Source organism: Pholis gunnellus (genome assembly GCF_910591455.1).
Source record: "Pholis gunnellus genome assembly, chromosome: 12".
NCBI classification, from domain to species: domain Eukaryota; kingdom Metazoa; phylum Chordata; class Actinopteri; order Perciformes; family Pholidae; genus Pholis; species Pholis gunnellus.
In genome coordinates this window covers 19,899,100-19,971,188 of record NC_136539.1, presented here as the reverse complement: position 1 = coordinate 19,971,188, position 72,089 = coordinate 19,899,100, and the positions used below count along the sequence as shown (strand labels likewise).

The 72,089-nt window shown below is 42.2% G+C and overlaps 2 protein-coding genes across 3 annotated transcripts in view; both read left to right on the top strand.

Annotated features, from left to right (window-relative positions):
• pde1a (phosphodiesterase 1A, calmodulin-dependent) overlaps positions 1-11,208 on the top strand; it is a gene marked incomplete at both ends in the record, with an annotated part of 19,425 nt that extends 8,217 nt beyond the window's left edge. The window contains 14 exons of the mRNA XM_079170286.1: positions 1,780-1,893; positions 2,003-2,185; positions 3,403-3,469; positions 5,367-5,483; positions 5,838-5,978; positions 6,213-6,313; positions 6,705-6,830; positions 6,916-7,017; positions 8,178-8,298; positions 9,233-9,314; positions 9,635-9,755; positions 10,299-10,483; positions 10,888-11,067; positions 11,150-11,208. Of these exons, the coding sequence (XP_079026412.1) occupies positions 1,780-1,893; positions 2,003-2,185; positions 3,403-3,469; positions 5,367-5,483; positions 5,838-5,978; positions 6,213-6,313; positions 6,705-6,830; positions 6,916-7,017; positions 8,178-8,298; positions 9,233-9,314; positions 9,635-9,755; positions 10,299-10,483; positions 10,888-11,067; positions 11,150-11,208 (1,699 nt within the window). The remainder of the gene's footprint in view (positions 1-1,779; positions 1,894-2,002; positions 2,186-3,402; positions 3,470-5,366; positions 5,484-5,837; positions 5,979-6,212; positions 6,314-6,704; positions 6,831-6,915; positions 7,018-8,177; positions 8,299-9,232; positions 9,315-9,634; positions 9,756-10,298; positions 10,484-10,887; positions 11,068-11,149) is intronic.
• A 19,586-nt stretch (positions 11,209-30,794) lies between these two features.
• Positions 30,795-62,550, top strand: LOC306703617 (SH3 domain-binding protein 4). 2 transcript variants are annotated; one of them, XM_079169624.1, is made up of 6 exons: positions 30,830-30,912; positions 32,651-32,721; positions 46,346-46,569; positions 47,385-49,744; positions 60,021-60,209; positions 60,896-62,550. In XM_079169624.1, the coding sequence occupies exons 3-6, from the start codon at positions 46,449-46,451 to the stop codon at positions 61,118-61,120; spliced, it is 2,895 nt and encodes a 964-aa protein (XP_079025750.1). In that variant the 5' UTR covers positions 30,830-30,912; positions 32,651-32,721; positions 46,346-46,448; the 3' UTR covers positions 61,121-62,550. The 2 variants fall into 2 exon arrangements, with proteins under 2 accessions (XP_079025749.1, XP_079025750.1); XM_079169623.1 differs by lacking the exon at positions 32,651-32,721 and having other exon boundaries at positions 30,795-30,912.
• Positions 62,551-72,089: the final 9,539 nt, after the last annotated feature.

Here is a 72,089-nt window from a genome sequence, read left to right as displayed (position 1 = left end):
GCACAGTGCAGCAGCATCTTACAGATGTTGTAGCTTTCCACTGCACTTGAAGTTTACATGATTTGAACTCTTTGTTATTAACCTTTTAAAGTGTGTCCACTCAGATATCTGCTATAAAAGGTCAAACATGGAGTAAGCTTTTGAGTTTCCACAAATATGATATGAGTATAATTTCTTTCTTTTTTTAAGTTTTTACCAGTGTACCTGAGCTCTCCGCACTCTGAGCCCTAAACAGCAGCTCAGACAGTGTCTCCAAATCCGGCCAACTTTTTTATTGAAGTGGGCAGGTAATAATAGTTCTGTGTGGGCGAGTTCAGGGCTGTGATTTCCTGACTGAAATCTGGCAACAGTGAGCGCAGACAGCTCAGCATGACATGGCTAAGATGAGGTGAAGATAGCAGCTGGAACTCAATTATTTCCCGCTGGTCCCTTTTGGGGCACAGGTATTCTCCAGCTTGATGAGACTGACAAGCTCTCATTTAAATAATGACTGGCTGTGCTATTTTGCTACAGATAATACAGCCAAACTCATCCCTGTTTCTAAGGACATGGTCAAACAGCGAACGGTAAAATGAGAACTTGAGCTATTGACCAATAACAAGTCGTCTCGTCAGTGCTTTCCTTTCAGAGAATGGAGAGCCCCAGAACCTAAAATCCATCCACCCAAAAATATCTACATCATCATGAGCTGCTGGAGTGTAAACTGCTCCGCAAAAGAGGAATAGTCTGCAGTTAGGTGTGAGACACAGTCGATGGTACAATAAACAAATGTGTCTTAGGTTAGCAACCGAGCTAGCTAGATTTCTTTAAATGGCACACAGCAAGTCATCTAGTTGGCTTTTGTGGATGACGAGCACTTACAGGCTAGCCGGGGGATGTTCCCGGTGACATCGCCAGCTACAGTAGCTCTCCAACTAACCTTTCATGGCATAGAGGGACAAAAATCATGACGTCATATCTGGGCTAGCATCTGTTCCACTAGTTTCTGTAACGGACTGCAATCTCTCAGTCAGCATTTTACTTTCCATAGTCGAAGACAAATCGACATCCTGCTGAAAACAACTGAAACCTACGTGATTTAACAAAGTTAAACAACAAAGTAGCGTACTTTGTGAGCACAGAAAACAGCTACAGCTCCCATGAAAACAATTTGTACTGGGTTTTGTCCTTATCTATAAAACCCACCAACACTCTCTCCTGAAGTCATTTATTTCCCTATTTTCTAGATTACTGCTGTCTAAATATTTCGACAGTGTTCTCTCTGTCCCGCTGATATTACAGACATGGCCCCTGGTCTCGTCTTCATATGTCAAGCCGTGACGTTTAGCCCATGCTTGTCAAGGGATTATGGGGATCGGTCATTGCTAACGGCTGCTAAAACTTGGAAAAGACTTGTTTTTTTTCAAACTATCGTCCTTATAAACACATGAAACAAACATACTGATGAAAAAGTCTCTATTCCAAGGCTGTATTTAGTGTTGTCATTATTTGAAATGAGCTTCTCTTACCTCTGGAACAACCTGTCTACATGCCAAGTTTGAATGAAGCTTATTGGAAGGATGAGACACAAATTCATCTCCACCTGGACCAAATGACACAAACTACACATCTCCAGTAAATCAAATAACATCACTAATAATGGAGAAATGTGTTGTGCCTCTGTAACTGATGAGTGATTATACACTTTGGAAGATTTGTGTTGTTTACTTGTGTGTATATTTCAATAACTGAGCACATATGTGCACTGTGTGCGACCCGTGTGTGTGTTTGTGTCGTCAGGCTGAAGGGGGTCCTGGAGCAGATGGACCGGGGTGTCGTGGACCTGCAGGAACTCCGCAGGAACCTGGAGCTCGCTGCTGCCATGTTGGACACTGTGTACACCGATGAGACCAAGTAGGACCGATAGACTAAACACACAGATGAATGGACGTGTAGCAAAAATAAATACCCCGTCAGTGGTTGTCCCAGCTGTGACCGACGGGTGTGTCTTTCTGTCCTGCAGGCGTCTGTTGGACACAGAGGACGAGCTCAGCGACTTGCAGGCGGAGTCGGTGCCCAGCGAGGTACGTGACTGGCTGGCATGCACCTTCACCAGGAAGATGGGCGTGGCCAAGCGTCGCCCTGAGGAGAAGCCGAGATTCAGGAGCATCGTCCATGCAGTGCAAGCTGGGATATTTGTAGAAAGGTACAAAAAAAAAATTCAACATTCATATCTAAGTTATTGTGACTTTATGAGTCATGCAAACTTTGCATCCGTCATCTCCGTTGTAGAGATTTAGAGAAACAATGCAAACATGAAGCTCACATTTTCAACCTCCACACAACTTAACTAACATCTCTGCAAAAATGCACCCTACATACACTTTTAGTGAGGGTCTGTTTTTCCCAGTTTGGGGTCCCTTTGTTCCAGTGAAAGGAAACCTTAAAGCTGCAGCATAGAGTGACATTTTAGAAAATAGTGTGCTTCCAACTTTGAGTTTGTGTTTGTCCCTTTGCCTCCCCCCGTGCACAAAGCCGGCTCCATAAAGAAATAGGAGAAAACTGTGAGTTTTATGTGGAAGAACATGACTGGCCTGCACAGAGCCCTGACCTCACAACCTCATCCAACACCATTAGGCTGAAGTGGAACACTAACTGTGAGCCAGACCTCATCACCCAACATCAGTGTTGAACCTCACTCATGCTAATGCAAATCCCTGCAGCAGTTTTAACACCTTGTGGAAAGACTGAAACCAGAAGAAATGGAAGCTGTTAGAGCAGCAGATTAATGCCTGTGGTTTTAAAATCACATGTTCAACAATCACATAAGGCCGTGCACCGCATTGTATTAATACAACTGTGACTCCTCAAAGTCCAGTCAGATGATTGCCTCAAACAGAAGAGGAACACTTTGAAATGTTCCCCGAGTTATTTTTGTCTCGAGCAGGAATCTGGAGCACCTGAAGCACGAAACAGAAAAAAACAATCATCAACTTCCTCAAAATAAACATCAGAACGCATCCGGCCAGACTTCACCGCAGATGTGATTAGAAGGTTGAACATGAAGTGTAACGACGTTAGCGTGCCGGCGAGCTGGAGACGGAGATCTTAGAGGGGAACCGTGAGGTCCGATGTCATTAGAGTGTACATTATTCGCAGTGACATCGAACGTTATCAGTTCATCTGCGGCAGCTTAACGACGCATGAAATAAAAAAATATCTGCTGCAACCGAGGCAGCGCCTCACTGTGTGTGTGTGTGTGTTTAGAACGCGGTTACCATGACGACTGACAATCCATCCTGGTCACAAATTGTGGAGGAGGGCGACCGGAGGTCTGCGTGAGGGGTGTTTATGTGCATGCAACTGTCTGCATATAAAAGTGAGAGATTTTTTACCAGTGTGTGTGTGTGTGTGTGACATTAGGATGTACAGACGGACGTCCAACATGGCTGGTCTGACCTACCCTCCCACGGCTTTGACAGCTCTGAAGGTATAAACTGTTTCATTAATGCAAACCCATCTGCAGGAAGTGGCATCTTTTTGTTATTCATTTAAAAAAATATGCATCAGTCAGTTCTTACTCTGAAAGACAGTTTTGTTTTCTCCAGAAACTTGAAAGGAAAGGAGCGAGGCAGACAACAGAAATAGAACAAAGAATGGAAGAAGACCCTAAAAGTTGCAGGAAAGAGATGAGGAAGTAGGAAAGGAAAGTAGGAAGTAGGGAATGAACAGTGGGAATGGAAAGGAAGAGGTAAAGACAGAAAAGTAAAGAGGAGGTATAGGAAGTGGCAGTCAGGGATAAAGGATTAACGAAGCATGGAAGGAAGGTTAAGAGGTAGATAAAGAAATGTTGGAAGGAGAGAAGGAAGCAGGAGAGGAAAGAAAGAGCTGGAAAGGGAAGAAAAGAAAAGGAGAATGGAGATTAGAGAATGGAAGAAAGCTGTCAAGTTTTATTTGTCACCTACTCAACATATTTCTACATTGTGCAGTGAAATTATTCTCCAGTAAAATATATGCACCGCAAGACAATATGCACAATGAAACAATACAACAAAGATAAACTCTGCTGTGCAAATATGAAATATGGTGCAGATGAAGAGGGGTGCAGGCGAATGGTGAGGTAACATGAGAGGTGTAGTCCGTCAGGAGACTCGGCCGTGTCCTCGTTCAGGATTCAGATGTCCCGGGGGAAGTGGCTCCTCTTTAATCTCTCCGCTCCGGCTCTTTGACCGCGGAAACGCTTCCCTGACCACAAAGGGCCATTGTTTGGAAAGAGGTAGAGAGATGGTCGGGAAAGAAAGGTGGTGGAAGGGAAGGAAAGTAAGAGACCAAAAGAAGGAAGAAGGATAAAGAAAGTAGGAGGAAGGAATAAATTAGATGAAGGCGAGGTAGGAAAGGAACATAACAACAGAATAGTGGGAGTTTTGGAAGAATAAGAGAAGAAAGAGAAAGAAAGGGAAGAAGGATCTAAAGGAAAGGAAGAGGCGGAAAAGGTAAATTAAATGGATAAGCGAATAATGAGATATAAAATAAATGAGTGAGGACATGAGTAAGCAGAGAAGGAAAAGTAAGAGACCAAAATGTGGAGGTAGGAAAGAAAAGGTAGGGAAAGGTAGAGATGAAAAGGAGGGGATGGGAGAGGAAAGGAGGAGCTAGGGAAGTAAAGTAGAAAGTAGGGAAGAAGGAAAAAAAGCAGATTAAGATGTAAGAAGGTGGTGGGGAGAGAACGTAATAGGGAAGGAAGAGGAGGTAGAAAAGGTAAGTAGGAGGTCAAAGCAGGAGAAGAGGGGTTAAAGAAGGATAGGAAAATATTGAGACAAAAAGGAGGAGGTAGAAGAGGAAAGGAGAAGTAATTGAAGGAGAGGAGAAGGCAGAAAAGGAAAGGTTGGAGGAGCAGGAATGGAAGGAAAAGAGAGGGGTTGAGAGGAAAGAGAAGGAGAAGCAATTGAAAGAAGAGGTGGGGAAAGAAAAATGTGTTTTCACTGGTGTGTATGTAATGATATGTCTCCATCTCAGGGCTTCCTGTACAAACTCAGAAACTAATTAGATTAAACAATAAATACTCTGCAGCCAAATCTTATTTATGCTTCACATGATGTAAAACATAAACGGAAAGAATAGAAATAGAACACCACTGTAACAACACACTAAATCATCGACAACGTAAAATGTAATTATGACCTAATGAATAATAATAATCATTAATTTAATTGTATAATGCTGTTTCACCTCCTTCCAGTGTCAGCAAACATTATAATCACACTGCCCTCTAATGACAGAAATCCTACATTACATTGAATTACAGTGAACGATGCCCAGACAGCCTGCTGCATCTGCGTTGTCTCACATTACATGTAGTAATTGTCTGAAACTTGTTGTTTCTACAGGAAGTGGATCACTGGTCGTTTGATGTTTTTTCCTTCCACGAGGGCACCGGAGACCACGCCCTCAAGTTCCTGGTCTACGACCTGCTGAACCGCTATGACCTCATCAACAGGTTCAGGGTACACACAGCTTTATAAAGTTAACACCTGTGGGGTTGGACTCATGTCAGCCTGGCTGGAGCTGGGTGTGCTGGCTGTGCAGATCTCTTTATGAACAAAAAAACAGAACTAGCAATGAATTGATATATTTGTAGTAGTACTAGGTGGTCATGTGTTTCCAGGAAGTTACTTCACCCAGCTGAGATAGTCCAGCACATAGCCCCCCCTAGAACCCCCTAGAAAAATGATCCACCTGCCTCAAAGTCAGCCGAGCTACTAGATATCTGTGATCCAGAATGTTTGAGTATCCACATAGACGCGGTGTAGTACTCGTAGTACCTGTACTCGATGTACTACCTCCGGTACTGTGTTCAGATCCCGGTGCAGGCTCTGGTGCAGTTTGTTGAAGCTCTGGAGAACGGCTACAGCAAACACAGGAACCCCTACCACAACCTGATCCACGCCGCCGATGTCACTCAGACCGCCCACTTCCTGATGCTGCACACTGGACTGATGGTAACACACACACACACACACACACACACACACACACACACACACACACACACACACACACACACACACACACACACACACACACACACACACACACACACACACACTGTGACATCACTTCGTCACTCGGCAGTGTCTCACCATCTGTTTATTGTCTCTCTGCACAGTGAATTATCTCACTCAGCTAACAGAGTGTGTGTGTGTGTGTGTGTGTGTGTGTGTGTGTGTGTGCAGCACTGGCTCAGCGAGCTGGAGATTCTTGCGATGGTTTTTGCTGCAGCAATTCACGACTTCGAACACACAGGAACCACCAACAACTTCCACATCCACGCCAGGTAATATGGACAGTTATATTTATTTTTTCATAATAATAATTTTGAACTCTTTATTGAACATTGTTAACAGACATTCAGCAGTGCATGGGCATGGCGCTAGATCACCGAAGTCAGCAAGATTAATCCTCTGGGCATAATGGGTATCTGTACCAATTTCATGGCAATTTAATCAAATAGTTATTGTAATATTTGAACAAAAGGGGTCGACTAGTCAACACCGGAGAAAAATAAAATATTGGATTTTCAATAAGATTTGGCTGATAAATGTCTCCACACAAACAAAAGTGAGAGTGGATCTCTAAACCAGGAGAATAACAAAGAACATAAAGATGTAGTTGTTGGAGCCTCCGTATTTGAAAGCGTCCGATTGGACGTTGTGTCCGTCTGTCAGGTCGGAGGTGGCCATTCTGTACAACGACAGGTCGGTGCTGGAGAACCATCACGTCAGCGCCGCCTACCGGCTGATGGCGGAGGACGACATGAACATCCTGGTCAACCTGAACAAGGACGACTGGAGGTACGCACACAGGTCACACATCACTGAAGAGTTACTACTCGTCGTGGTGATTTGGTCTCTGATGATGTGTGTTGATGGTTGGCAGGGAGCTGAGGGCTCTGGTGATAGAGATGGTGATGTCCACAGACATGTCCTGTCACTTCCAGCAGATCAAGACCATGAGGAACACCCTGACACAGACAGACAGGTCAGTGCTGCAGCCATTACCTCTGACCTCTAACCTTCAGCCAACATACATGTGTGTGTTTGTTTTAGCTACGACATAATACTGCTAATTATAATCTACTGCTAATCAAGAGATTCACAAACAATTTTTTTATGATTAAATAATTAAATAGAGTCTATTAATAGGTACATTTCTCATTTTAATGATGTCTCTCATGTTATAACAATATATGTTTAATGTTAGATATGACATCATCCTTTATATATTCATCTTTTATATATTCTCGTATTCAATTTTCATCACACAAAAAAAGCAGCAAAACAAATGAAAAAAGACCAAAGAACCTTTTTCTTCTAATCATATTATCATATGACACATAAGGGAAAGGAAATTGTTTAATATCATGCATGTTTTGTATAACAATATATTAACAAAACAGTTAAAAATAGAATTAATTACAGAAAATAATAAGACAATAACAACAAATCATCCATCATTTCTGGAGTCAGTTGCACTTTTCTTTGATTAATTCAATAGTTCTAACATTCAAGATGAAATCATCATTTCTTCACACTAATATCTTTTAGGGAAGATAATTATATTTTATATAGAAAATGCAATATTATATGCTTTAGAAGACTTGAAAGAGTGCATTGTGGCAGACTGAGTGTGGCTGGTCCATCTGATGAAGATCATCAGTGGGAGTTTGTTGAAACGGCCAACATAAGGTCCTGCAGGCTGCTGAACCAGACTGGTCTGGTGCATCCCCGTAGGGCTTTCACAGGAAGACTACTGAGTCTCACCAGAGTCCCGCTTCCCTTCTTTGTTTGTCAGCCCTGCTGGAGTGGAGCTGTGGAGCTTCTCTGCTCACGCTTGGATGAGATTTTGGGGAAGACGCTGTCATCAGCTTGTCAGCTCACTGGTTCTGCTTGTGTTGATGCAGCAGCTGGGGAACTGTACCAGTTAAAAGAACTGCTCCGCTAACACACGGAGGTGTAGCGGAGCAGTTCTTTCTCCTTTTCCATGCAGCAGAAGATTCACTCAACCATTTATTGCTGAAGTTTTGCTAAAGTAATTAGAAGACGTCGACTTTCTCCTGTCAAACGCATGACAAGTGTTGCTTTTTACAGTTTATTATTGAATGACTGTTAAATTAAACTGTTTTTGTTCCGTCTCTCCAGTCTCGACAAAGTGAAGGTTTTGTCTCTGATGCTTCACGCTGCAGACATCAGTCATCCAGCCAAAGCCTGGCCGCTGCACTACCGCTGGACTCACAGTCTGATGGAGGAGTTCTTTAGACAGGTACACACACACACACACACACACACACACACACACACACACCAGTGATGAAATGTAATCAAGTGCATTTACTCAACCATTATTTTTGTCTACAAATTGTAAGTACTTGTACTTTACTGGGGTCTTTTTTTTTTCATGCTACTTTCTACTTCATGAAAGAGGCAAATATTTTGCTTTTTTACTCCACTACATTTATCTGAAAGCTTCAGTTATTATTATTATCTGGAGTATACCAAACATATGAAGAGGTTATAAAATATGCTGTTCCCAAAAGTGTTTACAAGTACAGCAGATTACAGTCCATTAACTGCTATTCATTGATTAGATGAAAATTATTTGGCAACTTTTTGGATGATTGTTTTAGTACTTTTTAGGGAAAAATTCAAAACATTGGTTACAGCTTTTAAAATGGGATAATTTGTGTCTTTTTCTTAGAATTAATTCAATTTATTTTTAATAATTTTGAGGTTTGGACTATGTAAAGCATTGTGAAGGTCTGTTAACTATTGTTGTCAAGTCTGGATTGTTAATGTTAAAGAATAATTCTGGTTTATTTAAATGATGTTGACCTGACAGTAGATCACATACCCATTATCGAAGTTGCAAGTGGCTTCTTTCTGTGTTTACAGAAGAAATGATTCATGTAAAAATCATGTTTATTTATATCTTGCCCTGATATACATTGTTTTGTGCGAGTGCTTGTGCCCCAGAATCTCTACACCAACATGTGACTATCATGACTATGTGTTAATGGTATCGTCACGTTTTCTATCCGTCAAACTAACCAATGCAGCACGTATACATCTCTTACAGGACTGCTTGAATTGACACTCTTTGCTTCACTGTATTTATCTTTCTAAAGGGGAGGTAAATACCACACAGTTGATTTGAGTTTGCGATGTTCACGTTGCCTTGGTGACTGTGTCTCTTCCAGGGAGACAAAGAAGTGGAACTCGGCCTTCCTTTCTCTCCTCTGTGTGACCGCAAAGCCACCATGATCGCCCAATCACAGATAGGTAAGATCAACCATCAACCAATAATACCTAAGGACCACAGCAGGTGAGGAGTACCATTAACTAGTAGCAGATACTAGGACTGTACCATTGACTCATGACAGGAGGTTCTTAGTGTATATTTACTTTAGATCAACAGTGACACCTGCTGGTGGTTTGAAGAACTGATATCATGATCTGCTCTCTGGAGGGGTTGGTTTGATTATCAAATTCTAGAAAGAAGAGGAACTAATGTTTATCATTTATACTGTATTTCTCCTCCTCCATCCTTTGACCTTTTCTCTTCCCTCTTCTCTCCATCATGTCTCTCTCTCTGGTTGCAGGTTTCATAGACTTCATCGTGGAGCCGACATTCAGCGTTCTGATCGACACGACAGAGAAAGTGATTGGTCCTCTGATAGAAGAGGACAGGAAGGCCAGAGAGACTGGAAACAGGAAGTCCAGGTACTTCTACTACTACTACTACTACTACTACTACTACTACTACTACTACTACTACTACTACTACACAACATAAAAATATTCAAAGTTCCACTTCAAGGCTAAAAACGTTCCCCACAAGTGTAATAGACGTAACGATGGGTTTTGAAAAACGGGACCGAGCACGACACTCTGCTCGTTGAATCATCAGTCCAAAATATTAGCAACTGTGTGAGAATAAAAGCGTTCTCCCCAGATTGTGATTCCCAAACTCAAAAAAAGATATTGTATCAATATGGCAGCAGTACTCTTTTATTCCCCAAAATGTAAAACCTTTAAATCTCTCTGTGTGGAACTGATTAAGATATGTGTCAGCTAACGTGAGGCTGCAACTACAGATCACTTATAATTGGGCCTAAACGGGTTCCCAAATCATTTTCACCAGTTTACATGAACTTCATAGTTGTTCAATTGTCTCATACGATTGGACAAAATATATAGAACATGGGGCTCCATTGGTTCTGACCCTCCATAAGCCCCGTAGTGCGTGACTCTGCTTCGTTCCAGTCTAACAGGAAGTGGTTCGGTCACCGTTGAGTCGGTGCAGAGACACAGTAGCGGCCGCTATGGGAACAGCGATGATGGACAGATGGACTTTTCCCTGACAGCCATCGACCTGCCGGCCCTGAAGACCCACCTCTCCGGCGTCATCGGCAGCAACAAGGACAGATGGAAAGAGTTGTCCGTGCACGGTACGCAAGCAGGCAAACACACACACACACACACAGCTCTGTATGTGAGTTATATACTGTCATGCAGTCCTTGAAAATGCCATAAAGCATATCTTTGTTTCTCACAACCACCTGCAATAAATACCTGCAAAACTTATGACATTAGCCTCGGCTGCACTTTGTGTTTATTGTCATTGTGAGCATTTTAGCATGCTGACGATAGCATTTAGCTCAGAGCACCACTGTAGCTATGTACAACCTTTTATAGCATACCTTCAGACACTTTCTCTTGTCAGTTATTTGATGTCATCTTAAACTTTCAAATGCTCTGCACAGTAGATCACATGTTCCCTCTTGTAGATATGGAAGCGATGTGACTCTTTCTCTTATTTCCTGTAACTTAAATGTGTCTGTGTTGTGAACAGAGCTGGCCAATAAGGAGCAAGAGGAACAAAAGGAAGTGGAGTCTAATGTCAACTCAGACATCCAATCAAATGCCTCGCCCAGTCACAGTGTCCCTGATGGACACACCTCCGACCAATCACAGAACTCCCCTCCTGATGAACCCCAAGACGACAAGTCCCCGGTCCACCTGTCCTGGAACGGTACGTACATGACATCATTCCCAAACATTTCCCAAACTGTAACTCTCAATGCACCGACTTGTTGCTTTGGTAACCGTTGCAGGGGCGGGGCCTGTGGAGGAAAAGGAGGAGGACCAAGATGAAGTGCCTGAAAACGCCTGATGGCGCTCCACGGCGAACTCACCACTGTATCTGACTGTGGCAGATCAACAGTGCAGTGACAACGAGGGTTCAGACTCTTCTGTTTAAACACAGCAGCTGGCTCAGTGGCCCCTCTGTGGTCCTCAAAAGGGCCACTTGACCTTATGTTTACAACTGACAATGAAAATACCACATTGAAAGTGACGACATTCATCAGATAACAGCTTCTTAGCAGCGTCGTGGTCCATTCACCGTGGTGAAAGTGTTTTATGATTTTATTAGAGGCTCAGAGGAGCACTGTCTGTGAGGAAAATATCTCAATTTCAATCAAGAATAAAGATTGACGAGTGAAAACTACAGTAGCTGTTCATGGCTAAATATCTATTATCTGGAGGAATGAGTGATGGAGCTGTTAAGAAGTGGATGTTTTGTGAATGAACAAGTGTGTTGTTATACGCCTCTCATAATTCGTTAGGAGTGCGAAGAGTGATTTCTGCTCAGTTTTCTGTTCTGGGTTCAAATGATCAAGCGTGTTGTGCTTCTGGCCACGCCCCATTATGTGATGTCAGAGCAGAGCGGTTGTTAGCCACGATAGCCGCATGGCTTTAGGTCCAGACTGAAATATATCTCAACAACTATCAGCTGGATTGCCATGAAATTGTGTTCAGACATTCATGGTTCCCGGAGGATGTATTGTAATGACTTTGTCGATCATCTTATTTTCCCTCTAGCGCCACCAAGAGGTTGTTTTTTTTGTGGTTTTCAGTAAAATGTCTCAACAACTATGACCTGTATTAACTTTTGTCTCGTGCCACATGGGACCAAACACCTAAAAAAAACTAATGACATTCCCATCAGCTTCAGCTACTTCATAGTTAGTTCTAGATTGCAAATGTTAGCATACTAACATGACTAACTAAAATGGTGAACATTGTAAACATTATACCTGGTAAACATTATAGATGTATAAAGAGAACTGGATACAGCGTTAGAAAAACAGTCTGACAATTAAGTCTAAAATTGAGGTAAAATTACGTGGATCTTCCCGCGATCTTTAGCATCCACGGGCCCATAGAGCAAACGCACAATCGTTTCCATTAACCCGTCTTCCAGCCCTCGTTCCCGCCTGGGTTCTCGGTTTAGGAAGGAAAATAACTCTGGATTCGGCTATTAGTCAATGTCACAACTTTTAGGACCTAATGAGTTAAATAAGGGATATTAAAGTGTTACTTAAAGCGTACTGGGAAGTTGATTTACCTTAAAAAAGAAAGAAAGATCTGCTGAGTTACAGTCGTTATTTTCCCAATGTAAGTCTATGTGAAAAACGTATTTTTGGCCCCATGGCATCACATGAAACTTCAAAGCCCTGTCCTGCTTCTGGGGGCTTGGCAAACATCAGCAAGTTAGCTTATTTGTTGTGAACATGTTAGCCTGCTGACGTTAGCACTTAGCTCAAAGCATTGCCGTGCCAAAGCAGCCTCACAGAGCCACTAGCGTGGCTGTAGGCTCTTAGTCTTGTTACTTGATTGGTTGGTGATAGTTTTGTATGGGATAGGGGTAAAACTGGCACTTTTTCGCTGAACAATCCTAAACGTGTGTTGTGAGAAAGCCAATAGATAAATTCACTGTAGTTGGTACAAAATGATGTCTCTGCAAGTCAAAAATGTTTAATTAAACATGGCAAAAAAACAACAACTCTTATTATATTTGCATGCATTTGACTACTGGAGTGTTTTTGCATTCCATGTGCAAATGGCCAACGTACTAGTGCTAGCGACTGCTGTTTGCTAGCTAGCAACGTGTACGAATCTGTGTGCGCGTGTACATGTGTGTTCAGGCCAAACTCCTCCAGAAAGCAGCTCAGCAAAGTTCATCATTATTAAAAAGGTGATACTAGAAGCTTGGTGAAATTATGATCCTAGAGTTGTAATCCTAGAGTATTTTACTTTGAAACAACTTTTTTCTCTTCCTGTAAAACACAATATTTCTGATGACTCGTCCTAAACTTGGGAACATTCATGATCATACAACCATTACTTGACAGTCAGCTTGTGGGTCATAGTAACTAGCAGAGCAACCACAGTTATCATAGTTGGAGGGGTGTGTTTGGAAATGTAAACAAAGCTTTTGCCAGCTGACATCAAAAGAATGTGATTGAGGTCTAATTTATTCATTACACCTGTAACCTCCTCTAACAACATGGGTGAAGGACGGACACTTTTGAGAGATTAAATGAAATCTGAAGGATTTATATTCCTCACCTAAACATTCACTGCCCACATATTTCATATTATTAGAAAATGTGTCACATCTCAGGAGCTAAAGTTGCTCTAACTGCCGTTTCAATGTGACTTTAAAAGATGTATTTGACTCCTGCCTCATACCGGTTAAACGGACCAAATGTTGGTTTTTTGATTGTAATGTCAAACTGACCTGACCTGTACCTGATATGACATCACTGTTTGGGGCGTGGCCAGAGGTTTGAACCCACAGACAGCAGAGCAGCGACAGTGAATCCGTGTGGATTTCTAACCGTTAAATGGGAAAGTCAGAGACACATCAGACAGATCACCTGTGACCAATTTAAAGTACATTTGTTTTTTGACAACATGGGTCGTCTTGTACTTTAGGTCAATGTACTCATAGGCTATCGTAACATTGTACTCTCCAACGTCTTTGTAGAAACTGCAGTGGACACAAGCACTTACATTTAAACAGATTTAAAAGGTGCGATCGTCACAAAATAACAGAATGTTCCTTTAAATGGTCAGAAGCTCAGCGATCAGACAGCTTCTGTTGCTTCTGTACTCCTTACTGTCACTTCTCCTGACTGTGAATAAAGAACCGTTCATAGTATCACCCACGGTGACAAGAAACCAACGGCCAATGAGATGAAGGGTGGAGCCAACATGGCCGACAGTGGAAACTCTGTAGATCCTCTGAGCACTGTGTTCGTTAATGCAATGTGTGCTATAGTCATCATGTGCTCTTTGGCTCTGTGTGCGTGTGTGTGTTTGAGAATTTGAGTGTGTGTGAGAGTGAATGTGTGCACTGTATACTGTACAGCTGTTTTCTGTATTATTGTATTAAACATTCAGAGCTCCAGTCTCCTCCTGTTCTCATTTTGTATGCCTTATGGAGGCGTTATGTCTTCAAGTTGTCCTTCCGTCCGTGTGGTCCGTTCTCATGAACACGATATCTCAGGAACACCTGGAGGAAATCTGGCACAAATGTCCACTTTCACTCAAGGATGAACCACAAAACACGTCTTTGGCCAATAATTTAGCATTCACATACTAACTATGACAATTTCACACAAACGTCTAAAAGGATAAAATTATGAAGTTATGACATTTTGGATAGACTTGGATGTAAACTGCAACATTGGCGGATTCAAACAACCGCAAGGCATTAGTTATTCAAGTCTTTTTTTGTTATCAGTCTTACAATCTTACATTCAAGTTTAAGTCTTACATCTTACATTTGATGTTGCAGATCATAGTCTGTTGACAGTCGCTTTGGTGGCATGTGTGTTTCCTGTGAGTTAAGACAGTGGGCCAAGGTTGCTCCATCGTTCCCTGCTCTCCGCTACTGGTCCCCGGTAACTTTTAAGCGAGCTTTTCAGGCCTGCAAGTGTTTATATATTTTTCTTACATTCATTAAAAATCACATTTCACAATCTAAGATCGATAAGGACTGTTAATGTAATTTCCGGCGGTAAAACGGTGAGATACGTATAGTTAAAACTCCTATTGCTGTTGTACTTTATGTCAGCATGCAGCTGATTGTCTAATCAAAATACTCATCCAGAACTAACTGTTGTATAAAGATAAATATAGAAGCATGTGAATTAAACGACAACTGTCTATCAAACACCCATGTTTAACTTTCCTGTCATTGCACACAGTAAGTGCCAGTTTAGCATCCAAACTGGTATCAAAACACACGGCAGTCGATTAATTGGGAGTTTTTTTCACCACAGTTGACAACTTTGCATTCAATATTTCAGGTCTGTTCTTGGACCTAGAGGCCATAAGCCTCCCAACCATCTCACTCAGACTGTCTGAAAAGATGTTACGAGTGTTGAACTGCAAATCAACCTTCCGATATGATGCAATGCACTTCAGATGACAGTAGAGGGCAGTGGCAATAAACCAGTGTTTCCGATGTGGTGGAATACTTTCATTCAGTGGCTGCACCACCAGAGGGCAACAGACATTTACATTCAAGTACAAACATACAGTTGATAAATTTTTTTTTCCTTTCTTTAATTTTAAAAGCAATTTTCAGTCCAACCATGAATATATATATATATATATAGACTTACAAATCCCATTAAAGAGTGTGAGATATGGGTGCAAAATAAGTCTTTGGTGTTTCTTAACTGATCAGTGCTGCAAATATGTACTCGTTGTCAAACATGAGCAATGCAAAGAAACCTTTAGAGATTTACATAAAAGTAATAACCTTGATTTATTTGCTGTCTGCTGTTAGTTAATGTATTAAATGACAAATTGAAAGCAGCTTCCAAGCTTTTGGATTACGGATTGTGATTTTAAATAACATTATGACCAACGCATGTGAGTGTCGATCATTTGTGAACTCATTGCACAGTGATTCTGTCCTCTCCAATTTAAACGATCCAAAGCACTTTGTCTCCTCAGTTGCAGCTGGTTATCCACTGATTAGTGAAATACTCAAGCTGTCTTCAATCGAAGTCAATCACTTTCTGATGAACAGCAGCAGAAACGCAAGAAAACTCTCAACACTGTCTCTTCTTTTCAGCCTAGCCCTGTGAAGCAGCTGTTACTAAAAAGATGTACAGCAAACATAATTGATGAGCAATATTAGTAATTCATCAACAATATCTAAAACTGTCTTTATTTGACTTATGACAAGTGAAGAATGACAGGAAAGAGAGAACATGCCACAAAGGTCTTTGGCCCAAATCGTTTTGCTTACAGGTCATTTTTAACGAGGTAATCCAATGATTTTACACACGAAGATCACTTTGCTGTTCATGCAAAGCATCATTGACATCATGAAAACAGTTGTAAAATGTCTTCTGTGGCTTTACGTAAGTTTATAAAGTCTGATAAAATGCTGCAAATCGGTATTCCTGACTTCAGATCTAAATGCGCCCCAATGCATCGTCACGGGAAAACATGGACGCTCGCAGCACACTGATGTTTGTATGTTTGTGAAGACATTGTTTGACCTTAAAAATGCAATATTTTGGATTCAGAGCATTAATATAGAAGCAAAAAACTTTTTGCTATTTCAAGATATCATTTCAAGATTAATGTCTACCTTAGCAGAGAGTGAAGTCACTCTCCCCTGAGGCTCAATAGAAATGCTCCTAATGTCGTATTTAGCCTTTACATTCTGATAATACAATTTAAGACGTTTTAAGGATCCGTGGTAACCCCGTTAAAAGAGACTTTTTAGTCGACCACATGCTCTCAAAATCGTCTCCCAAGCTTAAATCAATTGAATGGAAATGGCAACTACAATGTTCTTACAGCATGTTGCACTAAACAAAGTAAAAAAGGTATGAAAAGGTAATTCTGCCTACGGTGCACGGTGTTGTGAATTCAGGTTTGTTTATGTTGCCGACCTCAGGACAGATGGCTCTTGCTTTCAATTTCACTATTCCATGTTGTTTTGTTTTTTGTTGAGTAAAACAGATTACAGCAGAATACCCCTGATGATGTCATAGTGATGTTATTAGCTTGGACGTGGAGACTACAAATCCCAAACGGGAAGTTTAACACTACAATAGTGAAAGTGAGAATTATCACCTGACTCTGCACTTCCCCTCAGCTCACTGTTTAGTTTTATGGCCAGCAACTTTAATGTTTTGTTTCTAGCTCACTGCTCTCATTAGCAGCATTTTCAGACACAGCAAGCAGCTGTTTCTAATAAAAAAAAGCTGTTAAATCGACACTACCTGCCCAGCAGCAGACAGCAGACGGACACAGTTAGAGACTTGCGGGTTGAACATGGCGAAGCATTTTACTGCCAGAAATGTTGCCCTGGAGCTGAAAAGACGATGGGTGTTGGACACAAACTTTACTGCAAATGAAAGTTAAATTTGCTCTGCGCCGCCATATCAACATAAACGTGATCATCACAGATCATAGCATCTTTCAACTCATTGTAATCACAGAAGTCTTTGTTTGCAGAAAATTGAGACGGTCCCGGTGAAAGTTGCAGTCTGTGAGTTTGTTTATTTATTGAGAGTCCTTTTATGATGTGATATCTCTGTATATGATTATAAGAATCCTGATGTTCCCCTCACAGTGACTTAAAGGGATCATGGCTGTCACCTGAGTAGTCTGTTGAAAGCTTATAATTAGCCCATTTATAGGATTAAACACCATCTATTTCACATAAAAACGAGGGTGTCAGTTATTTGTCAGAGTAATAAGCGTCCACATGACTCAGCAGAAGGCATCTGTGACTAATTGAGTTTCGCTCTGTGAGTTCAAAGGGTCAAACGAACGTGTGACAGTATGAAGTCTTGCCAAACCCATAATTAAGACTATAACTGTGATTGACACCGTTTGCCAGCAGATACAGGCCTTTGTCAGCACCTTTGCCAACTTAATTAATTTAAAGTGACCTGGCCCTGATCGAAGGCTGAGCCTCTGATCACGTTTTGTTTAAAATCGTCTGACATGTTGATTCATTTTATTGATCTCTTTGAGGAAATTTGGATCAGCTGCAGCATAAAGGTATGAAACAGCTTGAAACACACAGCATGTATTCAGTTGCCACATTATAAGGTGCAGCTAGCTGAAGTGAATGCTGTCTAATACCAACACTCACAGAATAAATCCACCTTCATGGCGGTTATAATGTTATTTGTTATTTTTCCAAAACTATCTTAAGTGGTTTCGTTGTCTAAACCTAACTCCCTGTGAAGGAGGTTTATTTTGAAAAGACACTATGAATGTAATGAGTGGAAACTGACACGCCGCCAGTGCAACATCCAAAATTGACGCTAGAGGGGAACTTCGTAGCATGAAGAGCTCCATAGCATGAAGCTAAGAACCACTGACCGAGCGTTGATATTTGAAGATTTGGGAGTGTTTGAGGAGGCACAGCAGACATCTCATCGGGAGGACATTCCCTCTGAAAAGACAGACCAACAGGTCAACAGACCAGAAAGCTCTATTAGACTTGAAATGACTCTCTTTGCCACCAAGATGAGGAATAAAAAAAAAAAGGTCACGAAGGGTGTCAGATTCATAAGGTACGATCAAAGAGAAATGGCCCCGAAGCCACATTCAACCAGCCGGCGTTATATCGACTGAGGTAACGCCTGAACAGTCATTTTGAGAAATAAAGGAGGTTGTTGCTGCTCGTTCAGCTCCAGTGAGAAAACGTCTTTTCCCTCTCTATTCTGTGATTCAATAGTTGAGCAGAGGAGCAAGGTTAGAAAAATCCTTTTGTCAACCCGGGAATCTCTTTATTTATACGACGGCTGTGAAGCAGAAATCTTCAAAATCACAAGACGTTTGTGCAACAAAACATGAAGATGTACCTGCAGCACTGTTTGATATTCCCCTCATGAACGTCTGAGTGGTCACCTTCACACATGTTTAATTTTCTTGTTTGATGTCGGACATTTATACCTGCATTTGTCTGGTTAAAGAAACAGCGTCAGTAAAAATTAAGTTTCCAGCACACAGATGACATTTGGTCAAATTTTTCACACACAAAAAACAATAACCTGTAATCCAACAATGTTTACATTTGTATTTTACTGGTTTTGAAGCAGCACAAACTGACATTGCACCACTGATGTACAACCTTTGCTGACAAAAGTCATATTAAATGGAAATGAATTACTAAAATGTAGCTATAATATTAAATTATATACACAATATTTCAGGGATGTCAGATTGTCCACCACTTCTATATCTGAATATCTAAGCGACAAATCATGGCAAGCCCTCTAATAGTTATTTACAAGCGTTCATGGTCCCCAGAGGATGATTCCTTACATCTCTGATGATCTTTTCCTCTAGCGTTCTCAGTGAAACTATTGGATGGATTGTGTGAACTTTAACAATTCTCTGACTTTTCATCGAGCACCACCATCAGGTCGAACCGTAATGAGGCGTTGTTGTGTTGGACTGCATTGCTCTGAGGCGGTCGCTGCCCTCTCTCTGCCTCCAAACAACAACAATCAGATCCCTCACAATCATAAACCAACTGTTCCAGCCTGGAAATGAAGCCACTTCTCTGCTCCATTTGTTAACCTCCTTTATTACTGTGCTGCTGCAGGATGGTGATTCTGAAATGAGAGAGGGTAATCATTTTGTGCTGGAGGAAACTAAAAATACCTGCCAGCGTAGAAAACAACTGATGGCCAATATGTTAAGAACATATTTTTTTAATGAAAAAGACCACTGGCCTTCAAACAAATCATCAAAGGGGGCAGCCCATGTGTCCGTTCAGATGTGAATGAAGCGTCTGTCTCATTGTTGACACTCAGCGTGTCGGCTCTTTATGTTTGGTCGATGGCGTGGCAAATGCCATCAAACTGAGAGGGAGGAAGGGACCTCGCCACACTGGGGATCATAATAATTGGATTGTGAATACAGTCATTTAGTTTGGGAATGTCATTAAACTGTGCTTGTTTTCATCACCCAAACCTAAACCCTGTTGGTGATGAAGAAGAGGTGCAGCTGCATAAATTACACCCATCAGGGGTTTTGTCACCATTTGTTTGAAAGACAAACCAACCCTTCTTTATCTTGTCCTTTATTTAACTGGATAAAAGAATAAAATAAATTACTTTTTAGACCAGGGCAACACTACACAAAAGAGCATAGAGCATAGCAATTTGAACCTCAACCCAAACGGAGACTGGCTTTACTGTCATTGACTGATGGAAATGAACATGCTTCTCTGAGCACGTAAGCGAGCGTGCACGGGGGGTCACTCAGAGACATTTGTGCAGTTTGCTCTTTTCCGACTCGAACCCGACTTGACGAACACACCAGGAAGCATGAGCCGATGGTGAGAGTTGGAGAGTGTGCCTCTACATTAACCCACAACACCCTTCACTACGTAGCTCTGCAGAGAGGTTTACATTTGTCTTTGCAAAACTGGAATTCCAGCCTGACATTTGTGACAATGTGAAGCGATGTCTGAAGAAGTTAAACGCCAAATATTGGGAGAGAAAAATTGGCTTTTGTTCAACTTTCTGGGGGAATCGTTCCTCCATCTCTGCCAGAAATGATGTGTTTGGAGATGAACGTTATCCGGTGGTAAACACTTCCCGTTTCTTCACCGCTTTGCTGATTCACACTTGTTTATGGCACAAGTGGTGACCGAGAGAGCTCAACACCCAGAAGACAAAAGCAAAAGAAAGAGTCTTCACCACTCTGACAACACGAACAGAATACAGATATTCACTGCAAATACAGAAATGCTGCAAGTTGTGCACAACAGGAGGCTCTGACTACACGCCTGGATACACTGTTCCCTGAAGTAGAGTGTCATTTCAAAATTAAGTGACTTGCTGATATGCTAATTAGTAAACGCCTGTTTTTGAGCATGTTCACAGTTTTTAGTGTCACCTTGAAATGGTGTCTGCATATCTTATATTTGTCCATTAAGGACATGCAAATTTCCCCATCATTCAATCGAAAGGTTGGGAAGACATTACATTTTCATATCTTAAAGCTTCTGTGCGAGAATGGGGAATGCATACAATGATAGAATCTTAAAACTAAAAATCAAATCACATTCATTGGTGGCAGGTGTGAAAGCAGTGGACTGAGAGGCTGCATATCTCACCTTAGTATCAGAACGACGCGTCTGTTTCACGATCTCCTCCCCAGACGTATAAAGGAAACAACAGATCATCTTGGTGAAGGATGGAGTACACACTCTGGGGAGCCGAGCTCATTTACGCAGTCCAACTTACTGCACAGGCTTATCGAATCTACGCCAGATAGCAACTAAATTACAAATTCAATCAGCTTTGGTTATGACTCTACTTCTCTGCATATCATGTGGGACTTCAGCACATAACAGAAAGATAATACATTTTTGATGGAAGATTTGATGAGAACATCCAGTGTATTCTTGGGAGTGTCACAGTATAAAACAGATGAATTGGAGGCATTTCAACATCACAGAGACTGTCCTCTGTCATGAAGACGTGCTGCCATCGATCCCCCATCACAGATGCTTTTTCTCAATCTGCTTTGAAATGGAAGTGCTTCCACGTATTTCTGTGTCTATCACATCCTCACCGCAGTCCACTACTCCCCGAGCAGCTCTTCATTGTCTACTCATAAGCCAAGGTGAATGGTTGATATGACACACGTCTGGGAGCTCCGGCATTAGAATTCAGCTCACAGGTGAAGATGAAGAACTACAGAAAGTCTCAAAGGGAGCCGGAGCTCAGGTGTTCTCTCCGGTGAAAGAGATAACTTTTTCTCTTCACTCCTCCGAACAGAACAGACACACCCAGAGACATCATTGACACACACACACACACACACACACACACACACACACACACACACACACACACACACACACACACACACACACACACACACACACACACTCCTTAGCATGCATGCACATATGCATTTCTGCTCGCTTGCTGGGCACGTTGACTAATGCATGCTGGCATTAACACATTCAGTCTCTAAAAATCCTGCCATCATGTTCTCACAGGAATGTTTTTTTATGTAACAATACAATTCACAGTTTTTGTCAAATGGCCACTAAAGCTCTGCAGCGACGGTGGCCGAGGCAGCTTCTGTTAATACACATCAACCTAAAGTAATGGTCTGATCAGTTACATTAAATGAGAAGATTGGTATCACTCTGTCTTCCAGCACCTCTAGAGCTGAGTTATTAACACGTTATATTTTCTTTGTAAAAAACTAAAAAGTAAAAGCATCATTTTTTGGGTCAAGCTCAACGTGATGCTAACCATCTTCCAGCTCTAGAACATTTAAAGGCAGGGTTTATAATCTTGAGAAAGTAGAAAGAGTATACGCTAGATTTAAAAAAATCATCCAACAGAAAAACCCAGCTGACAGATGATGACTTGAACTGGATGACAAGCAGAAGAAATGCCTGCTCCTTTCTCAGGTGGGCGTTTGTTTGTAAGCAGCGGGTGTTTTCTGTCTGTCAGATGATGAGAAGAGAATATCAATCACTTGGTTGAGGAGCAAAGCAGCACCTTTGATAAGCCACAGCAGAGGTGAGTTCATGCTGTGTGGAAGACTTCAAAGAGGACAAGGTGAGAGAGAGAGAGAGAGGATTGTAAATAATTGTGCTGCAGCCTCAGAGGAGCAGCTTCTATTGTAACTGCTCAAGTGCCCTTGAACAAAGCACGCCTTTAAAAATCAAACAAATAAAGAACATGTCTATATTCTTTCTATTCCAGTGTTTCAAGTCAGATTAACCAAACTCATACACCAGGAGCGTAAAAAGAAGGATTTCCTGTCCTGCTGTCATACAACTGCACTCTTAATTAGATTTCTCCCAAAACAAAAAACTAAAACGCTACAAAACTGCTTGGTTGTGTTTAGGCAACAGTGCTTCACACACAAACAGCAGTCTCCTGGGTCCATCCACCACCCTGACCTCCTCTCTACGCAGATCTCCGGAGACTCATTGGAAACTTATTGGTGATACGTCAACGGCAAACATAATCCACGACAAAATACATTTACCTCGAAACATGCAGTTTAATTTTAGCTTAAATCACTCGTACTTGCCACTTGAGAACAAATTTGTTGGTGCAAGTGTTTTTTTGCCTGAGGCCCCAACATGTGTTATGCAAGGACACAGGTGTGTTGTGCTCAGTGTGCAAATCATAATGGATTTGTTTGCAGTATCAGCCCCCTAACAGGAAGAAATGAACTCGTTATGTGTGTTTCTATCCGTCCCTGACACAAACTGAAGGTTAAGACTGATTTGTCTTTGAGTCGGGATGATTTCACCATCTTTCAGAACCATTATCAGTGTTTTTAAAATATTACTCCCTCGCCCTTATCTCTGACTTTCACAACCACTTGGCAGCTGCATGTGCATTCATAATTAGTACGTCTCATATGTTACAGTAAAGCCACAGGAATCTTTAAAGCAACAGAACATTCAGCTAATGCCAAAATCACTTCAAAAGAGCTGGACCGAGACAAGGACACGGCCGGACCTTTAAAAACCGTGTAATCATAATTATCATAATAATGCGAGGTTGTAATTTTACGCCTGATGAACTCTTGACAACAGAGGCGACATCTCGTGCACGCTGACCTTTCAGAGACAATCCGACGTGGTGGAAACTCTCATCTCATCATTTTGTACAACATGGTTCACCAGAGCGCACAGAAACAGCAAATCTGGAGCGTGACTCGAGGTCTGTCATGACTGAAGGAAACCCTCCAGACTTTTTCAATTGCTGCCACTGAGACCTTTCTCACAGCAGACCTTTTTTGACTTGGTGTTAGTGATATCACTCATAATATCTACATTTCACTCAGGTGCAAGCGACATGTTTTGTACCTGTAGGCTCACAAGTTATTATTAATCTGCTAAATCAAAATGTCGTGCCAGGTGAGGGTTGGGAGAGAGTTCGATGATTGGCCGTGTTCAGCTCAACTTCTGTCGTTATTGTATTTTAACAACATCTAATTTATTAGTAAATGACAGTCAGGAAAAAGGAACAATCTGCAATCTGTGTGTAAGCAGCTCTCCCAAAATCAATCTTTTTGAGACAGAAAATAAATTTCCCTACAAAACTTAATAGAAAATGCAGTTTTGTTTAATGGGAACGATCATTTTTAGGACTCCAGTCTGGTTTGACAAGTCATTAAGTCGTCTGTGTTGAGCTTGTGATCGATCCTTTAATGAGCTTAATTCAAGATATTAGTGTTTTAGTTTGATTTGAAACCAAATCTCCACGATACATACTTGTTTGCCTGCTGTTTAGCAAGCTGTGACCGACCAGGATACTCAAAGTGTGTTTACATTTCCTCTTTCCAACAACAACGCGACTGATTGCTGAGGGATTGCTTGTTAAATATTTAAAGTTGTTTTCAGCAGATTTCCTTTCATGCAGACGCAGATGAGAAGTTCTCCAGCGGAGTCCTGCGTCAATTAAACTTCTTACACAGCGTCCCAACCGCAGGGTTACTGTCGAAGTTTTTTCCACAGCGCAATCCTGACTTTGATCCAGCAGAATATTTACTTGCACTCATGTCCTGCAGACGGAGTAAAAAGAGTCATTCCTATTCATCAGGACTTTCTCAGTTATCATCATCTGTTCAAAGACGTGGGATTATTTTCTGATTTGGTGCTTCGGCAGATTGATTCTTGAGTCGGCTGCCGGGGCGAATCACCGAATCTTTCAAGTTTTTTAAAATACCTTCAACTTTCCATCATTTCCCCCTCAGTCTGTCAGAGGGCCTGAACCGACACACAGTCTTTTGTTATTGTTGCAAGACAACCACGGAATTAACTAACACAAGCAATGAACTTTACCTGACAGTTATTAGTACAGTTTAGATTAATTAAAACAACTTACCCAAAAAGCTGTCTGATCAGGGCCTGACTGAGTCTCCTTCACCATGTTGAACTTCAAATTCACATTCTTTAATCCTGATAACTGTTCTGACAGCTGAGCCTAAAGCCAAATCATTGACTCTGACTGATATTGACAACGTTTGAAAGCCACAGAGCTCTACAGATTAAATGACAGTGCAAGGATAAAGTATTGACTCTTAACAGTATTTGATGTCCAATATGTGCTTTTGTTTTTCTGTATTTACCCGTTTGTATTGTTAACATTTGCGGAGATGATCCTTTTTATTCTGAAGGATTTGGGTTGGAAGTGTTGTTGCTGCAGGGGGAACTCAAGCGAAATGGATAATACAGAAATATTCCTGAGACAAAACAAAAGTTTTCACAGCGTGTTGAAGTAGGTCCTTTTCCTCCCTCATGTCCCTGCAGGGCTCTGCCCCAGAATACTTCCATGTATGTTTTTGTGATGGAATTTTTACAGTAACTGTATTTCACACTACTGTGTGACGGGGAAAATCATTGTGTCGCACCCAGATACCAGACATGTGCAAATCACAAATCTTCTGCAAATCATGTTCATATGACATCATATTTGATAGCAAAGCATTTTCTATCAGCCATTGGGTTTGTATTCAGTCCAGACTGAGCTATCTCAACTATTGGATGGATAGCCATGCCATTTTCATTCACGATCCCAGAGGATGAACCCTAATTACGTCGGTGATCCCCGGTGAGCGTTTCCTGAAGTGTCAACAGGTTGTCATTTGTGGTTTCTTGTGAAATATCTCAACAACTTTAAGATGAGCCGCCATCAAATGTGGTTCCTGCTCCCCTCGGGATTAATTAAAATAACTTTGGTGATCTTCTGACTTTTCATCGAGGTGAATATATTTTATTTGCCCAATCCTTTGGTTTACACCAAACTAAAATGATAAACACAGCAAACATTACAACTACTTTGCATCAGCATGTTAGCATTGTCATTGTGACCATGTTAGCATGCTGATGTTAGCATTTAGCTCGAAGCAGCCTCACAGAGCTGCTAGCGCGGCTGTGCACTCTCAATCTTGTTCCAATCAATCTGCACTTGACCTGCTCTGTGTTATTAATAACAACATCACCACAAATAATGCAGACTTGAAAATTTAATTAAACCAGTCAAGCACGTTTTTTTAAGTGTCTGCTAATACATTTTCATAAATGAGTGGAAACCAACAGCTGCCTGGAACTAAGGAAAGAGTTAAAGAGCTAAAACCAGCTGACACGCTGGTAATAATGTTTAGGGCAGCTGTGCACATTTGAGTAATTTCAGTGGAAGACTGTAGTCATGGTTACATTATAAACTGTCAACACGGGCTATTATAATGAGACAGGATGTGAATGTGGGATGTCAAGTTTATAGGCAAACACTTCCACACCCATCCATCATACACACACATTCATTCCTGATCACTGAGATACACAAACCTCACAGTGAATATGAATTAGAATAGTTTATGATATGAAGAAAACACATTTAACACTCTGTACTGGTGACACCTTTTGGAAAAGGTGAACATATTGTAAACTTCTCCTGAGAAAAAGTAGAATGATTTAATGAAACTATAGTGGGAAGTTGAGGAAAACAAAGTGTCAATAGCTGCTCAGAGGTTGGAGTTCCCTCCTTTGTTTGGCTACTTCCAGCATTTCTTTCAGAGGAACAGCTGGAACCGACATCTCCTGCAGACCGGGAGCTGAGTCACGCCTTACTAGGCTTAACCGGGTTAAACGCTGGTTCATTTGCTCGTGGTGCATAGTGTGTGTTTGTAACGTCTGAGACACACTGTGGATTACAGAATGTTCTCTCTGACTCTGCACATTTCCCATCCAGCTCATATTCTTTTTAAAGATACCACCGGGATCATCCCGTTAACAAGTGCAGCCACAGCCCAACACAGTTTAGGTGAGGAGATGGTGTTCCCGTAACACGTTACACACAATCATACAAATCCTCTTTCTGATTATTATTGTGGCATTTACGGTTCTGGAAAGATTGGGACTCAGTTCATTACAGAGCTATTTCATTGGTGTTGATTGGGCAAGCCAATCAGAGGCAGAGTAGGGCGGGTCTTTGTGTAAAGGGAGAAAAGAAATCCCTTAAAATAACAGGCAAACAACAAATTAATGTTTGGTTGAACTGGAGATAAGGCAGCAATTCTTTATTTTGTCTGTGAAGTCATTGTTCACACTGACACTCAATCCACCCAGAAGCCATTTGAGTTTCACAGGATCTATACGTGCTTGAATATTCTGCCATAACGGCTTCATTTGTTCGACGTGCAAACACGTATTTTGAAACCACATGAATTTGACGCATTTGCAATCGTTTTTTTCGATCTGCCTGCGAGCCTTAATACTACACCGCACATCTTTTATTTTTTATAGAAAAGCCAAAGCATTTTATCATGTCGATGGCTTCCACTGAATGTAAATGAAGAGATTTCCATTCAGGCTGCTCACCGTTGGTACACCTGTGGAGATGCAAGCTTTAAGGCTTTAGAACATAAAACCATTTGTTAGGTGTTCTGAGTGATTATACAGTGTAGATTATATTGGCTGTCTGCTCTGTGGTTTGAGTGTAATTTAATCTAGTTGCATGGATGTGATGTGCAGCCTGTTTGTGTGTCAGATATGAGCCCAGACTCAGATTTATTGTCGACAGGAGCCTCGGAGTCGATCAATTTCTACATCGCCACCGTGTCATTCATCACACCGACTGAAAGGCTTAATAATAACTATTCATAAGCAAATCAATCATTCAGATTCAAATATTTTTTCTTTTGTTTTTAGCCATGCTAGTGGTGTGGCTCGCAGGATGGCCATCACTTTGGTCCAGACTGAAGTATCCCAACCGCTTTTTGGATGGATATTTTGTTCCCAATCAGACAATCAATGGCAGCACAGAAATAGACGCAGGCCACCCATCCATCGTTTACTCACCCAACGCAACACAAAGCAGAGTCAAAGGTTGCTTATCCAACCACCATCAGCGGTGTCTCAGTGAGCTCAGTCACATTAGCATGCTGATGTTAGCATTAAGCTCAAAGCACCGCCGTACCTTAGTACTGTCTCATCAAGTCGCTAGCATGGATGTAAATTCGTACACATGCTCAATTTTTTGCGCCCTCAAATCCGCTGCTGTCGATGTAGATGCGCGGGAGGCGTGCAAGCTTCCCAGAGCACCGGTTTTTCAGGGTGCAAAGACTGCATCCCGACGTGAAAATAGTTTTGGAGCAGTGCAGACGGACTGCATTTCCTGTAACGAGGAACAACCAACCACAGCCAGCAGATATCTTGTCTTTCTTCCGTGAATATCAGCATACTGAAATATATGTAGAAGTTAATCTTTTTAGTTAGGACTACCTGGAGCTCTAATATCCATCCCAGAGACTTTTTTACTTGCTTCACCCTTTTTTCGGCCAAGGACGACACATCAGTTGAAAGGTCAAAGGCCAAATTGACGACAGACAAATCGAGTAGTAAAACTACTGTGAGGGATTTAAAGTGTTGGATACATATTTAGCTTTGTTTTGACTTTATTAGTTTTATGTTTCGCTTGCTAGCGGCAGGCGCGACAGGTACGCAACCTCCCATGCCCCTTGAAGGATGAAAACTGTCCGCTGTCCAGGAGCTTCCCCTCTTGTGCCACCCTTAGGACAAAATGTCAGAGATCATACAAGTTCTCTCGTAATCTAACAGGCCGGTGTGTCATTAAATCTATTGAGCATATTCTTGCTCTGGCATAGAGTGAACCCTTTTGATGTGGATGACCTCATGGTGCAGGGCACCGGTTTTTCGAGTTGCGAGAGGAGGTAGCGTCAGATAAAATCCCTTAATCCAAAGGAAAGACGTGTTCTGTCTGTTGTGCTGTAACATGCTTGTATTGTGGGATGTAATTAACGTTATAGCCTTGAGGAGCTGCTCATGGGGCTATTTGTTCAGCTCTTGTTTAAAATAATCACAACAGTAACTAAAGGGTACTCGGAGAGCGCACATCTCCGCCAAGGTTCTTTCCATTAGTGAAAATAATGCGTTTATCCACCCCGTGATTTGGAGTTGCTCCAAAATGTAATGGGTTTCCCTACACCCTTCAACCAAGTGTCATGAAGATCGGAGCCAGTAGTTTTTCCGTAATCCTGCGGAACCAACAAATCGTAAATATAACCTCCTTGGCGGAGCTAGCTCAAAGTAAATTGTGTCTGTACTTTGGACAAACAGCAGTTATTATTCTTTTATTTATCAATAGTGATTTGCTTGCAGGGACAAACAATGTAAGTTAAAGACATTCTACAACTCATTTATAGACAGTATAAAATAATTCAGCAAAAGAGACAGAAAGGTTTGATCTAGTCCAACAGATTGTAACAGACTATTGGAAATATTTCTGCCATTGGATGAAGTAACTTAACTGCGTCTCTGGAGTTTAAATCAAAATGTAATCCTCTGTCTCTGAACTTTTTACTGCAGATCATAAATTATTCTGTCAGACACTTTACTTAACCTCAGTCATTCACACGTCTCCACTCATATCAACTTCTTTTTAGTGCCAGACTTCCTTTAAATTCTGCTAAAATTAATTTCACAATATTTCCCATTCAGTGGTTAACATGAGAGGTCTGCTCATGCCCATTGTGTTCCTAATAACAATCATAGAAGGAGACATTTCCATGACCCCTCCCTCCTCTAGAAGAATGGGCTACACAGGTGGTTGTTCAAACATTGTAAAAATAGATTTAGCTTAAAACGTTAAAGAGCTGGTGTGTTTTAATCAAACAAATATATTCCCTAGTGAAGATGTGTTGTTTGCGATTCATAGCTGATGTCGTTCATATCAGCATGTCAGTTTTATTATATAGTGCGTAAAACAATAAACTGCAAAATGACGAGGAATTGTAATTTTGTTTGTTTGACATGTAAATATTCCCTCTAAATTTAAAGATATTAAATAGCTTGAAATGGAAGTACTGAAATAAAGTACCTCATAGTGGACTTGAGTACTATATTATTTTCTACCTCTGATATAATTGTTATAATCATATTAGTGGTTAAATATTGTTTTATATACAAACGGTGCAACTAATGATGGAAGAAGTTTTAGGATTCTTTACCTGAGTAAAAGTACATTCATATGAAAAATACTCCATTACAAGTAAAAGTCCTCAATTCAAATTATAAGTTTCAGTACAGAAGACGTTTCAGTACAGTAAACGTATACAAGTGAAAGTGTACTCTTCAGCAGCAGGCATTTTACTGTTGCAGCTGCTCAAGGTGGAGCCAGTTTTAACAAGCATACTTTAGTTAGTTTGGTCCAGTGGGTCCCAGCCGAGGGGTCGGGCCCCTCCAAAGGGTCACCAGATGAACCCGAGGGCTCGTGAGATAATCAATATGGAGAGAGAAGATGAAGCTAAGTTGTGATACACATCTGTATTCACTTTAAGATGTCAAATATTAGACAATATTACCCGTTAGCAGCTTGATCTAATGTTTAAATGAAACCACGAGAGACGTTTAGAGGAGGAATGTCTCTTTGGGGGAACTGATAACAACTCAAGAGACATCGGAGAAGTTTAATTCAAACGCTGTGTTTTTTTTGCAAGGGGCGAACAAATCATTGAACGTTTGGAACAATAGTTTAATAATATATTTATAAATATATCATATGGTTTTATATGTTAAATCTCAATATAAATTGTAACTAACTTGGCCTACAGGCCATCTGTCAAATGTGGGATAAAACAGTAGAAGCATGAAGTAGCCGAACATAATATGGTAATACTCAATGAAGTACATACTTTAAAACTGTAGTAAATCCTTTCACTTATAATTAAATAAATGTTATTGTCTATAAGCGTGGACTCAAGAGTCATTTGAACCAGTGAAGTGACATCATGTCCTTATGGAAATGTGGCCCCGGTGAGGCCCCTCCCTGTCCCGGTGACATCAGCCGGAGCTCTGCCGCTTCCCTCCAGGAGAACACGGTGGATCCGCACACACACACACACGCACACACACACGCACACACGTCCAGCAGCTCCGGGAGAGCTCGACGGAAACTGCGCCTGCTCGGTCCGTTATCGCCTTTTCCAATGGGGCAAAACGAGGCTTCCTCTCCGCCAGGTAAGCTGCAATTTGTCTTCGTCCTCATCTTCCTCTTTGTCTGTCCCCCCCCCCCTCTTGCACACACATGAAAAGTGCTCTCGGTGAGAGAGAAAATGTTTCTGCCGCTCCACCTGGGAGCGACTGTTTGTCATCCTAAAGCCGAAGAAGGAGCTGCAACTTTTCACTGCGTGAGCTCCAGCTAAAGTGGGACATATTTCTGTGCTATTTAGTTGCGAAAACGACGCTTAAGCGACAACAAACTGGTCTGGTTGTGATTTCCGACAGTCTTTTTCAATTCTGAATGTTTCCAGACTTCCCCGTGTCTTCTTTTTTTCCCCGTCTCTCCGTTTTTTTGGGACCGTTTTAAGTCCCAGAAAGCCTTTCTGTGGGTGTAACTGTACCGTGCGTGCTCTACGACAACAGTAACGACTGTTGCAGCGGCTCTTTTGCTACATTGTTTCAAGTTTAACAAACCAGCCCGAAAGAAAACCAAAGCCGCGTAAAAGCTGCGCCAAATGTCAGATATGCAGCTGAATAGCTTCGTTATAACGTGAAGATGAACACGGTGGTCTGCATGTCTGTCTGTCCGTCCGTCTGTGACTGTGGGGTGACACTGGTTGCCATGGCATTAAACGGCTAACACGACTGAAAGAGAGGATTTGACATCATCATCTTTATCGTGTTAAAAACAGTACTGGCTCGTGTTCGCGCGACACCCGGTTTTCAGACTGCGAGACCCGTTTTCAGTCTGAACCCGAGGGAGCCAGCGGCCAACAAATTAACACATAGAGGAAGGCGAGGGCGGCGTGATGGAAGTAAGAGACAGACGACATTATATTTTAATTAGTTAGTGGTTTAAACAGAAAGATGTGTTGGCAACATAATAGTTGTTGTTATGCAAAAACGACAATCTCAAATTCCAGCTTCCCCAATGTGAATATATGTTATTATTACTCTTCTATTAGATCAATATCTTTGGGTTAGGTGCGTTTAGAGACCTCTGTCTGACTCTGGGGAACTTTACTGGCCATTTTTCACAGTTTTAAAAAATATTTTTATTTTACATTTTCTGGACGAACTTAATCGGGAAAATAATCTGTAAATTATTGGATAACGACAACAATAATTTGCTGCAGCCCTGATAAAATGGTTGACTCATATTTTTGGTTTATATCGCCCAACCAATACAGGATCTTTAGTTTCTCATATCAACATGCATCTTCCAAACGGTTCCTTTAACTGGTACCATGAAGCGTCACCTTGAAATAACACGCCTTCTCAATCATAATTTGGATATATACCATGTCATGATTGTGAGATTAATGAGAATATGTATTCTTCATCTTTTCTTATCCTTCACCGTGTGTTTCCTGGCAGTAGTGGACAGAAAAACTGTTAACATGCTGAGGTCCAGTCTCCGGATTTCTTTCTTCTTCTTCTCTAAGCCGACCTGCTGCTCTCCACACACACCACATTAAGTGGTTTAGTCAATATCTCACAGCGACATGCTGGGCTTTCTCCTTTCTTTTAAGTTGCCACTTAAAAGCCCACTCTGACTCATATCATCGTTTTGACCATCGTTTCTTTTCATTATGACGATGTTTTGCTGACATCTGGGGATCCTTCAACACAAATTTGCAGACAATACGGTTGTAAACCGGATCCAATCCAGTCATTCAAACTAAATTATTTGTAAGAGAAAACAAAGACAAAAGTAAATACATATTCTTATCTGAACTGTCTTTTGTAAACACAGACTTCCTGCCTCATCTTCATTTTTGTGCACGCCGTTTCCTGTGCAGTGAGGGATTATTATGCGCATTTCAGGTGAGCACTGAGCACGGTTTTGGTTTCACCTCGAAACACAGCAGGTTTAGATAATATGGCTGAACTTGGAGTTTGTTAACATCCTGTTTGAGTTCCTGCTTTGTTGGGAGTCCTGCTGCCTTCTTTCTACCCAATACTCAAGTCATATTTGTAGCCACGCTAAGAGAGCTGTGATCTAAGGATGGTAATCTCGGTCAGTCCACCAGACTGAAATAACTATTTGATCGATTGCCATGACATTCAGACATGTCCTCCTAAGGAAGAACTTGTAACTTTGGTGATCCTCTGACTTTTCATTTAGCAACTTAACTTGTACTTTGGAATGATGGACAACACTACAAATGAAAGGCGGATTTGATATATTGTCTTCAGTGGCACAAAAAAACAAGCAAACAGGGCAATGATAAACAACAGTCGTCACTCGTGGGTCTGATTCAACTCATAACCACAGACTGTTATTGACTCTTGATATCATTTTCCTATTGAATGATACATGCAGTGTCTCACACTGCTCCACCAGCAGACAGTGAAATATGTGCACATTTCCAGAGGGCTGTGTGAACATGACTCACTCAGTCTACATGTTCACATGCAAGAAGCCAATTTTCCTCTCAACACAAACACTGGCTGTTGAGGAATGCAGAAATGGGGAACGGTGGATATAATAAGAAAACAGAGACAAACCTCAATGTAGGCGGTTTCTTTTTTGTTATATCTAATGATTCATTTATATTTTCATTAAAAAACAATTACATGAGCGGTGATTACATATGCAGGGCTCTCTTGTTTCATAAATAAAATAAATAATGTAGCTTGAAATAATGAATGGCACCAGAGACTACATAGGCTTTGTGATGGCCTAGATTGATTAAAAGCTGCTGTCTCCTGTTATGTTGCAGTCTTATGACCTGTGCTATACATTAGATGAGTGCTACAGCATCCACGGGCTTGCTCTTCTTATTTTCCTCCAGAGCTTTCAGCCACGTCTCATGGTCTTTGTGGGAGCTATTTATTCAACGTTAGTATTTAGTTATTTTATTCATGAAATGGTGTTGTGTAATTATTCTTTTATTTTGATGGATTAAGATAGCTTTTTCTTTTGTTCGGTATTTGTTTAGTGTCATTTTTGTTGTTGTTTAGCATACTTAGTTCTTTGGTTTGTTTATGAATTGGGAATTGGGCCACCTGTGGTTTTATATATATATATATATATATATATGAGTAGGCAGGAATAGGACCAGCATGCACTGGGGCGGGCCTATGTTTATTTCTTACCAGAGAAGAGGCAGCCATAGGCAGGATTTCTTTGTTCTTTCGTTTGCGTGCTTGTTTTTTTTTTTTTTGCTAAATAAATCATAAGAAACACAGAAGTTTGATTTAGATTTTTCGGACAAATGGCCACTACAGTCTGAGAAGAATTTGCTCAGTTGTCATGAAGACTGCGTAGAGTTTAAGCCCCTGGCTTTAAGCTTATGCCTCCTGGCTCCAGCTTCATATTTAAAGAGCAGACATGAGCGCGGTATTAATCTTCTCATCTAACTCTCAGCAAGAAAAGCAAATACGCATATTTGATACAATGCTGAACTATACCTTTGAGAAATAGGTTCAACTGAAAGGCTAAAGCTGCTGTTATTCTGTATTTTTCTTGCTATCAACAAATCCCACGAAAAGATGCAACACCCAACAAATGCGTTAATCCGTCTCTCGATACTGTCTGACTTCCTGTCTCTGGCCCATTGGTCCCTTGATCTTTAAAGTACACAAATGTATACTTTTGTTTTCAAAAAGGCTCAGTAATTTCCAAAATGTATTTTTATATACAGAAAAAAATGAAGGAAATACTACATTTGTTGGGGACTATTTTCAGCAGCGGATAAATACTCATTTGATATGTATTAATTATGTGAGTATCTGATGCAGCAGGACGGTGTATGAGAGATTGAGTAAAAGTAAACCGTGTGTGTGTGTGTGTGTGTGTGTGTGTGTGTGTGTGTGTTCATGGTTATGAAACAACATGTCCACCAGTGCGACAGTGTGGCTCAGTGATGTGATTTTAGTAGTTTTTGGACAACAATGGAGCTCCTAAGCACAGAGGAAGAAGATATATCAGGATTTTAGACACACAATACGTGTTAGTAGATGCATTCATTGTTGATTAACACACTCAAATACTAAAGACTGTGTCCTTAAAGTCTATTAAGGCTGTAAGTATTCCAATGCCCAAACATCATTAGCAACAAAAATATGAAAACAGCAACTTTCTTGATTAACAATGAGTTATTGTAAAGATCTTATCTTTTTCATAATTTCAACAATATTTGTGGCTTCACTGCATGATACTCTTGAGATCATATTTTAGTTTTCCCGCGGCACATTGTTCTCTTTCTCACTCCAGATTGCAGCATTTCCCAGACATTTCTAATAACCGCTCTCTAAATACACCCACAACAGCATCATGGTTGATTGCAATAATGACGACTTGATTATCTTGAGCGTGAATGGTGTTAATGTTGCAACTGTAACTGCAGGTCTGTGCGGAGTGACTCAGTGGGTGACTTCAGCTTATCAATCTGTTTGTGGAAAATGGTTCCTAGAGGTTTGTACCACTCTCTGAAACAAAACCTACTTCATCCCCGCATCGTCGAGGACCCGATGTGGGGTTACAGTTGGACTTGAATGAACTTCATTGTTTGAATGAATGCATGTGATTCCAGATAAGCGCCCTCCCCACCTCCTCCCCTCCAGGGACGAACGTGTTTCTTCTGGTGTCGCTGAAGCTCAGCTCCAGCTGATTACGACAGAGTTGTTATGACGGGGAGGGCACGGCTGTAGTTGGCATCATCCCGCCCCTTGTCAGCTTTACTCGTCAGGGACTGAAGCCAGCCATTATACCAAACATGAGTCATCCTGGAGTTCGGTCTTTCCTTGAAAACCCCCCACCGCCCCCTTCCCTCGTGCCCGGCATCAGCTGGAGCACAGAGTGAGTTCACTGCTGCCTCTGAGTCGTCTCCACCTGTTATCAGAGATGAAGCTCCCCTTTTATCAGTTTGTTGTGCGTCTGTTTTTGAACTGATTGCTCCATTATGTGAAGCAGTGATGACGATGTGAATGGGAAAAGGGAACTGGTCTTAACAGGTCAAAACAGCAGCGAGGAACTGAAACATCGCAAGAAGTATTTGAGGGATTGCCACTCCACTGCTGACTTTGGTGATCTCCAGACATTTCATTAAGCACCACCAGCAGGTCATCGTTTTCACTTTAGTTCAAACTTCAGTTCATGACAGGATCCCTCTAAAGCTGAACTCCTGTCAGCCTCAGCTGTACCTTATGTTTCGATGCTTTTAATGGTTTTATGTGAAGCACTTTGAATTACCTTGTTTTTTAAATGTTTTATACAAATAAACTTGCCTTGCCTTGCCTTACTGTGAGAATAATGCTAATTTAGTTTGCTAATATGAACTTCTAAGCGCTCTTTGGCAGGCAAACTATGTAATTGATACTCTTAATTATTCTTAATTACCTCAAACACTACTCCGACATTTCTCTACTCACTTACTTATTGGCTGACAATAAGGCAATACCCGCCGTGCTGAATAATTGATTTGGCTATAAAAAATGCAGCTAAATCCACTGTTGGCACTGTTGCATTACGGATGTCAACGGTTAAGAACATTTTCGGCCTGTCACACATGCCGGTCTATAGGTAAACATACGATCTCTATGTCAGTTTAACTAACAGAGCTCTTAAGACAGGACGCATGTGTGCATGTGTGTCCAGCTGTGTCGCAAATTAAAGAGCAGGCTAAGCAAAGCTCCACTCGTCCATCAGTACTGTTGTGTAACTGGTAGCATGACTGCTGACCAGTCTCGTTAAAGAAAGCAGAGAGAGTGAAGTGTGTGTGTGTGTGTGTGTGTGTGTGTCTGGGATGTGTGATGGAGTGGATAGGGGTGTGAGTGTAATGCCATTGTTCGTGACAAGACTGACAACAACGAAAGCAGCCCAATGAATTGTCTGATAAAAACCCAGAGCGACAGTTGAACATGATCTCTAACCTCCACCCTGCAGTCAAAAGAACGATACGTTTCCCTCGTTCGCTCCTCCCTCCCTTGAATAATGCACGATTTCATTTGGAGCTCGGCATTCCTCACATTCCTGCTCACTTCATCCCTGCAGCCATTCCACCTCGGTGTGTTTATATTATCAAGCAGTGGAATGAACGATGGCTGCAGCCACATGCCCGCACTGACAGAATCACACCAGGCATTTGTGGTCCAGGAAAAGAAAACAAAACTGCAGAATATCTGTCAATATGTATCGAAGCAAATGTTTCCTCTGACTGACAGAGCCAAAGGTGTTTGCAGCCCAAATGCAGTTTACTGCCCCCAGTCAGCAGCACAGTGCTCTGAGAGTTTGTAAGTCAACGAAACACAGCGCATCTTATTAATAATAGAAGAATACAGCATTTTTAAAACTCTGTGTCTGTGGGTTTAGCCTCAGATCAAACAGTCAGACCTCAGGCTGTGTAGACTTCAGGCCGTCAGGAGGTCTGGCTTCAGACTCCTGACGGCTCCGACTGTCAGAAAAGACTGAAATAATAATAATAAAAACGAGCTCAGCTGCGATGTGATGCATCCACTCACTGAAGCTGGCAGATCACACAGGGTTACCATTAAGAAGTTAGTTAGTATTTCATAGCCTATTCTGTACGGCAACCTCTGTGCACAGAAACTACAGCGCCGATAAGTCAACTAATCGATTGGTTGATTGAGTGAAACTTAATAAACTTAAGTCAAATACAAAAGACAAACATGAGCAGGTCCCAGCTTCTCATAACTGAATATAATTAGCTAATTTCTAACCAAAATGTCTGAGGAACCGGTGAGCTACAGAAACCACACTGAGGAAACTAAAGGTCTCATATCTCATGGCTGTTTCCATTTCCGTCTCATTTGAAGACCTGCAGGCAAGTTAGACAGATGATGGAATAAAAATGTTGGCGCCGTTTGAGACGCAGCTTTCACTGGCGAGGAAACAACAACGCACTCGTCCTGTTGTTCTTTGTTTTTGCATGTCTCTGATGTTTGAATGAATGTCATGTTGAAAAGCAGCCATATAGAAGGTGGCAAAGGAGACTGAAACCTCCAGAGCACCTGTCTCCACAGGTGATTTATTGACCCTCCAGAATGTAACTGCAGTGAAAAGAAACAGCACATTTTTCATCAGTCAATCACTCGCTTTGTTGTCTCGAATGCTGCTCTGGCTCTCATGGTTATGCTCCGTCCTTTAAGTTTGTTTTTAACGCCAAAAAACATAAAGAGAAATGTCCGTGTCTCGTTTAAACATTTGTTCTAGGAGCAGCCATCGCCGCTCACTGTGTGAATGACGCTGTATTGCACACGTTGTAGCAGGGACTTTTCTTTTCAAACGTTTCAATGCAGTGAGCCCCCGTGTGTGCTCTGCAGCGCTGCTCCGGCTGGCTCCAGGACAGGAGATACTGGAGCTTTGTTCCCGAACACTTAAGGCCTCAGCAGTGTTGACTCAGTATGAGACTCTCAGTGAGCGGCCGCCTGAGAACGCGGCGTCTGGGCTTCTCTCATTATCTGATGAATTCACAAGCTAATTCGAGGCCCGCGAGCGCGTTCAGCCGGCGCTCGTCAGCTGATAATTCCTCCCTCCCGCTGGAGAACCGTCGACTCTGCATGTTTCTGAATGTGAGGCGGTGAAGTTCTGTTCCTTATGTGGTTAGAAAACTGATTATCAGAGTTGTTTAAATGCTTTAACAGAAAAGTTATTAATCTCTGAATGTTGCAGCAGGTCAACTTAATTACATACCTTATGTTTTTATATATGCTCCTTTTTATTAGAAAATAAATATATAACATGCGTTTTAGAAAGTAACGCTTAGCATAGCTGTGGTTTACTAAACTAACTCGTGCCTCTCTCTCTCGCTCCCTCTGTTGTCATGATCTACAGTAGTATAATATTAGGTGTGTCTATAGACATATTGCTGCTGCAGTGGTTTATGTTGTCACAGCAGTATGAAAAGTGCTGTTTAAAGAAGCTTTCTTTGAAACAAACAGCTCTATTTATAGTGTTTCTCACCTGAATACTTAGAAGGTATCCATTCTTTGAAACCACTATTAGCTTAGGCCTATGGCATGTTACACTGCATACATTAGCTTGCATTTCCAACATTGTTGAAACAGAGCAGCTAATACTGGTAGTGAGAGCAACAAATGAGCAGATTGTCAAGTGTTTGGGCATCCTGAGTTGGATCAATGGTAGGCAGTGGTGAGGGAAACACTGCGTCGTACTGATGGTGTAGTACGTTTTGATTCACAGTTCATCGCCCGTCGATACTAAACTGGTGTATCACATGTGATCAGACTATATGATGGTCTAATTATAATCCAAACAGCTTAACAGACTTGTATTCACCTTGTGATTACGAGCGACTGTGGGCAGGTCTGCCTTTCATTGCTGAGTTTGAGACTTCAGTGCAGGCGGCTTTGTTTACGTTCTTCTATTCACTGTGATGGAAGTCAGAGAACTTCTGCACCATCAGCCACCGGTCATACCAGACCAAGACAAGCGGCAGCAGCAAAACAAACAATTGTATTGCATGAACTGAGCAAGCGTTGGTTTGGTTGTTTATGAATTCATCTTTTCATTTGTAAAAACAGGAATTAGTTATTTCCTCTTTAAAATGTTACATTGTCTCTCTAAGTGATTACTTACTTAGTTCATATGAATCCGTCCTCCCTGTTGCAAAGTGCATGCAGAGCTTCAGTCAAAGCTCACTTGATTGCAGGTTGAATACACGTGAATGTTTCTGGTGCATTTAATTAAGAAAATAGGGAGCAGGTAAAGAAAGGCATCACTGTGGTCCACCTGAACCGCTTCAGCTACATTCAGAATCTAATGTTATTGTTTTGGATGCTGAGGAGGCAGATTACATTTCATTCTTTAGGTTTCGTCACTTCCTGTGTGGAGATGATGTCCTATCGGTGTCCACACCACATGAAATCTGATCGTCTTTCTCGTCGTTGAGTCTGGAGCATCCTTCTGAACTGTGAGTGAGCAGATGAGAACAATGCGTGGAAGGCGGTGCTTTGAGGGAAGTGGGGCAAGCAGGGAGAGTCAGAGATCTGGCCGCCTCTCATCACAAAGGCATTTCCTCCTCAGCCACTTCCTGCTCAGGAGCAGTCATCCTTAAACTCACAGCAGAGACTCGGCCTGCACCGAGGGGTGATACGGAAGGGCGGGGGGGGGGGGGGGGGGGGGGGGGGGCATCAGGATGCTTTTTACTGCTGCAGTGTGAACGTTGATGCGTCTTTGACCTTGTACGGTGACCAGTTTTATAGCCCGGGCCTCATTAATGTTCTTCCTCTGCAGTCGTTTCCCCCATACAGATACACACAAAATATATTGTCCTTTTAATGTAAGCAACAGCATGAACTCAACATGATGAGTAAGCAGGACGGCAGCTCCTGTTTAAAATTACAATCCGTGATCCAAACGTCATCAAAACAGGAACCTGATTTCAGATTATGGTTTGGTACAAGAGCACGTTCATGCTCCTGCAGGATTTTGGGGGTTCCTCATGCTATATTCACAATAAAAAAAAAAATTGTCTTTGTCACTCGTAGTGTGAAAACAGCATTAGCTGCATAACTGTAGCCATATAGTTTAACTATAGCTCGGTGTGTTGTCCTCAGTATTTACTTTCTGACTGCCAACACCAAAAACGTTTTTGTGCATGTTGGTACAAAACAAGTAGTCTTGTTTGGTGTCTGGTGTTTGTAGGTTTTACTCATCCTCACATCTGTTACCAGCTTCACCGACATATGTCAAGCAAACACACTAAAAGATACATTTAATAACCAAGGCCATAAGGAGGACCCATAACTTCTAAAGGTTCGATCCGTCCTCTTAGAAGAAAGTGATCAAAGATGCTTTGTGTTTTCCTTATGAATCTCTAATAAAAAACACTTGGCAACAGGCGGTTCCATGGGGACATCCACCCCACAGGAAGTGCACCGCTGAAGAAAAGGAGTGGGATGGTTGACAGCTTCATAGAGCACTTCCTCCATGGGGACCCTGAAGGAAAGGCTGAGACGGTCTGGTCTCCCACGGTCGCTGCTGTGAATTGAAGTGTAGAAATCGGCCTACTGTGCCTACAGCGGGGTCAACGCGCCGCCACTCCAGATGCCTGCCGACAGTGACCACCTCGCCGCCCAGACGGGAAGTGAGAGCAGAGGTTGGAGAAGGGCAGACGTGATTGTAATTTCATATTCATAGCTTTGGTTTGCGTTGGGAGAGTCCTATCAGTCGGAGGCAGCAGCTAACACAACAGAGCTCCTCCTCCTCTTCCTGCTGTGGACAGTTTGAAGGACGAACCAGCAGGCAGCCTGAGGCCTTACAGCTTCAACAGGGCTGACAGTGGATCAGTTAGACTACTGCAGAGAAGGGCAGCACACAGCAGATATCGTCTCACAGCCTGCAGAACAAACCACTGCACCCGAGTTTACTGGACGATCCTGTTAAATGTTAAATGTAAATAATTTAGGGTTTTATTGCTTCTTTATCCAGCTGTTAAGATGCAGGATCTTTGGTGGGTGTAAAGTCAGATTGCAAAGAGTAGTTCAAGAGTTAGCATTAATCTAGTCATTTGTTGATCATGGTGCTGGAAATATAAAGAGTAATAATTCAAAAACATCTGACTTTACTTAAACCCGGACTGATTTTCTTTACATATAAACTAATATAACAGATGGAATTTATGTAATGACTTCTAATTCCTCTTTCAGCCTCCCAATGTGAGGTTCCACCCAAACTTCCTCAAAGGCTCGCGCACTTACATTAGCAATGTAAACAGTTAGATCTGTTTTTTTTTATGTTGTTGAGGTTCTGAGGAAAGCCCCGGCATTAAAGCCGAGGACTTTCCATCTGGACACAAACCCCCGATGAGACACATGAAATAGTGTTAGCTGTTAACACCACGCATAATGAAAGTCTGCGCGAAAGGGCGAGCAGTTAAACTCTGCAGAAATGTTATTAGAGAAGTCCAGAGGGAGTTTTTCTTTTTTTTTTTGACAAATGCCGTTCGCAGAGAAGCTGGCTGAGCCTCATTATGGCCTCTCCGAGCGCCTTATTACCAGGCAACATGTGGTGATTTGCATGACAGAGTTCTCTTGTTGTTCTTTCTCAGATTTACATGCCAGCAGCCCCCACCCACCATTGTTCTGTGGTGGGAGTTAAACAGTGCAGTATGTTCAGGGTGAGGTTCGGATAGCTGCCGCTGCTGCAGACCACCCAGGGTTTACCTCTAACCTGACCCCCCCCCCCCCCCCCCCCCTCTTCTCTCACCCCCCCCCCCCCCTGCTTCAAAGAGATGAGATCCAGACGTCATGCCGCTGAGGAAGCAGAGCATGCTAACATTTGGATGGAATTAACAGAGTGACTGAATTTCCCTCAGGATCTGACCAGCGTGGATTGTTGAACTTAATATTGATATATTTGGATCAAAGCCGCAGGTATCAGATCACACTGCTGGATCCAACTATCGGTATCATTTATGGGGACAAGTGCAGTTCAAAGCGCTTTTGCGGGTGATCTGAAAAACGTTCAGGACAGTTGAAATATAAATGACAGTCCAAATAAAACGATGAAAAAAAACTATTCAAAAGATAAAAGCCAAGAATAAAACACAAAAATCAAATAAGAGCCATAAAACATTCAAAGCAAAAGCCAGGCTAAATGGTAGGTTTTACATTTATGTATAAAGCTGTCAACACTGAGTCGTTCCAACGGCAAAGAGCATACAAGCTCAAATCTGTAGCACCAGATGTTTTGGTGATCTCTACTTTGGAACAGATAAAGGGCTCATGCAGAGGACGGAGAGGCCTGTCTTGTTACTTGTATACTAAATACTGACAGGCAACCAGTACAAAAGACTGCAAATCTATAGTGTAATATTTAATCCACATCAAGCTGTGTGGTTATTGAGAAATAACCTGCCTCCATGGAGTGCGTTATCCTTCATTATGGCATGTGTCAGAGTGAATGATTCCACACAGTCACTTTCCAGCATTCAAAATGCGAGTGGTGGTTTACTCGTGCTGAAATAATTGTTGGAATCACCATTGATTGATTCATCGTTTAAGAAATTTATTAAGCAAAAACACCAAATAGAGTTTAAAAACTATTTCAAATGCACTTCATCTAAATGATGTTGACATTATCCTGTTTGACTCTGCATTTTGAATTATAGGCTAATATAATTCTAAATGAACATCTTAAATTATTTGACCTCCCTCCCGTTGTACTCATTAATCTTGCTGCGGCAACACATTTTTCGTATTGAACCATTTCTTCTTTATTTCAGTACAACCCAAAGGTGACACGGCATCAACAACGCTCGTTATTATTCCCTGTTTTTTGGTTTTAGCTGATTATTTAATTCTGCTGCTGACACTGTTAAAAATGATAGACTTTCTTTTATGGATCTCTGAAAACAGGACTTCAATATAAGACATATAGGTTCCACCCAAACATCGTCAAACATACGTTCAGGTGGCGTCCATCATGTTTACGCTGGTCATTGTCACGGTTATTTGAATGTGTCACACTCTTGTGAGCCCTCCGTTCAGAAAAGTAAAAGAAAGTTAAGAGAAGAATACGAAAAGGTTCTTGCATGAGGTCCATTGCTGGTTGATGCAGCAGGCTGTGATGCAGCTGTACGGTTTATGCAGAGTCACAAACTGCAAAGCAGCTGACCCTGCAGGCTTTATGCATCAAAATAATAGTTCAGCATCAGTGAATGGGCTATCAACGGTTTTTAAAGCACAGCAGAATACTTCCTCTGAAGACTTAAATGTCAGTGGGAAGTTATTACACAATGACTTCTTGTTTTGCTGCTGAACACAAACTCTTAAAGCAGAACACAAAGCAGAGCAGCAGCTTGATGGCTTGTTTGTATCTCAGCCAGCCTCTTGAATGTTTCATCTGTAGCAGCAGAAACACCAGTACGAGCTAACTGTGGTGTGACTGCAACAGAAAAGTGTCTTCTAGATGTTGGAGCAAAACCGGTTCAGTGAGCGTGAACATGAACGTCATTTATTTGACATTTCATTTGTTGTGCCGACTGCTCCAGACTGGCCACTGGCGATCTTCTGTTCATTTGTGGAAAGCGTCGTCCAAGCGGTCAATAAACAGAACTCGCACTCTTCCGTGATGTCTGCAGCTTTCTGTTTACGGACCCGTTTGGGAGTAGAACTGAGGTTTAAGCGTCATTGACATTTGGGAAACCCCTGAGTCAGTTGAATCATTGACTTTTAAGCTGTGTCATTGGACACAGAGATAACAGGAGAACAGCATGGCCGGGTATCATCTTTTAAAAGCCTGTCTCAGAATCGCCTAACAACAAAACTTAACTGTAAAAGAGGAATATTCAGCCTGAACTGGTGACTCTGAATCTCTCAATGTAACTGTGTTCTCTTCACATGTGCAGACCAACATCAACGTCCCTAGAAAGGCGTTTTTACTACTGGATTTGACGACTAGATCTGAACAATAAAACTTTGTGAAAAGACAAAATCACTCTTTCACCAGAGACGTTTTGACATAACACAGGTGTAAATAAAATAATTAATGATGATTGAATTCTAATTATCTGTCTCAGTTTTACGGTCCTGGTGTTGTTCACGCTGGCTCACTGTCACCTCACTCATTAAAATACAACAGAGCCATTGTTTGATGTGATTCGCACTGTAACACCTGTGCTTCTCCTAATATGACGAGTCAAAATGTCTGCTGTGATAAAGGCCTTTTTGCCTCCCACTCGATACCCAGAGTGTTTGAGGAGGCAGTGAATGATGAACAAAATAAATGACATTAGTGCATTTATGAACTGGCAAAACAAATCCAACAACAGTGGATTATCCCTCCAACGTTTCCTGTATGTCCAATGAAAAATGTTTGCAGATGTAATGTTGGTGACGCAGATGTCATCGCAGGTTTTTACAGACAGACCAAGATATTAACACACAACAAGATACCGTGCAATATAAAACGATAAAATAATGTTAATTGATTGGAGCAGTTGTGGCCCTTGTTGACACAGTTTGGAAGAACTGTTCCAGTTTTTAGTCTCGTGCTGTAGATGTGTGCCAGCAGTAAACTATCATCAGCATCATCCTCTCTGTCGTCCTCGAGCTGACACTGTTATGAATTATGGATTAAAAAGCCTGGTGTCTCTCAAACCACCGTGTTCCACTGACCCACATCTGCTGTTTGCAGCCCTTTATTTTTTATTTCATTTATCGTGTTTACTTTGTTAAACAGTGGTTTTGAATATTTGTGTATAATGCCATTTAAAAATAGCAGTTCCACCTTAAACTGGGAGAGACTGGAAGAGCAGACACAATGTTAGGGATGACACAAAACCACTGGCATGAAGGTTTGAAGTGAGTGTTTCACTTCTTTCTCTTCAATCCTCTTCAGGGTTTGATTTCTTCCTCTGCAATCGCCAGAGATTTGCTACATATCTGTGTGTGCTAACTGAAAACCAAAATTATTCTGAACAGAGCAGGCTTACCGTGGGACATTGCACAATTTATTACAATGGCATCTAGAGCAGCTAAACATTTTCACAACACTATTTATTACAGCAAATCTGGGCGTTCTTTCTGCATCAAGCTCAACGTTTGGCTCGAGAACTCGTGCTGTTGAGTAGCAGCGTTGCCTTTCATTTAGTCTCCTCTGTCCGAGTATAAACTGCTGCACAAAAGAGGAATGCTTTGCAGACAGTGAGGAGAGGGGAGTCACTGGTGCAAATATGTCCTTTAAATAAACTGTGTGAACTTGTTTTTCCTTCTTCAATAACTCATTTTTACTGATGAATGTAAGCAGTTATTGTGCCAGCCACAGTAGTTCACCAGCTTTCCCTGGGAGTAGTCTGAAGGTCACCGGGCCTCTAGAACTGCAATTTAAGACACGCCGATACATTTAATGTTGTTATCATATCTGGCAGACAGTTGTTTCTATTGAGTATGAAAACTGATTGAATATTGGAATTAATTGAAGTCTTTGAAATATACATTTTCACTCATTATCAGTGTGCTAATGATCATAGAAATCAAGTATCAGTAAGAGCTTAATTGCTATAAATAAATAATCTGATATATGAACATTTATCAGACGTCTGCATTTAGCAGTGAGCCAGCCGAAATAATTTGTAATTCTATTTCTATTGATTTTCTAACTCTCCTGTTGGTCTGATCCAAACTCCCGAGAGGAGGCTGGAGCATCAAAGTTATTTAGAAGACTTCAATCACACACGTATTTATGCACATCCACTTTGTACTGGCGTTTACTGCTTAGTTTGTGTTGATTTCTAGCGTACTGAAAGCTCATGAGCCCGAAAACTGAAAAAAACATTCTGAATTAAAAGAGAGCGTGATGAGCACGATCAACATCAACAAGACACATTTCAGAAGACGAGAGGACGGAGAGTCTGGATGTTTCACACAGAAAACTGAATAAATAACAAGCAAAGAAAAACATAAAAGGCAGATTTTCTTTTTTTATGTTACATAATCCGATATTTTCTGTGTCTTTCAGAGATCATGGGAGGCTTTTGACGTCCAACGTGGCCAGCACCAAATTGATCAATACATTAGAGTAGCCCGAACACACCGGTTGCAGCACAGTGACAGCTCCGAACATGGCCGCCCATCGAATCAGAGCCACCACCACCAACATCACCTCTCTCCCACGCTGCAAGTCCGAGGGGACGCTCATCGATCTCAGTGAAGTGTCTGAAGCCAGTCTCAATGATGTCAAAGGTCAGCTGCTCAAACTGAAGAGTGCAATTAACAGGAAGAGGAGTAGAGTAATGACATTCAAACTGGGGGTTACATTGATTGAAATAGTTATTGTATGATGTGTAAAATGTTCAAAGCACAGGAATCTATTGACTACAATGTTTATAAAATGTCAGTCATTGACTGTTATATCTGTAGATGATTGGTAGGGACAAACTGAGTCTTTGTTTGTGTTTGTTGAAGAGCCATTGAGCCGTGTCTAATTAGAGAGGTGAAACTGAACAGTAAGTAGATTGTACTTTGTTCTATCTGTCCCTTCAAGAAACACAAACAGCAGGAGCAGAAGAATTATTGAGCAGACTTTCAGTCCCCCCCCCCCGACCGAGCTGAAAAAGACTAAGCGCATGTCTGTGCTCTACTTAGTTGAAGCATCTGGTAGTGACAGTCCATCGCTGCATGGGATGGCCTGTGTTTTTTAAAAAATGCATAATGTTGGCATCCTTGCAAGCGGTGCAGTTCTTTTGCCATTCTTATTATAACTGTTTTGCACATGTAGGCCTGAGAAATATTTGTTTTTCAACCATGTTTTTGTCCTTTTAATATTTGTGCAGGAAATAAATATCTATTAAACCCCCATGTCTAGGATTTGAAAAGTTAAAAAGGACACTGTGGTAGACAGCAGTGTATGCCGTTACGGCCCCTCACCCCATGGGAATGATCCAGGGACAATAAAATGAACCAACTAAATGCAACCACACCCACAACCCACACATTGCTACTCGTGTTAAACTCAAGGCCTTGTGGCCACTTGACTGTTTTTTTTGTTTTTTTTTCAGTGCCTTCTCCCAGTGCCTTACGACTGGATGCTACTGCCTCCTTTGGTGCAGCCAGGGAAGTCGTTGCCATTAAGGACTATTGCCCATCCAGCTTCACCACCCTGAAGTTCTCCAAAGGGGACCGCCTCTACGTTCTGGACTCGTCAGGAGGAGAGTGGTGGTACGCCCACAACAACACAGAGATGGGTTACATCCCTGCAGCTTATGTGGAGCCCATCAACTTCAGAGACTCGTCCTTCAGCGACAGCGGGATGATTGACACTGTGGGAGACTGTAGCGAAGAGGCAGCCAAAGAAATGGACCTTCTAGGAGAGTGGGCAGGGGTGATTCTGAAACCAACCCTCTTCCAAAACGGAAATCCTTTTGCAACAACCCCTACCTCTACAAACCCTTTCCTAAACAGGGGTCCTCCGAGCTCACTTGATCTGAACAGTAATGAGAAATCAGTTGATCTCCTTCTGTTTGATACGCTCACTACGTCAGTGCCCAACTCTACCAGCAGCACTGCCGTCAATGGTTTTGGCATTGGTGTTTTTAACCCTCTTAGTCCCACTGTTGGGGTGGGGCAAACTTTGCGGAGGGACAACCCGTTTTTTCGAAGCAAACGGTCCTACAGTCTGTCTGAGCTGTCTATTCTGCAGGCTCAGTCTGACGCCCCTCAGGCCTCCTCTGGTTTCTTCGGGGGCCTGAAAGCACCGGCGCCAGAGCAGTTCCAGAGCAGGGAGGACTTCCGAACGGCGTGGCTCAGCCACCGCAAGCTTGCCAGGTCCTGCCATGACTTGGACTCGCTGGGTCTGAACCCAGGCTGGGGTCAGACACAGCCGGTGGAGACCAACATTGTCTGTCGGCTGGACAGCTCAGGAGGGGCCGTCCAGCTTCCGGACACCAACATCAGTATCCACATACCCGAAGGCCACGTGGCCCCGGGGGACACCCAGCAGATCTCGATCAAAGCTCTGCTTGACCCCCCGCTAGAGCTGAACAACGACCGCTGCACCACCGTCAGCCCTGTGGTGGAGATCAAACTCAGCAACATGGAGACCAAAACCTTCATAACCCTGGACATGAAAGTGTCTGTCGTGGTGAAAATGGAGAGCAGGGAGACGACAGAAATCTTGTGCGTCAGAAGTGATTGTAAAGAGGGACCTTACACCCCCATTCCTCTGGCGTACATGTATGGGGACACAGTCCAGGTGTGTCTGGATAACCTGGAACCATGCATGTACGTGTGTGTTGTGGCTCAGTCCCAGTCCCAGTCCCTATCTCCAGACTCCACAGTTTGGGAGCACGTGGTTAAAAAGATCACCTTAGGAGTATATGGTCCTAAACATATTCACCCGTCCTTCAAGACAGTCGTGGCTATGTTTGGCCACGACTGTGCCCCAAAGACATTATTGGTGAGTGAGGTAGGCAAACAGGCACACTCTGCTCCATCAGTAGTGCTGCAGCTCTGGGGTAAACACCAGTTTGTCCTGTCCAAACCCCAGGACCTCCGCGTTGGAGTTTACTCCAACATGGCCAACTATGAGGTAAAGGCTAGTGACCAGGCCAGAGTGGTCCGGGGCTTCCAGGTTAAACTAGGCAAGGTCAGCAGGATTGTCTACATCATTGCATCGCGCAACACAGATGATGTTTCTGATTTCACCATAAGGATCCAGGTCAAAGACGACCAAGATTGTATACTGGCTCAGTTTTGTGTCCAGACACCAACACCGCCACCCAAAGCAGGCCCAAAGACGTCGGTGCAAAGGCGCTTCCTGAAGAAGAAGGAAGTGGGCAAGATAGTCTTGTCTCCTCTCGCCATCGCCACCAAGTACCCTGTTTTTCAGGACCGGAGAATAAATAACCTGAAGTTCGGAAAATTAATCAAAACTGTCATTCGACAGACGAAAAATCAGTACTTGCTCGAGTACAAAAAAGGAGACTTTGTAGCTCTGTTGAGTGAGGAGAGGATCAGGCTGAAGGGTCAGCTGTGGACAAAAGAGTGGTACATTGGATATTATCAGGGCAAAATGGGATTTGTTCATGCAAAGAATGTGCTGGTGGTTGGCAAGGTTAAGCCCATTTACTTCAGCGGGCCCGACCTTACGACTTCATTGTTACTGGAGCAGATACTGAAGCCCTGCAAATTCCTCACGTACATCTACGCCTCCGTAAGAACTATACTGATGGAGAACATCGGCAGCTGGCGAGCGTTCGCGGACGCCCTCGAATACGTCAACCTGCCCTTGACCCATTTCTGCCGTGCAGAGCTGGACAGCGAACCGGAGAGGGTCGCATCGGTGCTGGAGAAGCTGAAGGAGGACTGCAACAATGCAGAGAGCAAAGAGCGAAAGTCCTTCCAGAAAGAACTCCTGACGGTAAGTTACAACCTTGGCATCTTCCTCTGTTGCAGTGACTAAGCATTTTCTCCGAGTCATTGATTTGAGAAAATGCAAATTCTCCTTTCCTGTTGTCTCAGTTGAGTCTTTTGTTTCTCATGCGTCAAATTAAATAGTCATGTGTTTCTGTCTGTATCCTCCTGGTTGGGGAGTTCTCTCTCAGAGAACAATTCTTCCTTTCTCTTGTTATCTGCTCACAGCTGCTTTAGGCTTTTGGCTTTAGGCTGTGGTCCAGTCTGTTAATTCTGCTGGGAGTGCAGTCGATAACTGCTGTGTAGGCATCGACGTCTAATCGGGACCTGAGGAGCTGTGGAGTGCAAAAGAATACTTTGTAACTCAACTTTGTAACTGTGTGTGTATAGTATGCTGATCTTATAAATCGAATTGATCGCTCAGGCTACTTTAATTTTCTATCTTTATGTGCATATGAATCAAAGCCCTCGGGGCCGGGTCGGGGACGAATGAAGCAACTTAAAGAAACACACCCATACTCTTGTGTTTAAAGTACAAAATACTTGTTCTGTTACAGAATATCTTTAAAACACAAGCAGAGTTCATGCATAGATTGACAGTAAATTCACAGGATAACCTTGGCTTGTACAGCAATGATAGAGTATTGGTTTTTCCACAAAGTGTTCTGCTTTAACTAGGGATGCACCGATCCAACTTTTTTAGTCCCGGTACCGACACTTGGAACCGGTATCGGTCGATACGGAGCACCAGTGTTAAATTAATATGGTGTTTGCCTCACTGCGGGGCAGTTTTTTATAATTAAATGTTAAACCCTACACCAGCAACTTGGTAAAAACTCTTCAAAATGAACAGTAATTACAATTCCAGTGTAAAAATGTTTAATGCAGCAACAATTTGGTCAGAACAGGAATTCAACTTGAATTATAATGTGTATATAGTATATAAACTTACTAGTGAATTGAATAGATTGGCTCTATTGTCACAAATACTCAATTCAGCGGTTTGAGCGAGAATCGGCTCGATATCGGTATCACTGCATCCCTGGTTTTAATGAGAATATCAAGCGGTTATCTTTCAGCCAACTCAGACATTAGTTGGGCTTTTGCTCGTGGCTTTCTAATAAAAGAACAGATGTGTCTGCAGCAGATGAAGAGGCCTGTTCATGCCTCATGCTTTTTTTTGTTTATAGTATATTCAGCTTTTCTTTAAAGTGAACAAAGTGCTGATCTGTGTTAGCTGCAAGTGTACAACAACCAACTCTCTCAGGCACTTTGTTGTGCATCTTCTGTCATGGAAATGTGGATTTTCCTTGTCGCTTCAGACAGTACGGGTAGCGATTTTCATCCTGAGATGTCTATACGCACTGAACTCCCTCATCATATCTTGTCTGACTTATGCCTATGGCTTAATGCTACATAAACCTTATCATTTAAATTTTTTTTATTTTATGTCTGTGCCTGGTTGAAATACTACAACATTTTGGTTGAGTGGAATCCAGCTTCCCTGTTGCCTTTATGTTCCTGGACGTAGATTCTCCGTCAGTATATTATCCTACTGAGAGTCACTGTCAGAGGTCATGGACGTACTGCAGCTGAAGTAACACAGAGCAGATACACTGTAATTTACGCGAGGTTGTAAACACTAGTTAGAACCATTTATAGACAGAGAAACTGCAGTATGGAAAAGAACATAATAAAAGGTGGTGGCTGAAAATATGGCCTTTGAGGGAGTCCTGTACAATTGGTTTCTGAATATAGGTCTGTTTTTTGGTTTTCTTCTGTCAGGATTACACCTAAACCACTGGTTACTGTGGGGACAAAGCACGCAGCAGTCCAGCAAATTTGAGATTGCGAGGACTCTTTGTTTAACCGACACAAATATGCTGTTTGTTCCATGTGCAAACATCTGATGTTTGTTTTTTGTCCTCTGAAAAATTGGATTTTGTTGCGTGTGTGGGCCTCCGAGTAAAGCGAGTCTAAAGACTGTCAGATGAAATCCTCATCCTCCTCTCCTCTTGCCAATTTTCTATGTCACAGAATAAAATGTCCTGTTATTTGCCTGTGTGTCATTTGACATGGACAGAAGTCTATTTTTAGAAGAAAGAAAGCCAAATCAAAAGCACTGTGGTCGAATGTCTGAATCCATTGTGGTCTGCTTTGATTGTTGCGCATGTCACAAATATAGATTTTTCATTTCCATTGGTTCTGTATTCTGCTTCTCAGGCTGGTCGGTGTCGCCTGTATAACTGTGTGGAACGATAGATATTAGCTTGTTGAATAGATCAAAAGATGTGTCCGATAAGCCGGAGAGACAGAAATGTGAGGTGAACTGTGGGGGATTTGCAGCTTTGGATACACTTTGGTTACATTTTGATGAAACTCAAGAGTTTGTGCTTTTAGCTTTAGGCGATTATTAATTATGTTTGCAAATGATAATTACTAGTTCACAGGAATAACATACAACAAACAGATTATAACAGGTTACTAACAGCAAGCAGTGACAAGCCCAAGGTCTCAGTGGGGATCTCAGCAGCACAGCTTGAGATTTATCATCGTGTGTCTCTGGGCTGGCTGCCTGATGGCTCCATGCCTTTCACAGTTATTATTTCAAACAAAAGAAGACAAATCATCTTATAACAATGCATGGTTGTGCTTTTAGATTTATTCTTATTTTAGAGTTTTGAAGTACTGTACCACAGTACATCAACAACAGTTACATCTATTTATGTCATTTAAATTCACACATCTTTAGGATTTTGGAAGGTTGGACTAATGCTTTGTCCATACATATCAAGTGTGTCCCTGAGTAAGAATTTACATAGCTAGTAGTTTCTGGATGTTCACAGTTTATAATATCTATGTGAATGAAGCCACCATCACATATAAATCAGTCTCGTTGTGTTGTTGTTGTCAGCGGGTGATGGAAAGGATCCAGGTTGTGTCTATTGGATCTCAGGGCTGCAGATGTTTCCTGTCTCATTGTTCAGAAACTAAACAGAAGCTCCAGTTGTGGACCGGCAGGCGCCTGCAGTCGGTACGACTTCCCATAATCCTCCTTGACCCGGACCCCCTCTGCACAGATGACCATTCACAGTTAATAACTGTCAGTGTGACAGTTCTGTGTTGGATAACGATAATGATTTCTGTTAAATGTCAGCGTACGGCTGCACTACGCGTGGACATTTTACTCAATTCATTTGATTGATTATTACCCATCATAACTAATAGGTGATTAATAATTCAGGTGCATTTCACTGAAGCAGTAGTTTTGTCTTTTAAACATCAGAGCTGAACACAGAACTGTGTTTGTTCAGATACTCCTGCATGAAAGCTTCTGCAGTTAGATCTAAAAATGCCACATTTGGTCTCTCTTTGTGAATTCAAATCACTGCTGCTGAAACTGCTGCGCTGCTTCTCCAGGCTGCACTTACGTGAGTGTGCATGGGTGTTGCTGGACAGTCTTACTTTAAATATATTCGTACGGATTGGAATTATAAGGTACGTGTCCACTTGGATGAAGTGTCATGTTTAGCGAACCACCAAAAACAGCCTTGCATAACATAACTCACACTACAAACACACAGATACAGACATCTCTCTCCCACCCACACCCTCAGACCTCCGTTCCCACTGAAGTCGATGTACACGTAGTCCTGGACCCCGTGAAAGATCCTCTCCCTGATATCCTCCCTGATGGTTTCGTTTTGTTATGAGGGTCATAAAGAGGCATCAGTAATATTTTGAGACCGTTTCATAACCAGTTAAAAGTTCCTTGTAGTAACTTTAAAGAGGATTTAGTTTATTATGCTCTGCTAGAAGATCACTTACTGTTTGATGGTGGATCAACCAGTCAGCTCGCTCGACATGCAAATCCGCACTAAACCTTGTTTAGACTAGTCAGCAGAGCCCTGAAGCCTCGCTCCCACTGCCGTACAGAGTGCTGGTTTTCTCTGGTTTATTCAAAGTTTATTTATATTGAACATGACACAATGCACACGTCCTTGGGTCCCCAGTAAAAAGTGTGAAGTAGATCGGACGAACGGTTCTCGAGGTATGTGAAGGACAGACAGACAGAGATCCCTCGCTTTATAGTTTGATTTGGGAGGTGTTCACTGTGAGCTTCAGTGACCTATAGTTACCCTTAACGCCGTTCTGCTGCTCACAAAGACGTTAACTTGTATCTCAGCAGAAGCATAATTGCAGCTTCAGTCTCATTAAGTTATTGATTGCGATTGGTTTGAGTTATTGTTATGGATTTAGAAAGCTTAGGTTGTTTCTGGATGAAATCCTCAACATGATTGCATTAGAAATCCAATCCATAGTTTCACTCTGGCATTTGTGCTTGATTCCGATTTTCTTTCAGCATACGTTGTTTTATGATGTGGGTCGGCTGCCCTTCTCGGTCAGGACACCTTTGAAGAAGAGATGCTTAATTCATCTTCCCAGATTAATGGCTGCGACTGTAGGAACTATTTCTAATGGATCAAATGACTCTTTGTAATGTGAAAGCTGTCGAACTCACAGAAAATGATCGCCCATCTCTGCAGTCCCACGCAGCTCTAGGGAGCGTTAGTGTCTTAACTCGTGGTTTGGGTTTTTCAGGCTGTAGCTGTACTGTTCTGAATCACTCTCTGGTCTCTACAGCACTTTGGTCAACATGTGTTGTTTTCAAATGTGCTGTATACATGAATTGGATACCAACATTTTGACTTTGACTTCAGCACTCTCAGGGCTCTCATAGCGTCACTTCAGAGAAGAAGCTGTAAAAACCCACTATAAAGACCAGCAGTGAACAGCACACGGACACAGTTTAAGACTATCTGCTCAACAAAGTGGAGCATTTAGCAGCTGAAGAGACAGAGATTTCCCTCAGGAGTTGGTGGAAACAAAACAGAGCTAGAAGAGGGTGAATATTGGACACAAACACTCTCCTACTGATTCACGTTGCTCTGTAGCAGCTGGATGTGGAATTAAGCAACTGATTGCTCACAAGTTCAGCATGTCGGCTATAGAGCTGATGATGTGTCAGCGTTGTGTTCACAGCCTGCTGAAAACAAGTGGCCAAAAAAATCAGTCACTGCAGGTTGGAATGAAGATTAAACAATTTAATATAAGACACAAATGGGTGTGACATAAAAAAATTGACATAATCAACATGACGGTTAAATATTTCTTAGAAAACAAGGAGTGTACAGACAGACAGGATTTCAGGGCAGTTGACACATGGCGCTGGTTCTCCTCAGTGCTTCCTCATTTCTTTACTGAAGGGATTCTATTCATTTCTTTTTGTCCAAGTGTTATCTTTATTTTATTCTCTTTTTGTGGCGTTTTGTTGTGACATCATCGTATCGTCGTGTTTGTTGTGTGTATTATTTTGCCTGTGTAAAAGAAACTAAATACTGCGATGAAATGAACAGATGTCTACAAAGCCTTGTGAGATGCGCGTCACTGGGCCGGCCTGCACAGGTCCTCACTCCCTCTCTCTGTCTCAAGCTGCAGCAGATATCTTTTGGGATTTACACAGGAATTTAACGTGCAGAACAAAAAGCAATCCGCCCCATATCTCTCTCTTTCTCCGTCTGCTCCTGTCCTGCTGTAACCGACCGACTCTATCGGCTCAGAAAGACTTTTCCTCCAGTGCCACCGTGGCATTGACGGTTGTGGTTTCGGGTGAAATTTCTCAACAGCTATTTGATGAGAGAACATAAACGACTGAATCTTATTTCATAGTAATCCATCCAAGAGGTGGACCGACTGACCGAGACACTACTGAGACAACAGTAATACATCACATATCTTTTTCTCTTTGTCTTTATTGTGTATTTTCTTTGTGTTTTCACTGTTGTTAATGGAACAGACGTTTTCACTTATTTAAGACTTTCTGTCTCACGTGACAAGAATATAACTGAATGTGAGCTTCTCTCTTGCTCCATCTGTTTGACTTCCCCCTGAGATTCTGTGAGTGAAGAAGGAGAACCAGGGAAAACCCTCCTCCTCTTGCTGCCGACAGACAGTGAACCGACTTAAAGAACCTGCAGCATGAGCCCACAGAGGTGGAACCTTTGTTGTGTCTTGGTGCTAAAAGGAGGATTTTCATTTCGGCTCTGCAGCCGAGCGTCTGACCCTCCTGAATTATTTGCGGTGAGATCAGTGCGGCAGGTTAGAGCCTGGGAATAATAATAACATCCTATTCCTGGAGGAGGACTCTGGAAACTGGAGCAGCAACCAGGCCCCCTGTGTGTGTGTGATTGGCCCTCTGCCTCGCCATTCTCGTACACAAATCTAGATTTGAGTTTTTCCACCATCTCCAGCCTCCTTCCTCTGTTCCTCTCCTCTCCTTCGCTGACTGGGTGTGGCAAGCTGCTGCTTTTGGAGTAATTAACTGAACAACAGATCACTCGCTCTCTGGAGATTAAGGCCTTGTTTGTACTTCGGAGCCAGTTTATGAAGAATAAAGGGAGTTCACTTGTGGGTAAAATGCCCAAAACCAGCACCCGCAGTCTTTAATCTCACCCCGCATCCCCAGATTTTGGTTGGGAGGTTGAGGTTTGTTCGCAAAAAAAAAAAAAGGTAAAGAGACGAGAACGCAGGTTTGAAATTGCAAAAGGAATGAAATTGCAAAGCCACAGTGCGGCTAAGATGGAGTGTAGAGGCTGTAAATGGGAAACGTGGAGGAAGTCAGATGGAAAATGAAGATGGGATAGAAAAATAATACAGAGGAGATTGAAGTGGAGAGATTGAGTGTCAGTTTTGTAGCTGAGAGTCGAACCTGAAACAAGATGACGGAAGAAACAAATCATTTATCAAAAAGCTCACTGTTGTGTATACCAAGGGTTTAGTTTTGCTGTTTTCTTCGGATGTGAAAGCAGGGAGGGACTGTGTGTGTGTACGTGTGTGTGTACGTGTGTGTGTGTGTGTTTTGGTGTGCAGCGACAGACATGATTGAAGCGCCCGCTTGGTTTCCACGTCAACGTTATCTCTGAAAATATGTCTGCAGGAATTTTCTTCTCATTTTGACAAGCAGATGATTTATGCAGCTGGGGGGGGGGGGGGGGGGGGCCTCCAGGGCTTCAGAGAGCTGATTGGTTAACGTGTGAAACAAACTCTGTGGCATTTAACTAAAGCACACACACACACACACACGCTCCCATAACTTGTCCACATAGACCAGCTGACATTTAAAAAGAAGCCCAGCACAGCATTTAATTCTCCACTGTCTCTGCATATTGTTGCGGTGCAAAGAAGCTGTTTGAATTGCTGGAACGACGGTGCACCCGGCCCCCGTCTACTGCAGTGCAATTATTAGTTTAAAATTGGGCTGGAGACTCTCAGGGCACGACGCTCAGTGATAAATACTTAACAACACGCCATCAAAGATTTACAGCAGCCAGAATGTTTCTCAGGGAGAGACCAAAGTGCAGCTTCACAAAACTTCTTCTTTATGCTCTGAACTGGACTCCATTACATATAAAAAATTCAACACACTGTGCTTTCATAAGGCGTGTGTGTTAATTACGATCTATTGCCCCGAGTGTGATCGTTCATTCTCGACCTTGGGAATATTAGTGCAATAGCATAATTAAGATCCAGAGAAAAACTCCCTCTGCTAATAAAGACCATGAGATGCACTTGAGAGCTCTGCAAAAACCCAGCAAGTGGTCAAGTACAGATTCCCTCAATGTTCCATCTTGGGTTTTAACCCTTTTAGAATGTAAAACCATGACCAACTTCCCAGCATAGACATGAGATTGAAATCGATCTCAGGACCATTTCTGTGAAGGGTAGGGATCAGGTTTCCTATAGACCAGCAATTAAATTGGATCTGTAGGGAATTAAAAGGCTGCTAAGACCCCTAAAAGAAAGGCACCAGGGAGTGATGTTGGAGGAGTTATTGATCAAGTCCCTCTTTAATTCACATGTCTTCTTATAATAGAGAGGTCTGATACTTAAATGCCTTCACTAAGTTCAAGTAATCACCATGAACTCTTAAAGGGACACTTTCCAACATAGTTTGGGCAGCAGGCTTTGACAGGACACATCACACCTGGTTCATTTCAGTTCCTCAGTCAAAACCTTTCAGGCAAAAGAAAAAGGTGGTGGAGGAAATAAGTGAGGAGTGTTATGGATGAAGATCTCACTCCACCAGGATCCTCAGTATCATGGATGTGTTCTTACAGAGGTTATGCTATGCTAAGCTAACAGTCTCCTGGCTCCAGTTCCATATATACCGCACAGACATGAGATTGAAATCGATCTTCTCACATAAGTTGTTGCAAGAAAGTGAATTAATACGTTCCCCCCACTAAAACTAAGCTGATGTAAGAAAGGTTGTGATTTGTAAAAACTATGGATGACTACAGACACAATCTTATTCTTTATCAAAATGTTTGCTTGACTTTTACTAAATAAACAAAGCAGACTGTTGTTACCAAGCAGCTACCGTTGCACTCCTGTGCAGTGACAGACTTTTCAACCTGTAGTAAGACAGGAAGTGATCCCCTTTTATTTTGGCAGGGATTTCCTGTCGTTGTTATCCGGCGAGGAAACAGGTGCTTGTCAAAGGGTTTATCTCCCTGGCAGCCTCTTCCACAAAGACCCAGAAACAAACAAGCGTTGTGTGATTGCAGCGCAGTCGGTCGCTAAGAGTTAAAGTAACAACAAAAGTGTCCCTGAACTTAATTTGAGTAATGTGATTTTGGCAGCCGAGTGATCTCGGAGAACAGCGGGCAACGTCTGATTGGCACAGACCTCCTCTCCTCTGGTGTCCTCTCAGAGTGAGAGAGGCTGCTGGAGCATGGCATCTGCATTCCTTACCCCCTCCCCCCTCCATCTCTCCACCCCCCCCCTCTCTCCTCATATCCTGCCGTTCCACACATTCCTGCACATGGAGCTGAAGCCCAAACTGGAGCTTTAAATTCACCTTCGCTCTGTTGAGTCTGTAATTCAAAGGCTGCGTCCCAGTGTGTCAGGCTAGCTCTGTGTGTGTGTGTGTGTGTGTGTGTGTGTTTGTGTGTGAGTGTGTGAGTGTGTACTTCTGTCTTTGTGAGGACCATGGGTTTTAGACCTGGCTAACGAGGACATGTAGAAAGTGTGGACATTATGAAAAGTTTGGATTTCTTCGGAAAGTGAGGCCATTGTTAGAAAGCGGTCCTGGTCTGGTTAAATATATTTAATCAGCATTTTTTTTCTTGCCGCTTATATCATCAGTTAGTTTTTAGTTTTTAACTTCTTAGACTCATAATCATGATTATTACTTAAAATACTTTTAATGCCTAGGGGATGCATTATATTTGTATGGACATACAAGTGTGTCTGCAAATGTGTTGCATGAATACATACATGTGTATCCGTCAGTGCAAACTCACTTTGTATTTGCATTTGTGACATTTGTATTTGCAAATCCCCAGTGGCGCGCTGCAGGTTGTGTCCGCTGTAGGAGCAGACTTGAGTCTCCGCAGTGTTTTCTGTTCCCGCTAACACCAGCGGTCTGGGCATAACTGATGAAGACAAGCAGGTTACGGAGGCTGATGGGAGGAGCTGGGCTCCTGTCCAGACCAGTTAGAGCCAAACAAACAGGAGCCACGTCAGCACATTGCATTTTGCTTTGCCTCAACAGCAGTGGGACCTGAAGATGGAGATGTTGCTGAGCTGTCTAAACTTTGGTGCAGAGCAAGAAAGCTAGACAATTAGTGTTCGTTACTGACCCCAGTGCTTCTTGAACACCACCCTCAGGACAAACCACAGCTAAATCATCAGTATGTTGCCTTTAGGAGATGCTGGAAAAGGCTTTAGACTTTAATCTTGTATCAGCATTGGTCACCAGGCGTTTTTTTCCTCCCCCTGGTTCAGATGTGACATAAATCCTGAGTGTTGTTGTGGAAGCAACATGAGGCTCTTATTTCTATTTCCACCAGAAAGCATTTGAAAAATGCACAAAGCTCAGATTTGCAGGGGGATTGGAGAGGCAGGCTGTGGAAAATAACAGAGGATCAAGTCAGTGCAATGAAACCTGTATATGTTCATTTATTAGTCTCTATGTAGAGGTTGGTCTTAGTAAAACTTCAATGACTTCTGCTCAGTTCCCATCTTCACTAGACTCCTTGTTAACAATTCAATAATGTCCTCTCTCTTACCCCGCCGTCGACTGATTCCCAGTCAGAGCTCATTTCTGATTTTTCAATTCAGGCCCCACATTCCTCCAGATTCCACTTCCACCATTTCAGGCTGTACTTTTCTCTGTTATTTATTCACTCACAAAGTCCTCTTATTTCCATTCACTGCAGGCTCTTTTGAAGATGGACTGTCAGGGTCTCGTGGCCAGACTGGTCATGGACTTTGTCCTCCTGACCACGGCCGTGGAGGTGGCAGGACGCTGGAGGGAGCTCGCCGAGAGGCTCGTCAAGGTGTCGCGCCAGCAGATGGACGCATATGAGGCGCCGCATCGCGACAAGAACGGGGTGGTGGACAGCGAGGTACGTCCGTCTCACAGGGGATTTCTGTTGTCTTATGGCGGTCACCACCGAACGCAAAGCAAATATTTAACGCGGTTTGATTACACACAAAGTCAACGCAAAGACACAAATAGATGCGAATTATCGCCGGGTGACGTGAAGGATGCGAGAAAATGCGCAAATTATGCTCATGCTCGGTTCATACCGCTGCAGTGAACCAGCCGACGTGTTGCTTTACAGTGAATACATCTCTTTGAAATTCACTGAGCGCCTCTGGATGATGTTATGAACCCAGATAAACGACGGCGTTTGGTTTTCCTCCGAATTCCACAACATGAACAAAGCAGCTATAGAAGTTGATGAAACACTGTTGGTGTTTATATGGAGGTACGCCCCCTCCCCCCTCCCCCCCTTCTCGTCCGTTGAATCCATTGCGATTGACGCAAATAAACACAAATGATACTGCAGTCAAACTCACATGAGTAACGCAAGGTGAACATTAACTCTGCGCGTGTCAAAAGTTTGACAGTCCAAGATCAACACCCCAACACGACCATCATGTTCAGGTCAATGCACCTGTTTCTAAAAGCTTGTTAACCATTTGAACCGTGTAACAGGCATTGAAAGGACACAATCAGCACTGTCAGTGTTCAGACGCGTCGGTGTATCAGCAGATCACAGGATGTTTTGTTCTCTCCTGTCTGCAGGCCATGTGGAAGCCGGCGTACGACTTCCTGGTCACGTGGGCCGCTCAGATCGGCGACAGCTACAGGGACGTGATCCAGGAGCTGCACATTGGCTTGGACAAGATGAAGAACCCCATCACCAAACGCTGGAAGCACCTGACCGGCACGCTCATCCTCGTCAACTGCCTGGACGCCCTGCGGAGCTCCGCCTTCAGCCCCGCCGCTCAGGACGACTACGCCATCTGAACTCTCCCCATCATGACTCCTGATGTTAACCCTGCCGGTGTGTGTGTGTCCCCCCCACACAGGCTCACCTCGCTCTTCTGGAGCACTCGGAAAGTCACACAGTTTGAAATGTTGCATATCAGCTGTCTTGCTCACTCTGAATGCCACTACTGCTGTCGTATGTTGTTTTGTTCCTGCGGCGCTGCCTTTAGACCGCCCACTCCCCCCACGTCTCTGCCGCCGGCCAAACAACACAGCGCTGTATGGAGCTCGCAGTATTCACAAAGACTCTTTTAATAGTTGCTGTCTTGCATAGTTATGTATTTTTGTACTCTTATTATGGCACAGCATTTTTTTAAAGCAACACTATGAACCTTTTGGTTAAGAACTGTGGATTGAACGCCAAGAAAGTCACTTTTTAAAGAAAAAGACACTTTTAGATATCGTATCCTCGTTACCGTAGCCTTGTCACGTGTCAAATCTGTTCTATTTATTTTGTCACTTTCTCTTCTCTACTTCAGGTTGTCTCTCTCACCGCGGTCCTGCTCATTTCAGAGATCCAAACATTCGTCTGTCAGTCGGTATTTGACCTAGCACCGAAAAAACTGAATAATTTATTAATCTTGCACACCAACTTTGAATCAAGCTCTCCACTAATGCCAAAACATTATGTCAACTAATTGAATAGTTTTAACAGTCTACATTGATAGAATTTAAAACATTCTCTGGTTTCAAATTCTCAGATTTGAGAAAATTCGTTGTCAATTTAATAATTAACTGTTGGTCGTACAAAACAAGTGATTTGAAAATGACGATGGACATTCTGAACTGTTTTATGAATAAACTGTTATTGTATCAAGCTGGACAGTTCATCCTCGACTTTGTTAACATCTGTTACAAACTCAACAAACTCAACTCAAGGTCCACTCAGTCACTTCTTCTGGTGCTTTTGACCTCATCTCATGGTCTTCATCAGCAGATTCAGTTTGCTCAGTTGTCATTTACATCAACAGGGATGAGAAGTCTGAGACGTGCTCCGCCGATGAGACTAAAAGCTCCAGAACAAGTGAGAAAGTAGACTGAGTTGAGTTTTTTTTTGCGATTAACGAATGAACTGTTGATTATTCTTTTTAGATTAAGAAATATCAGCCTTACCTTCCATATAACAATCCAACTGTAGCCGCTCATTTCTCAACTCTGTGTCTCTGTGTCCTGTATTTCCTTTGTCCCATGGAAGTAATTGTTACCAAAGCTTGCCAAAAATGAATACAGCTCTACACAGATGACCTTGTACAATGTTCAGACCACTGTTGTGATGACACTGTCTGTCAATGCTTCTGGTTAGGTTTTTGTCTCAGTGCTGCATACTGTATAATGTGGTGAGTTTGAAAACCTTTTTGTGACTGCGTACTTTTGTGGAAAAGACTAAATAAAAAAATGTAAATATTTGGACACAATATTTGTTATATTATACCTAATCTCTATCAAAAGAATTCAGAATTTGTAGGCAACGGGACAAGATTTTTGGTTTGTATTGCAATTAGTATTGACCTGTCACATTTGAGAGAGCTTTGGGTGCGTACAGGTTTGGAGGAACCCATCGGCTTAACGTCTGGTGAAGATTTAGCTTTTTATTGATCTCTTTAAACAGATATTTGCATATGCATGCAGGTGCAGCCCAGTCTCTCAACTCCAACTCCATTCTGGGGCCTCATGTTGCTAATTGAACTGAAAACAATGACCGGCACACTGAGGAGGAAGTCCCAGATATCTGTTATGCGGATATCCGCTGGCTACACCGGAACCCCCCCCCCCCCAAAATACTGCACGTTGCCCCCAGAAGCTGAATCGCCATCAGGCCCATAACCAATGACTTCTGAGACTGGATCGTACCTGTTTCTGGCTGTCTGGTCTGTTGTGATAGTTTTCCTGTAAAAACACACGACAACCATAACGTCACTGTCGGGAGGTTTTCCTTATCTGAAACAGGAGCGACAGGCTGCCATGTTTTGTGTGTTATCAGCGTTTCCGTTTGTGGAAAACACCCGGACAATACACCGTCTGAGAAGATGTGCAGTGGAAGGTAAACGGGACGGTGCAGGAGAGAAGACAGGCCGGCCTCGGGATGCAGACAGAGCCAGGTCAATACGGAGAGGCGAGAACACCTGAAGGAGAAAGATGATAGAAAAAGAGGATTCTGCATCAGAGAAGTCTTGATGTCCTCCAGCAGCATGCCCCCTCATCATTTCTCATGTCTTATGTTTAACAGATCTGTGAACTGCTGCAGCTTCACATTTTCCAACATTTCAAATTGAAGCTCGACTGACAGTTACATTAACCAGCAGCAGAGCTCTCCTGGTGGTAGAAATAATCAGGTTCTTGTCAGAACAAAAATAAAAGCATACAAGCACGCTAGCATCCTTTGTGATACTTTCACACAAGGATGACATCGATGTTTCAAGCACTGTGACTGGATGTCTCTTACATAAATGCACTTTACTAGTCAGCACAGTTCATCCTTTGTGATGATGTTTCAGTCGCAGAAGAGACGTAACGTCAACGGGTACAATTAATGGGACTTTTACTTCTGCAACACTTTCAAACTATAGTTTTCCCGTGTTTCTGCCAACATGGAATGAAAGCAACTTTAGCATGTTAATACAACGTGTTAGTTCACCAAGCTAACAGCACAGCTGAGGCTGATGTAGGAATACAGTCAGTCTGTGAACTGAAGTGTTGGAATTTGATGGTGCTGGATGAAAAGTCACGGTGGATAAACCCAATTGCAACAGCTCTTAGAGGGCTACACATATTCTTATAGAATCTGGAGGCACAATATATAGAGTTATTTGAATTCATCCTCTGGGGATGAATGTCTGCACAAAATGTGGAGGCACTCCATCCAACAGTCTTCAATAAATGTCATTCTGGACTAACCAACGTATATCTTACTCAACCCTTTTGTGCGTTCCCTTACGAATGTCCAACAATACATGTTGGTTTCTGCTAGAAAAGCTATGAATCAGAAGAATAAAACATTATTTTCTGATTGTTTCACGCCACATATAAACACAAACACACCTCACAAGTCAGCAGGAAGGTCAGAGGGCAGGGTCTCTGCAGCCACACACTTCTCGTGGGTCATAAGTGACGATTGAGGGATTATTTCTGTATCAAGCCATGCATTGTGTTTTAGGAAATTGTGGTATATTTAAGTGACAAATAAATCCACACGGACATCTGGTTTCACACGGGACACAAACAGCGTTCTCCTGGGTGAAGGTCTGGTGTTTTTATCATATGACATCATACATTGGATAGATGACCACGCCTGGAGCTTGGCTGAAGAGGTTTTGGTTGCATCACATTGCTGGACATCTTATCAGTGTCTTGACGGGATGAAGAAGAAGCTATTTGGCCATCGATCATGTGACTATAACATCAGATACAGTGTCTCAATCAGAGGGGACAAGGGAAGACCTGCTGCTTCACTGAGGTAATTAAAAGGACTCCTACATAAAACTGTCTGTAACTGTGAGGCTCATTTTCTCCTCCCATTCCTCTCTGCCCTTTTTTTTTGCCTCTCGCTCTCTGTGCCGTCAAAGCAAGCAGACTTTAATTAAATATACAGATTAATGGAGGAGAAAAAAAGAACCAGAGTGGAGTGGAATTAAATACAGCAGAGTATGGGCCGACATGCTTCAAATCCCAGCCAGGAGTGCTGGTAATGAGCTCCCCCAGGGTGACAGGGCTCACAGAACAGCACACAGCTCTGTACTCAGCTTCAAAATCCAGGGATAATCTGTACAAAGAGGGGACTCCGGGGCGGCTCATTCAATATGTTGACTTTTCATTGTCATGTCCAACATGTCCGGGTTGTTAGACTCCCTCGGATTTATCCCCTCTGCTCATTTGGTTTACGGCTTTAGTTTTCAAACAAATACTTTAAACATTCTACTTGCAAATGACGCCGTATCATAAATGACTGGATTATTGTTTAATCCTCATACATACACAAAGGTTTCACTTTGTTGTCAGAATGGAAATTGGAAATTAATAATCTCCCTCTTTCTTTGTGCTTAATTACATTGTTTGCACATGTCCGACCTTTTCATAAAGGATAAAGTCTCGATGTTTCTTGCTCCAGCTCACTGAATGATAGATTTCCATAACGCTGTTTCTAAATTTGGCCTTTTGTGGTGACCAAGCATGAAGCAGGAAATCAAAGTTCCCCAGAAACGCAGGGAGGCCAAGTTGCTTTTCATCTTCCTCAAAACAGAAACCCACGATGTTTATCTTCCTTTTTTGTTTTCACTCCCCACCAGTTACATTATCAGAGGCAATAAATAAACATGTTGCTCCTTTAATGATGGAGTGGAATGTGGGAATGTTATTTAACAGTTTCAAGGTTGATTCAAGAGTCTTAATGGTGCCCGTTTGATTTTCTATACTGTTGGCTTGCTGTTGTTCAAACTGAGAGTGAACTGTGATCTCACTTCGGTTTGAAATGAGAAACAAGAGACAACATATATTTAGCTAAAATCAGACAACACATTGACTATTAATGGTACAATTTCAAAGTCATTAGCAATACTGTATAAATCTAGAGATGTATTAACTTCTAAGGCCTTGCACATCATTTATTGCTCACTTATACTTCCTCACATATCTCATTGTGTGGAGGTGTGGGGGGTCAACCTATAAAACAATTATGAATTCAACTGTCTTGTTACAAAAACAAGCGTTTACATATCATGAATAAGGCTGGTTACTATGATCACACTAATCCATTGTTTGTAAAAACTCACTTTATGAAATGTAATGATTTGGTATATTGTAAAATAATGGAAACAATGTTCAGAGCTAAAGCAAAGTCACTGACAGATTGTGTAAAAAGGTTTATTGACGAGTGTAAATATGATGATTTGAGAGTGTTTGTAAGTTTACTGCACAAAGGAGATGTATTTCTATTGTTGGGGTTAAATTATGGAACAATGCTAACATAAATGTATGTGTATCTCATTTTTGGTTTTCAAAAGGATTGTTTATAAAGCAATTCTTTAGGTTCAGGGTTAGAGTGAATTCAATATATTTGTCTTTTCTTTTTTTATGTTTTCTTATGGGTAACATAACTAATAGTGATGCATTATAGGCATATATAAACATTCTGCTTCTGCCTTTTCAGTCATATTGTTTACTAGATTGTATACAGGCTTTATTTATTGTGTTGTGTGTGATGGCTGAATACAACACATCTGCTACAGAACAAAGTGGTGAGAGAATGAAACCCGGCCGTCTTCTGACACGATGATTGTGGTCTTTTGTTTTTCCATGAGGAGCGAGGGCTCCTTCTGTCAACAACAGTGGCCAAACGTCAGTTAAACTACATCTGAGACTGGCAAAAGCTTTTACATCACTGCCAGCTGAAGGGGAGCTCGGTGTAATTCAAGTCATTTTTTATCATTTTGCTGTCAATTTCACTGTGGCAGCTATCAGCAGCTCCAAGAAAAGGTCAACATCCAGATGAACCACTCAGCCCGAGAGCCTTGGAGACGCTTAATGGAACCATTTTCTTCTCTCTCTAAAATCTGTTTGAACCTCTGCTCTCTTTTCGTCATCTTTTGGGGGTGAGTTCAATAGGTTTTGGCAATATCCAACGAAAACTTGATTAAACTCGTTTATGCTGTTTGGACCGAGGAACCTCTACAGTATGGAAGCAAAGTAAGAACAAACACATGATATAATAGAGGTCTGTCTGTCATATTATAAATCAAAGGGATCAGTCCATCATCTATAGCTAATAAAAATGATTTATGTTGGGCTGGAGCAAAGATGCCTCCATTCACTTCAAGTGAGAGTTGACTTGTGCATGTTCATCCGTCTGGCTCAAATGGGTTATTAATGACAATGAGAGTGAGACAGCGATGCTGCAGCTCATGCTGTGACATTTTCCAGTGAACTCTCACCAACTCTGCAGCTCTACTGAACGTTTGAGCCTCTACCTACTCGTCAGTAAACAGAAGACAGACACCGTTAGAGTCTGGTGAACATATTGGAATACTTGGAAGCTTAAGGGACAGACTTTTTGCCAACACTCACATATATTAATGAGGTGAGTTGCTGCGCAAATGGGCAAATCGTATCAATGTGACGCTCTGCTTGTCCAGCCACATTCCCGACCCTCTGAAGCCGTTTAGGTCCCAATTTCCCCCCAAGGCCTTAAACCCTGAACCCTCAGGGACTTACTGAGTGCGAGAGACTGCGAGGGCTTGAAATAATGTAAATACAAATGGGACAGCACTTTGCTGCAACATATCACGTTGCAATGACAGCGTAAAAAAATATTATGTACAATTGTCAGTATTTATTTTATACTTTTTACTCCCTGATTTGAACGTCTTCCAGGCTCTTTGCTCACAAGATGAGAGGTAAATTCAAATAATCTATTTACTCGTTTTTTGCCAAAACAGCTTCAATGACAACATTTTATGTTTGATGAATAAATCTGTGTAATCTGTGCTTCCATTCGTTTTATTGCATCTGTTTTTATGCTCCATCTTTAATCCTTAATGTTTCTGAGTACATTTTATTTGACAGGCTGAACACACGTGCTGTCCTCTTTGTTTACCTTTTTTACGTTTTTTTTACGTCTCCATGTCTCCACGTCCACACTGGTAACCCCGTGTTTAACGTCACATAGCAATGAATTGTGGGTAATTACCTGAGGCAAAGTCTGCAGAAATGCGGATTTACGGAAAGGTTTCACAAAAGGCTCAAAATGTCTGCGAGAGAGCTCTCAAACACTCGATGATTTGACGGTGGGACGGCACTAAACCTTCACGGACTTTGCGGGAGATCGCCTCAAAGTCTGCGAGTACATGAGTATGGAGATTGGGATTGGGCCATACCCTCAGACTTTTTTGCCATTCCAAATCCTGCAACTTCCATCTGCCCTACAATCACCTCATTCCCTGTCACCTGAGCTTCCCCGCACATCGAACCACCTGCACCTCATTCCCTCGTCAGCCACTCACTACATATACCTGCCCCATTGATTCTCTTGTGTGCCTCATGCCTTAACTTTCTCGCAACTGTAATCCGTCTGTGACCTGTAGCCTGAAAACCTGGAACCTGAAACTTGTAACCTGCCGGTTTTGAACCTCTCCCTAATCTGTTGGACTTTGAATCCCCCCCCCCACCCCTGCCCCGTGGATTTGTTTGCCTGATTTGGACTGCCTCCCTGGTTTTGACTCTTGTGACTCTCAAGTTTAAATCATGGAACTGATCCTGTCTGCCTTCTCTGGTCTGCTTCTAAATCCTTCCTTTGTTACCCGTGTTCACTGGCCGTGACAAACGTCCAGTATTCTTGAGTTGGTCAACAACCTCAAAATATCTCAACAACCATGCGCTGATCAAATTGAAACATGTTCCCCAGAGGATAAACACTAAGTACCTTGGAGGCCACCTCATTTTTTTCCATAGCGTCATCATCATAGTTGTACAGAAGAAATTTTAATATTCAAGAGGAAGACTGATGTTATATTTACTGACCATATTGCTGCTCCTCAGAGGGTAAACCTTAATGACCCCATGATGTTTACTGTTATAAACAAACTTTAATTTGTAGCCTCTGGAAGATGTTATTTTCACCTTTTAAAATATAATCTGGGAATTTGAGATGGGAGAAAAGATGAGACAACTTTGGTTAATTCAAATGGTGGAAGTGAGACGGAGAAACAATCAATATTGCAAATCTCAGGGTGAAAGATGGATTTTTAGAAAAAACATTTCCAGTCCAGACATTTCACTTAAAAGAAAAAACTCAGAAACTCAGACGCTCTGATGTTTCTCTCCGTGTTGCTCTTCACTTTCTATCAATCAGTCAAAGAATATTTTGATCTGTCTTCACCACCAGAGGAGTAAACCGTCTTCTAGTAGCAGCAAACAAACCAAAACTCTGTCGGATTGGAAGCATGAAATCAAGCTGAAAATGCGGTCCTTTCTTTTCTGTTTGATTTGATCGATATGCACATGAATTAACAACAGGTGAATAAAACCGGACACAGCATCCTGCAGCAGGAGTTTGCTGACATGAGCCGAACAGAAGTCTGTTTGTTCTCAGATCAGCTCTCTGATGAGAAAGGTGAGTGAGATCGAAACCTGGCAGGGAGGCCGACTCTCTCTGTGTACTCAGCACCGTCAGCCCCCTCCCCAAATCAAACCCTCCTCTGTTGCTACAGAGTGTGTCTGTGTGTGTGTGTGTGTGTGTGTGACCACAGTCCACTCTCTTAACCCTTTGTGTATCTGTGTGCAGCGAACACACTCAGGTATGAGGGTCCGTGGGGAGATAAGAAGCTCTAACAAACAGGAGCCAGAGCAAAAAGGAGAGACGTTGATGGATGGAGGTCGAGGCCACAGACGGCTCCGTGTTTACATGACACACAGGTGCAACTGAAGGCCAGACAAACACAACATGCTCAGCTGATATTATAAATATCTCTGAACTCATAATGCAGTTTTTATTTGTTTTTATTAAATCCACAAACATGCTTACACGTGCACAAATACATACACCTGTGTATATCCGTACACATTCTGCCTTTCTGTCCTTCCCTCCAGTCACATTCTCACTTGCTCAAACACGTTCATTTTTCCAATCTGTACTTGCCCAACAGATTATTCTTATTCATTCTCATTCTCCTGTCACCTCACTCCCAAACCCAGCCACTCCCCCGTCCCAGTCACCTGACCCTTCCCGCCCAACATGCTCACCTGTTACCACTCTACTCATCAGGCCTGCACACATATATATACCGTATATATATATATATATATATATATATATATATATATATATATATAAGCCCCTTTGCCTAAGTTTGTCCTTAATGCTTTGTTACCTCAATCAAGAAGGTTATGTTTTTTAGTTTTTGTCAGAAGGATTAGGGAAAAACTCTCGGCCTGAATGTCATGAAACATGGCGTAAGAGTGTAGCACGGGCCAAGAGAGAGCCCGTTATCTTTGTGGAGGTCTACGCTGTCTGACTGCCTCTCTCCCTGAACCCTGTGACAACATATTATCATTAATGGAAAAACAGGACTAAAAGCAGCCTCACACCAAGCATGGACATTTATGAAAGAAATGATTTGCATGCACACCCATGTGCAACATTTATGCGAGAGGAAAAAACATTCATACCGACCTTTTATTTCAGCCGATTTCCATCTGAGGAAATATGTTTGACCAATGAAATCCTTTCTTCCAAGTGATGTCATACCTCGAAGGTAGCTGGCTTCCAAAATGGGGCAATAACTTAAACTACCTCAACAACCAAATAAAGAACAATATATGGCTCCAGGTCACATAGAAATGAGACCAAAAGCCGTAAAATGAAACCAGAGAAGAACACAGTCAGCCTTGTCGAGGTGCGACATTTTGTTGTTTCATCCACGACCACCTCCTTCTGTGGGCTTTGTGGTTCAATAACAAGCCAAATTACTTCCACCTTCGCTCCCGACGGACGTGAGTCATAATTATGGCTGCTTTAATTATTGCAGCGGGCATTTATTATATTATCCTTCTAGCTGGATTCATGCTTTCAGAATGTCAAATGGCCTTGGTAGCATTTAAGTCACTGACCACCAAGTCTTTACAGAGAAGTGCTTTTCAGTGCTGGAGGAAATGCAGAGCATCGATTAGCTGCATGAGTCCCCAGAGACAAGTGGTTTGGACTTTTGTTGAATTTTCAGGATTTGCTGGTGAGCACAGGCTTTGAAGGTAAACCTGGAAAGAAGCCAAATGACTTTTCCAGCCTTCAGAGTGCCAGGATGATGGACAGAATACATCCTTTTTTACTGGCGACTGGGGTCCAACAGATACCAGCTCACTGATGATGGCCTTGTCTCCCCCCCCCCGCCCTCTTATTTTTCTCTCCTCAACAGCAGACCGTGGGTGACGTTAGCCGTTTGTCTCCTAGGAAACCTCATCGGTTTGAAACCTACTTGGTTTCAAGGAGGATAGGTTTGCCAGAGATAAGGACATTTCATCAGCATTACACTGCAGACCAGCTAAAGAAAACTCTGCCTTTTTTATCAGCAGAGAGCAACAGAACTGAACGTTTCACCATCAATCTTGATTTCTTATATTAAACTTACTCCCACGATCTCAGTGTGGCATTAGAATTTAGAAATCACATGCAGTTTGCAGCACTGATTTAAGTCTCGAGTCTATTTATAGTATTTTCCTTCAGTATGAACAGCAGCTAAAGTAACAAACAGAATCAAATATTACAGAGTTTCTTCATGGTGTTGTCTAAAAACATGAATTAATGTCTGGAAGCTAAAATTGTGTCTCCTCTGCAGGCTCCTTGGACTCTTTTTCAATGTACACCAACACAGAGGGAGGTTTTTTATTTTTAATGCTTTCCAGCAAGACGGAGACTGTTAGCAAAGGTTTTATGGTTAAAAACAGCATGACTGCATAATAATAGGAAGTATTTTTATTTATATTTGCAGCTGAAGCGAAGCTCTAACTCAGCACACTGCTGCTTCTCTTCCTTCAATTCATCCTGAGCGTTGTTCCCGGGCACTCACATCCACTTCAGGGTTGTTTTTTCAATCAGCAGATAATAGATCATCTCTGGTGCACACCCCCCTTTCGCCACTTTCTGTCTCGCCCACATCCTCCTCTTCCTCCGTCTCACTCATTATGATCCATTTCAGGAGTCGGTAAACACCCAGCGCTGATGCGTTCAACAGGCCACAAACAAAACTGTTTTATTAATTTGAGCTGCTGGAGGAGGCGGAGCGACCGCCGCGCCAACAAAACACTCGAGTAACAAAACAAAAAAAAACGGTGCCATGGAAACCTCAGGAGCACAGTATGCACATCTCCATGGCAACCTTTTGTGCGCTTGTGTGTGAGAGAGAGACAGTAGGGGAGAAAGAAAAGGGAGAAAGAAAAGAGAGAGGGGTAATGACTGAGAGACATC

Bases quoted from the DNA above. Each gene is read 5' to 3' on its own strand.
- LOC306703617 (XM_079169623.1), top strand. From the start codon at position 46,449: ATGGCCGCCCATCGAATCAGAGCCACCACCACCAACATCACCTCTCTC. The intron at 49,745-60,020 runs GTAAGTTACAAC...CATTCACTGCAG, and splicing joins TCCAGAAAGAACTCCTGACG to GCTCTTTTGAAGATGGACTG. The intron at 60,210-60,895 runs GTACGTCCGTCT...TCCTGTCTGCAG, and splicing joins ACGGGGTGGTGGACAGCGAG to GCCATGTGGAAGCCGGCGTA.